The sequence below is a fragment of the Silurus meridionalis genome, chromosome 6 (genome assembly GCF_014805685.1).
Source record: "Silurus meridionalis isolate SWU-2019-XX chromosome 6, ASM1480568v1, whole genome shotgun sequence".
In the NCBI taxonomy this organism is placed as follows: Eukaryota; Metazoa; Chordata; class Actinopteri; order Siluriformes; family Siluridae; genus Silurus; species Silurus meridionalis.
This window is the reverse complement of record NC_060889.1, coordinates 31,269,455-31,341,543: the sequence shown is the minus strand read 5'-3', so window position 1 is coordinate 31,341,543 and position 72,089 is coordinate 31,269,455. Positions and strand designations below refer to the sequence as shown.

The following is a 72,089-nucleotide window of genomic DNA, read 5'->3' as shown; positions in this document are numbered from 1 at the left end:
CTTGAGATATTTCTTGGCCCAGTCTTGACGTTTCAGCTTGTGTGTCTTGTTCAGTGGTGGTCGACTTTCTGCCTTTCTTACCTTGGCCATGTCTCTGAGTATTGCACACCTTGTGCTTTTGGGCACTCAGTGATGTTGCAGCTCTGAAATATGGCCAAACTGGTGGCAAGTGGCATCTTGGCAGCTGCACGCTTGACTTTTCTCAGTTCACGGGCAGTTATTTTGCGCCTTGGTTTTTCCACACGCTTCTTGCGACCCTGTCGACTATTTTGAATGAAACGCTTGATTGTTCGATGATCACGCTCAGAAGCTTGGCTATTTTAAGACTGCTGCATCCTCTGCAATATATCTCACTATTTTTGACTTTTCTGAGCCTGTCAAGTCCTTCTTTTGACCCATTTGCCAAAGGAAAGGAAGTTGCCTAATAATTATGCACACCTGATATAGGGTGTTGATGTCATTAGACCACACCCTTCTCATTACAGAGATGCACATCACCTAATATGCTTAATTGGTAGTAGGCTTTCCAGCCTATACAGCTTGGAGTAAGACAACATGCATAACGAGGATGATGTGGTCAAAATACTCATTTGCCTAATAATTCTGCACTCCTGTATATATATATATATATATATATATATATATATATATATATATATATATATATATATATATATATATATCAGAAACATATACAAAAGATTGATTAAATATCCTAATTCTCTGGCTCAATATACACTAATGTTTATAATTGTTTTAATATTAATTATTGATCTGTATTATTTTAATTATATGACTGTATAATTCTAAATTCTATAAATAAAACTTCAAACTATAATAATATTTAATAATGATTACATCATATTTTCATTTTTTAAATGTTAAATGTTATATATTTTTTTTTTTTTTACGCGAGATTTATTTAGCAAAAAAAAAAAAATTGTGTGTATTATATAGTCCATCTCAGCACTATGTTGTAAAAATGCTGATTTTCACTGAACATCTAAATTCATGCTTCGGTAATAAATATGTACACTAATATAAATCTGACTCCCGGTTTACAGTGAACACACAAACACACATAATTATAATTTAGTTATGATAAAAGGTTAATCACTATATTTAAAATACAAAATAAACCTTACACATGGTGAATGACTAAAGGCAGGAGAGCCCCAGAAGAACCAGCAGAAGAGAATAGCAGAACATGGCTGCTGCTGATGAAGATGATGATCGTTAAAATGTTTTATTATTTAAATATAAAATAATAACGTAGATATGATCTCTACACTGGGGTTATAGCCAATCAGAAGAGGAGAGAGAGTGTGTGGTGTGGTCAGAGTGTAGGATGATAGTTGGAAGATAAGAAAACATTTCCTCTTTGAGTAAGAAAGGACAAACATCCCCAGCCCACCACCACTTCTTCAGCTAGAAGCTGACTGTGGTTATCCCCAAAAATGATAAGGATCTAAAAAAACTTTCCGATAGCTGTTTTTAATCTTATGCGCAAATAAAAAATTGAGACAAATTTGAATCTAATGTTGTTAAAACAACACTGACTGTAACTCATGTAAATCATTTCTACATTCTATTTTTTAAATTATACATCATTAGTATAAAACATCAACAGTCTAATAACCTAAACGTCAGAAACACCAATATGAATCACACACTGCTTTAAATCTGCAAGCTGCAAGGTACAGAGAGCTAGCAGCTAGAAGATTGGAGGATGACCATATTGTCAAGGATCTTTCCTGTCCATGACACACAAAACAACCATCTGATACAACATAGAAGAAGTTTTACTTCCTGGGGAGACTGCCTGAGAAACATCCTCACATGTACATCAACAAATCTGCCACGAAGATGTTTGACATGATTCTTGCAAGTATATGGCAATGCTGCAATGAGTCGTTTGAGGTGTTTTGAGTGGCATGTGCACTTTAAGAGTGGAAAAACATCACTGGAAGATGATGAGCAATCAGGAAGAATGTCTCTTGGTTATGTATGTAATCCTAGTTCCCTGAGGGAATGAGACGCTGCGTCAAAACGGTTTGGGAACGTGCCCGAGTGTTCATGCTTTGAAATAATTTGTGTAATCAGTCAAAAATTTGACGCTGGACGTCACCGATGAGGTGCCGTCATGACCAGGAGTATAAAGCACATATAAGTGAAGGCAGCATCACATATGTCTTGGAGCAGAACTTCAGAGGACCAAGATTTTGAGGCAGCCACACTCCGGGTGGAGTGAGCAATGACCTCAAAGGGAGTGGTCAGAGTCTGCTTATTAGCAGGAAGGCCTCTCTTGGGAGGGCCATAGCAGACGAGCAGCTGATTGGTCATTCTCTAAGTACCACAGCCACAGCCTCCACAGCTCTGGGTGGGGGTAAAATAGGCACCCCCGAACTGGGAAAGGAGATCCCTCTTCAGAAAAATCTCCCTTAGAGGGTGCTCATGGAGAGCTATCAGGTCCACGAACCATGGTTTGCTTGGCCACCTTGGAGCTACCAGAAGGAGACTGACTCCGTCCCAGCAAACTCTCTACAGAACTCCTGGAAGCAGCGCGACAGGGGAAAAAGCGTACAGACGCAGCTTTAGCCATGCCTGAGCCAGCGGGGCTGGAGGAGTAACAGATACCCAGAGGGGACAGTGCAACGTCTCTTAAGAGAAGAAAAAATCCACCTGGGTTCTTACAAAATTTTCCCAAACCTGCTCCACCACATTGGGGTGGAGCCGCTATTCCCCGGGTGTTGAGCTGCCTCAACAAGGTGTCTGCTGCCTCATTCAACCGGCCCGGGATGTAAACCGCCCTCAACAAGAGGAGTTTCCCCTGGGCCCAAAAGGGGATCTGGTGCGCCAGCCTGCACAGTGGGGTGCGAACGTAGACCTCCTTGATGGTTGATGTAGGAGACCACCACAGTATTGTCAGTACGGACCAACACATGGTGATCTCCGAGGTCCGAGAGGAAATGCTTCAGCCAGCATCTCTAGGCAATTGATGTGCCAGTGTAGATAGGGCCCCTTCCACAGACCTCTGGCGGAGCGACCGTATCCGTCATTAGCATTAAGCGACGAACAGGGACTCGCAGCACAGGGCTCAGAGATAGAAACCAGGGATCTCCCCAAAAATTTAAACCACGTAGGCATCGCCACGAGATCTTGATGGTTCAGAGGGGGTTGCCCCTCCGTGAGAATCCATGGGTCCTGAGCCACCAATGAAGGGGTCTCATGTTCAGCAGGCCAAGTGGAATCACACTGTAACTGCTTGACAGAGGCTGACGGCTGTAAGGATGGCCACAATGCAGACAGGGAAAAGCTGAGAACACAAAGTAGTCGAATCCCATATGACACCGAGATAGGTGGTTCTTTGTAATGGAGAAAACACACTCTTCCCAGCATTCAGCCTAGACCCCAATGCCCTTATGTGGGCGAGAGCAACATCTCGATGCTGGACCGCCAACTGCTCTGACTGAGCTAGGATCAACCAATCACTGATGTAGTTGAGGATGCGGATAACCTTAGGGGAACCCGAGCAGCATCCACACATTTTGTGAATGTTTGCGGTGAAAGGGCAAGGCCAAACAAAAGAACCCGATATTGGTAAGCTTCAGCCCCAAAAGCGAACTTCAGGAACCTCCCGTGACAAACCAGTGCTCGGATCTGATTTAAAGCACGACCTGCTTGATGGTCAGCATCTTGAACCTAAATCTCATGAGAGAGCGGTTAAGCTGACCTAGATCTAAGATAAGAAGCAACCCACTGTCCATCTTGGGAACTATGAAGTACTGGCTGTAGAACCCAGACTCTTGTTCTGATGGAGGGACCACCTCGATGGCCCCCTTCGAAGAAGAACCCCGTGAAAACGGGGCAGAAGAGACCCGGACTGAATCGAGTAGCCTCACTCTACAGTACGCTGGACCCACCGAGACACATCTGGAAAAGCTTTCCAGGCTGCCAGAAAGTGTTTTAGAGGTAACAGTCTCTCGAAACTGACCTTTGGTATGCCCAGATCCAAGGCAGTGCCCTGAGATGCTCTAGGCGTGGCGAGATCTCCAGGACCACAACGATGCTGGGTGGAGACCAAGGAGAGAGGTTGCTGAAGCTGGCCGTGCCCTGAAGCACCGAAGGCAGCAGGGTTATCAGACCAGGTCCCTGAGGAGGCCGGGACAGGGCTGGCACCACATAGAGCGGTCCTGTGTCAGGAGCTTTTGTCGAAGCCTTCCTGTTGAAGATGACAGTCCTCAGATCTGTCCCTTCATGAGGCTTTGATGCCGAGTGCCACGCAGGATCCCTCACAGAGGAAGAGCGAGTCGAGACGCTGCGTTTCTACACCGTGGGAGGTAACGCTGGAATGCCGCCGCTTGTTTCTTATTTTCCTGAAACCTCTTGACCACCAAGCTTACGAAATCACAGAAGAGGCCAGAAGGGCTTAGCGGGGCATCCAGCAGTACGGCCCAGTCTCTATTAGACATATCTGAAAGTGTGAGCCACAGGTGCCTTTCTGTAGACACCAGGGCAGCCATTGACAGGCCAATGGCCCTAGCAAGTCAAGTCAAGAAGCTTTTATTGTCATTTCAACCATATATAGCTGATGCAGTACATAGTGAAATGAAACAAGGTTCCTCCAGAACCCAGGTGCTACATACAACAACATAAAACAACAGTCACAGAAACAGAAGGAAAAAAACACAGGGCCAAGAACTAGTAGAATGATCCTCGCCACATAAAGTGCATGTGCGCAACTGGTGCAAACAGTGCAAAAAGACAACACAGGACAGTGCAGGACAATACACAATACACAAAATACAAAATAGCTCCTCCAGTAAACCTGTTCTAACAAAATAATAAGGTGCACAGTAGCAGAAAAATTTAAACAATATTGTGCAATGAAACATATAGCAGCAACAGAGATAGAGTGAACAGATGTGCAAAAAACGGCCTGTAAACAGTTTTCAAGGTCAAGAGGCTTTTATTGTCATTTTTACTATACACAGTGGTACACAGTACACAGTAAAAACGAAACAACGTTCCTCCGGAACCCTGGTGCTACACTAAACCACAACAGCATAGAGCTACAACACAAACATAAAGTGCATCGAGTGCAACCTGGTGCAAACAGTGCAAAAAAAAAAACAACAGTACAGACAGACAGTGCAGACAAACAACACAAGACAACACAAGACAAGACAAAAGACAAAAAAAAACAAGTATAGCGCCGACTAGTAAACCTACTGTATACTTGATTATACAGTACTGTGTAAGGAGAAATGTAAAAACTATACCCAGGAGAGAATACAAACAGAACAGAACAGAACAATGTAGTGCAAAAAAACAGCAGCAAGGAGGTGCAGAGACAGCATGTAAACAATCTACTGAATACAAAGGTGCGAGTATAAATAATAATAAATAGATAAATGGTGGTGGAGTGGATCGAGATGAGTGATGATTGTGTTTAGTCCAGGTTGTACAGTTCGGTAACACACATTTGAGTGAGTGTGTGTGAGTGAGTGAGTGTGTGCAAGTTCTGTTTCAGTTCTGTGTGTTGAGAAGCCTGATGGCTTGTGGAAAGAAACTGTTGCACAGTCTTGTTGTGACGGCCTGAATGCTTCGGAACAGTTTTCCGGATAGTAGGAGTGTGAAAAGTGTGTGTGACGGGTGTGTGTGATTGTCCACAATGCGGTGTGCTTTGCGGATGCTGCGTGTAGTGTAAATGTCTATGATAGAGGGGGGATAGACTCCGATGATCTTCTCAGCTGTCCTCACTATCCCCTGTAGGGTCTTGCGATCCAAGACTGTGCAATTCCCAAACCAGGCAGTGATGCAGCTGCTCAGGATGCTCTCAATGGTCCCTCTGTAGAACATGGTCAGGATGGGGGGAGGGAGATAAGCTTTCCTCAGCCTTCTCAAAAATTAAAGACGCTGCTGGGCTTTCTTGGTGATGGAACTGGTATTGAGTTGCCAGGTCAGATTACCCGCCAAGTGACCACCAAGGAATTTGGTGCTCTTGACGATCTCCACTGAAGATCCATGAATAATCAGTGGAGATTGTTTGCTCTGTGCTCTCCTGAAGTCCACAACCATCTCTTTGGTTTTGTCAACGTTCAAAGACAGGTTGTTTGCTCCACACCAGGCTGTTAACCGTTGCACCTCCTCTCTGTATGCTGACTTGTCGTTCTTTCTGATGAGACCCACCACGGTCGTGTCATCGGCGAACTTGATGATATGATTTCTACACAGTTGTGAGTCAGCAGAGTGAACCGCAGTGGACTGAGCACACAGCCCTGAGGGACTCCAGTGTTCAGTGTGGTGGTGCTGGAGATGCTGTTTCCGATCCGGACTGACTAAGGTCTCCCAGTCAGGAAGTCCAGGATCCAGTTGCAGAGAGGTGTTCAGGCCCAGAAGGTTCAACTTCTCGATCAGGTGCTGAGGAATGATTGTGTTGAATGCTAACCTGAAGTCTATGACCAGCATCCTTACATAAGAGTACTTGTTGTCTAGGTGGTTGAGGGCCAGATGAAGGGTTGTGGAGATAGCATCGTCCATGAAACGGTTTGGACGATATGCGAACTGCATGGGGTTCAGTGGGGGTGGAAGCTGGGTCTTGATGTGCCTCATGATGAGCCTCTTGACGCACTTCATCACGATGGGTGTGAGTGCAACGGACGATAGTCATTGAGGCAGGAGACAGTCGATTTCTTTGGCACAGGAATGATGGTCGTTGTCTTGAGGCACGTGGGAACAATGGCGCTGCTCAGGGAGATGTTGAAGATGTCAGTGAAGACATCTGCTAGTTGTTCTGCACATTCCTGAGCACTCTGCCAGGAATGTTGTCAGGTCCAGCAGACTTCCGTGGGTTAACTCTGCATAGAGTTTTCCTCACTTCAGCTGTGGTTAGACAGAGCACCTGGTCAGTGGGAGGAGGGATGGTCTTCCTCGCCACCATGTTGTTCTGCACCTCAAACCCGGGCAGAAGTCGTTCAAGCGCATCTGGGAGGGAGGCGTCACGGTCACAAGCAGGTGATGTGGTCTTGTAATTCGTGATCGCCTGGATGCCCTGCCACATGCGCCGGGTGTCTCCGCTGTCCCGGAAGTGGCCGTGGATTCTCTTGGCGTGTCGCGCCGCCTCTCTGATGGCACGGGACAGTTTGGCCCTTGCTGTTTTCAAGGCCGTCTTGTCCCCTGCTCTGAAGGCAGACTTGTCGTTCTTTCTGATGAGACCCACCACGGTCGTGTCATCAGCAAACTTGATGATATGATTCGAGCTGTGCGTTGGTGCACAGTCGTGAGTCAGCAGAGTGAACAGCAGTGGACTGAGCACACAGCCCTGAGGGGCTCCAGTGCTCAGTGTGGTGGTGCTGGAGATGCTGTTCCGATCCGGACTGACTAAGGTCTCCCAGTCAGGAAGTCCAGGATCCAGTTGCAGAGAGGTGTTCAGGCCCAGAAGGTTCAACTTCTCGATCAGGTGCTGAGGAATGATTGTGTTGAATGCTGAGCTGAAATCAATGAACAGCATCCTTACATAAGAGTCCTTGTTATCCAGGTGGGTGAGGGCCAGATGGAGGGTTGTGGAGATAGCATCGTCCATGAAACGGTTTGGACGATACGCAAACTGCATGGGGTCCAGGGAGGGTGGAAGCTGTGTCTTGATGTGCCTCATGATGAGCCTCTTGACGCACTTCATCACGATGGGTGTGAGTGCAACGGACGATAGTCATTGAGGCAGGAGACAGTCGATTTCTTTGGCACAGGAATAGTGGTCGTTGTCTTGAGGCACGTGGGAACAACGTTACTGCTCAGGGAGATGTTGAAGATGTCAGTGAAGACATCTGCTAGTTGTTCTGCACATTCCTGAGCACTCTGCCAGGAATGTTGTCAGGTCCAGCAGACTTCCGTGGGTTAACTCTGCATAGAGTTTTCCTCACTTCAGCTGTGGTTAGACAGAGCACCTGGTCAGTGGGAGGAGGGATGGTCTTCCTCGCCACCATGTTGTTCTGCACCTCGAACCTGTCGTTCAGCACATCTGGGAGGGAGGCGTCACGGTCACAAGCAGGTGATGTTATCTTGTAATTCGTGATCGCCTCGATGCCCTGCCACATGCGCCGGGTGTCTCCACTGTCCTGGAAGTGGCCATGGATTCTCTTGGCGTGTCGCGCCGCCTCTCTGATGGCACGGGACAGTTTGACCCTCGCTGTTTTCAAGGCCGTCTTGTTCCCTGCTCTGAAGGCAGAGTCTCTTGTTTTTAGCAGCACAAACACCTTGGCGGTAATCCATGGCTTCTGGTTGGAGCGTGTAGTGATGGTCTTGGAGATGGTCACGTCATCAATGCACTTGCCGATGTAGCTGGTCACTGTTGACGTGTATTCCTCCAAGTTGATGAAATCGCTATTGGTTGCAGCTTCCCTGAACATGAGCAGACATGGATCCTGCTGGCCAGGTTCTCACTTGCTTTTGAGCTGGTCTTAAACGCCTGCTGAGTGGTCTGTATGCTGGGATCAACATAACAGAGATGTGGTCTGAGTACCCGAGGTGGGGCGGGCTTCACCGGTATGCGCCCGGATGTTTGTGTAAACAACATCCAGCGTGTTTTCTCCTCTGGTTGCAAAGTCCACATTTTGATGATAGTGGTCTCCTTAGTGGCTCTGAGAGTTAGATCCTCCCTCAGGCGAAGCTCATCAAAACGGCCGTCCAAGGCACCTTCCACAGCCAACTCATGCAGCAAGTCAGCGTGATATGCCTGCAACACCACGATGGTGTGCAGGGAAGCAGCGGCTTGACCTTCTGAAGCATAGGCTTTACCCAGGAGCGCTGATGTATTGCTTAGAGGCTTCGTGGGTAATGTTGGGGTCTTAAGGAAGGAGGCGATTCCGGGAGAGAGATAGGTGGCAAACATCTCATCGACACCATCTTTTGTCCCATAATGTGGGAATACACAGTAGAACTGTGGGGGCCAAACTAAGGCAGGCCGAAAAAGGTTTAACCCCTGATCTGGACACTTCGGTGTGCAGGTCGGGAAAAAAGGTAAGACCCCAACGTGGAGGTTGTGACATCGGTGTCAGAAAGCGCTCATACAATTTACCAGATGAAAGCACTTTCTACTCATGAGCCGGCCAAGTTATATCGACCTCGAAACCCTCTGCGAGGTCCATCTGCGAACCTCAGGAGCTTGCATGGCCCTCTGCCTCGGCGAGAGTGGGACCAGACCCCGAAGGAGCTAGGGCACCCTCCTTGAAGAGTGTCCAGCAGGTGCGAAGCGAGCAAAAAGACATGCAAGCACAGTGAACACAGGTGGTTTCCTCAAGAACCGACTACGCATGCTCCGCTCCCAAACAAGCAACACACAAGATGTGCGTATCCCCCCTCCCATAGTATAGCGGGGGCAGGGAGGAACGCACAGCTGGAAAGTGTGCTTAAATTTTTTGCTTGCTTTCATTTTCCTTTTCTTTTTTTTCCTTTTTTTTGACAAACAATATTACAAACTATATCACAGACAACACAAACACACAGAGCGCTTTTTGAAAAACAGAAGCTGCTGCTGCCTTCACTGATATGTGCTTTATACTCCTGGTCGTGATGTCACCACATCTGTGATGGCCAGCAACCAATTTTTGACTGATTACAAACATTATTTCAGAGCATGAACACTCGGGCGCTTTCCCAAATCATTTCGACGCATTTCGAGTTCCTGAAAGGGAACTTCAACAAGCTCAACCCCCAACGATGTCAAAACCTTTCAACAACTTTTGCATGATGATCATATAAAAACAACAGTGCTGCTATTATTAGTGTGTTATATGAAACAGTCCAGGCGATCCTGCCAAGTCCATCCCCACACTGCTGACCCAGAAGCAGAAGAATGTTTGCCAAGAACTTTATTGGTGTGGCACGGGACAGCTGTAATTCATGTCGAGGATCATTAGCAGTGACAAAAATTTGGGTGTACGGTTATGCCCCTTAGATAAAGTTACAGTCTTCACAGCAGAAGAGCCAATCATCTCCATGACTGGTAAAGGCGAGACAGGTTTACAGCTCAACCAAGAGTGAAAGTCCTACACATGTTTCACATGATTCCTGTTTCTTATTTTCCTGAAACCTCTCAACCACCGAGCTTACGAAATCGCTATAGAGGCCAGAAGGGTTTAGCAAGTTGTCCAGCAGTACGGCCCTGTCTCTATCAGACATATCTGACAGTGTGAGCCAAAGGTGCCTTTCTGTAGACACCAGGGCAGCCATAGACCGGCAAATGGCCCTAGCGGTCTCCTTAGTGGCTCTGAGAGTTAGATCCTCCGTCCGGCGAAGCTCATCAAAACGACCCTCCAAGGCAGCTTTCAAATTTAACTTATGCAGCAGGTCAGCCTGATATGCCTGCAACACCACAATGGTGTGCAGGAAAGCAGGCATGACCTGCCAAAACATAGGCTTTACCCACGAGCACTGATTGCATTGCCTGTATTGCGTAGGGGCTTCGTGGGTAATGTCGGGGTCTTAAGGGAGGAGCCGATTCCGGGAGAGAGATAGGTGGCAATCATCTCTTCAACCCATGGCATCGCCTCATAACCATATTCTTTTCGCCCAATAATGTGGGAATACACAGTAGAACTGTGGGGGCCGAACTGGGGCTGGCAGAATAAGGTTTAACCCATGACTTGGACACCTCGGTGTGCAGGTTGGGAAAAAAGGGAAGACCCCGACATGGGGGTTGTGACACGAGTTTCAGAAAGCACTCATCTTATTTACTAGATGAAAGCACTTTCTGCTCATGAGCTGGCAAGTTATATCGAGCTTGGCAACGGCACGCGTTACAACCTCCGAAAGCTCCTTGGCTTCCTTATCACAGAGCACTGACCCACCCCCCTCCTCAGACGAAGAGAAGCGGAGCTGCATGCAGAGGGAATAATTCGCCAAAAGGTGTGCTTCCGAAGCATGCAAGGGAGTGCTGGTCGAGCAGGTGAGGCTGGAGATAGGTACATGTCTTTCTCAAAACCCTCTGCGAGGTCCATCTGCGAACCCCAGGAGCTGGCATGGCACTCTGCCTTGGCAAGAGCGGGACCAGACCCGGAAGGAGCTAGGGCACCCTCCTCGAAGAGTTCCCAGCGGAAGCGAAGCAAACGAAAAGACATGCAAGCACAGTAAACACATTCGGCTCCCTCGAGAACCAACTTCGCATGCTCCGCTCTCAAGCAAGCAACACACAAGGTCAACACTCGGGCGTGTTCCCTAATAATTTCACCGCATCTCGAGTTCCTGAAAGGGAACTTCAACAAGCTCAACCCCCAACAATGTCAAAACCATTCAACAACTTTTGCATGATGATCATCAGAAAACAACATTGCTGCTATTATCAGTGTGTCATACGAAACAGTCCTAACTAATGCAATAGACATTTTTCACAGAAATTATTTTGAAATGAAATATTAAAACAAATACAAGTTATAGCAATTCAATTATTTAGGGTTTATTAGAGGTGAGAAGTAACAAATACTCTGTTACTGTACTTACGTCGATTTTTCTGGTATCAGTTTTACTTCACTATTTTTTAATTTTTTCACTTTTACTCATTAAGATTTTTACACAAATATCTATACTTTCTATTTCTTACATTTTCACTTGTTACTTTAGTTTTAATCTATTCGATGAAATATTTTTTCTTCCCACTTCTTCTCATTTCTTCTCACACACCACAGACGTAGACTAGTTTTTAAAGCTCACAATGAGCAGGCAGAAGGCAGTAAGAAGTCTGGGGTTAACGTGGATGAGACAGAGTGAGTCAGTGATGGAAACATGACTGAGAACAGAGACGTTCCTGATCACCTGATCATCATCATCTTTTCTCTGCTTGTGTTCTATATGGTGGATGTTATTAATATGGAGATATTAATATGATGTGGGGTTCAGTTACCAGCGTGACACTAAAACAGGTAGTAATAATCACTACTTTTTACTTAAATACATGTCAGAGCCCAAACTTCTTTACTTTAACTTGAGTGAAAAAGTGCAGTCAGAACTTTCATGTTTTACCAGAGTCTTTTAAAACATCAGAATCTGTACTTCTACTGAGTGAAGGATGTGTGTACTTTTGCCACCTCTGCATTTCATTTATGTTTATGAGAGCCTTGTTCCTGCTATTGTTCAAGGTCACACTAAATACTAGCCACTTTAGCATGGAAAAGTGATGTTCTTTTTCTTCTTTAAAGAGTGTAAAAATATTACTTATTTTTTCGTTTTTCTACTAAAGACACTAATTCATAATTATACATTTTAATCAATATACTACTGCTGAAACAATCTAATAGTGACGTTTGCACAATGCTGTCTGTGAATATTATATTATATTAATACATTGCTGTCAATAGATTAACATATTGAATCATAATAATATGTAATATTAAATTATCTGTTCTAAATGTACCTTAAATTGATACTAGTTTTTAATACTCTAATCAACATGTGCATGGAAAATTATTGATGCTTCATGCAAATGTATGTTTTGCACACAAGCACTTCCGGGTGACTTTCTCTGTCTAACCGAGACATGGCAGAAACCAGATGACTTTTTTCATTTAAACCAGTCTGTTCCCCCAGGATATAGTTATGTCTGTAAATCTCGCGATACAGGAAGGGGAGGGGGACTAGCAATACTCTATAAAGAGAAATTGAAAGTATCTCAGTTAACTCTTTCCACATATTCCTCTTTTGAATCAATTGCCATAAAAATCAATGGTGCGATTCCTACAATTCTTACAACTATCTACCGCCCCCAAGAGCAATAATGCCTTTTAACTGAACTATCTGAACTCTTGACTCATCTATGTTCCATATCTCCAAATGTTATCCTTCTGGGTGATTTTAACATTCATATAGATAATACCAGTAATGCAGTTACAAGCGAATTTTTATCATGTTTGGATTGCTTTGGTATACAACAATTTAACACACTGCCCACTCACATCAAGGGGCATATTCTTGATCTCGTTTGTTGCTCCGGTATAATACCTTTTAATTGTACTGTTTCTGATCTTTCTATATCAGATCACTTTTTGGTGTCTTTTTGTGCCAAATTGGCCATCTTTAAGGCAAACCTGTGCCGTCCGATTTCATTTCGGAATATTAAGAACATTGATTTGCCTACTCTTGCTGATGAACTTGCCATCTTCTTCAGTAAATCTGATTTCTCTACTGCTGATGAACTAGTTAAATATTATGATGACGGACTGAACATGATCTTGGATGAATTCGCACCTGTGAAAACTCGAACTGTTTCATTTGTACATTCAGCTCCCTGGTTCACACCTGAACTGCGTGAACTTAAAACTAAAGGCCGTAGGTTAGAGCGGCTGTGCGCCAGGACTGGCCTTACTGTTCATAAGGAAATGTATGTTGAACATATTCAAAATTATAAAACTGCACTGACTGAAGCTAAATCTGTTTACTACTCCAACAGAATTGCAGTTAGCAATGGGAACTCTAGGTCTCTTTTTTTGGTGGTAAACAATATTCTAAAACCACCTGATTATTTGCCGTCTGATATGTATTCCACTGACCTGTGCGATCGTTTTTTGACTTTCTTTGCATCTAAGGTTGAAAATGTACATCAGCAAATACTTATTGGTACTCTTCACAATGACTCCTCTCAGTTTATATTGCACACACCTCCCCATTCTGTTTTCTCTAACTTTACACTACCTACTGCTTCAGAGATAATGGGTCTGATAGGTAAATCTAAATCTTCAACTTGTCAGTTAGACCCTCTACCAACCCCCTTAGTGAAAGCTTGTTTACCAGCTCTTTTGCCGTTGATTACAAAAATTGTTCATGCTTCACTTAGTTCTGGTCTTGTATCTCCATCTCTTAAATCTGCTATTATTACACCCATACTTAAGAAACCAGGAGGTGACCCATCAAATTTTGACAATTTTCATCCAATTTCAAATTTACCATTTATCTCCAAGGTAGTGGAAAAGTGTATTGCAATTCAAATTCATGAACATCTCTCCAATAATAACTTGTATGAACAATTCCAATCTGGTTTTCGTCCCCACCACAGCACTGAGACTGCTCTTGTCAAAATAACCAATGATTTGCTGTTGGCAGCCGACTCTGGGCTTTTAACTATACTTGTCCTCCTTGACTTGAGCGCTGCCTTTGATACTGTCTCACATAAGATACTTCTTGACAGGTTAGCTTCCATTGGTATTACTGGCACTGCTCTGTCTTGGTTTATGTCATATTTATCTGGACGCAGTCAGCGTATTCAATTAAAAGGTTTTAGTTCAAGATTATCAACAGTCACCACTGGTGTACCCCAGGGCTCTGTATTGGGCCCGCTTCTTTTTATTATATATATGCTCCCTCTTGGTTACATTTTAAGGAAATATGGTGTTAATTTTCACTGCTATGCGGATGACACCCAACTTTACCTGTCTGCCAAACCCACCGGTTCTTTTCCTTCACCATCCTTATCAAGCTGTCTATCTGAAATTAAAGATTGGCTTTCAGCGAACTTATTGAAGGTAAATGGCAACAAAACTGAGGCTTTGCTGGTTGGCACTAAATCTGTTATGTCTAAACCTAACTGTTTCTCTCTCACCATTGATAATACCACAATCTGTCCTTCCTCTCAGGTTAAAAGCTTGGGTGTCATCATGGATAGTACACTATCTTTTGAAGCACAAATTAATAATATCATGCAGACTGCATACTTTCATTTGCGAAATATTACCTGTCTTCGTCCCTTTCTTTCAAATAATAATACTGCTGTTCTTATTCACGCACTTGTCACTTCACGTATAGACTACTGCAATGCACTTCTCACAGGTATTCCTTCCAAATTGCTGAATAAACTTCAGATGGTTCAGAACTCCGCAGCCCGTGTTCTCTCTAGAACACCTTATACGGCTCACATCTCTCCGGTTCTTCAGCAATTACACTGGCTTCCAGTAAAGTATAGAGTAGAATTTAAAATCTTGCTACTCACTTATAAGGCACTTCATATTCTTGCACCACAATATCTTACTCAACTTCTTCATGTCTACACTCCTTCACACGCACTTAGATCTTCATCTTCAATTTCTCTTGTGGCACCTTGGATTCGACTGACTACCATGGGTGCCAGATCTTTTAGTTATGCTGCCCCCCGACTATAGAACTCTCTTCCCCTTGATGTTTGCAATAGCGAGTGCTTGTTGACCTTTAAAAAGCGTCTTAAGACATATCTTTTTATACAGGCCTTTTTATGAAATGTTTTATTGAGATTTAAATGAATTTTACATGCATATGCTGTTTCTCTGTTGTGTGTTCTGTTTTATGCAATGACCTGTATATTGTCTGTAAGGTGACCTTGGGTGTTTTGAAAGGCGACATGAAATAAAATGCATTATTATTATTATTATTATTATTATTATTATTATTATTATTATTATTAGTGAAACCAAACTCAACATAGAGCATGATGTCAAAATACTCTTGTAAATGACTTAAATCAAACTTCTAAATATTTTAAAGGATTAAATCCTTATTTTTTTTTAAATTTGTATGAAATTATATTATTTTCTTTCATTTTATGTGAAAATGATTCAGCAGAAATAAATAATAATAATAAAATTAGTGAATGTTTATAGACTCCATTTCTGCACAATGTTGGAGACCCAAATATTATAATGAGCATCTGAATTTATGCTTCGGTTCATAATGTAATAGATACATTTTTACCCCATAAAGTAATAAATACAGTAAATACACATATAAATTACTGTAAATGGATTAATATATATATATATATATATATATATATATATATATATATATATATATATATATATATATATATATATATATATATATCCAGCTGTGGTTCTCAATCCAAATGATAAAAATCTAACACCCTACATTTTCACTTTCCCACAGCTGTTTAATCACAAATAAAAATAAATAAATAAAAAAACAAGTAAGCTTGAATCTAAACATTTTAAAATAACCTCTGCCTTATATTTTTCAATTACACATCATAAGTGTAGCAGTTGTGAATCTCCTGGTGGAGTGATCTTAAAGATATGTGTGTATTTTTTTTTCTTGATTAGTTGGCCAATAAAAGTACCCATAGTTGCCCTACAAATGTCAGTTCCTACAGTCAGTGGAAACATTAGTCACATCCATATTGTAACATGGTTGTATAAATTGGGTTTTATTATCTTATGTCTTTATTGTGTGGACTGACGAATCCAGTGACGTTATTTACAATGTCAATGGTTTACAACATATCTTCTTTTGTTTGGATTTTTTGAGACGTCTTGCGGATAGCGGATGAGATTCCATGGCACTCCACAACGCTTTTGTCTCGGTTCTCACACTCTTGGTCAAGAACGAACACACTGCCCAGGAGCTTTTACTGGATCTGGACTCTCTGATCAGTCTAGCCACCTGAACTGATTGGCACATGAGAGAGTGTCATTTTGACAGAAACTACTAACGATCCTGGCAGGACTGTCCTTGGTCCACCTTGTTTCGATTCCCTTCTTCAGCCAGCCAGTCCCTGCCAACAGCGGTGCTCTATGGGACTTTGTCTCTATTGTGGTGAGGCAGGACATATGAGCCAAGGTACTGGTCGATGTCCAGGGCCAGAAACACAAGCTGGTGGTCTTTGTTGACTCCTGGGCAGATACTAAAATCATGGATGAAGAACTGCCAAATGAAAAATGATGAAACAGGTCCAAAAATTCCTTGGCACTGCCATTTCTACCATGAATTCATCCAGGGTTTCAGTTACATTGCTGCTCCCCTGCTCAGACTTACATCTACCTGCCGGTCATTCTCCTGGGCCTCAGAGGCCAAACAGGCATTCCAGAGACAAGAGACCATGTCTGCTTTCATCATTACCTTGCCAGCCCCAACTTGCCAGTTTATTGTGGAGGTAGACGCCTGGAACAAGGGTGTGTGAACTGTTCTGTCCCAGAGGGAACTGAATGACAAACCAGCTACCCCTGTGCACCCTATTCTCCCGTCGGCTCAGCCGTGCTGAACAGAACTCTGCCATTGGGGTTTGAGAACTGCTGACACTAAAGCTGGTGTTAGAAGAATGGCGTCACTGGCTGGATGGCGCCGAGCACCCTTTGTCCCTTCTGCAGCAATAGTTTTGGTAGTCCACTGCCAAATGGGTGGTCTGGGTGGAATACGCCTATAACATGCCGGCATGCTCAATAGTCAACACAGCATTTTAAGTTTCTGAGTTCTCATTTTCATTTTTTGTGTGTTGATTTTCAGAGTCGATCCATGAGCATTCAACAAGATCAATTGAACTCCCTGAACAACCCTCTGCTCTCTAAGCATGGAATATCAACTATATTGATCAGTCCTTCCTGCTCCACTGATCCTTCCATTCTTTTTATTGCCATTTATTTGACTACTTCAGATCACAGATCAACTTAAATTGTCCTCTGTTCTGTAAACTTGTGTAAAATGACTGTAAATTCAACCTTTTTCAGTGTTACTTACCTCGGGATTTACACATGAACATTATCGGAGGAATTTGAACTTTAAAATCCAGTAATATTTCCTACACACTGTTAGATATGAAGTTGACATCCAGTCAGGACCTGGTAGCCAACCAGAGGTGGGTAGTAACGAGTTACATTTACTCTGTTACATTTACTTGAGTAAGTTTTTGAAAAAAATATAATTCTAAGAGTAGTTTTAAATCACTATACGTTTTACTTTTACTTGGATAGATTTCTGAAGAAGAAACTGTACTCTTACTCTGCTACATTAGGCTACAACGAGCTCGTTACTTTTCTTTTTACCTCTTTGGTATTCTACACATCAATTTTAATGTTTTATTTTGACAGAGAAAGAAACTTCCACTAAGGCTTTACCACGTGACTGTGTTTCACCAATCAAAAGTAGTTGTGCAATCTCGTCACGTTACCATACTCGATCTCAGCGGTGGGACGGGTTAGTTAGCAACACAAACTTGTCAGAATCAACCGTCGGCAATGCAGACACAAACGAGGAGGAAAACCCACTTCCCTGGCCTCATATTGAAAGCATGTTTACCTTAGTGAAAGTGCGAGAGAGCAGCTACATTATGAGGTGTTCAGCATGCCTGGTATGAAATGTGTGTGTGTCTCTTTCTGTTGTTCTGTCACTGGAGACACACACACACACACACACACACACACACACACACAAAGACACACACAGTTTATGAGAATTTATGGGCTGCCTCGTTCTAGTTCTGCCTGGTAAAAAAAGTATAAAGGTTTGGAAATTTATGTTACTTGTGGGTATTTATTTTTTATTTATTATTATTTTATTTATTGTATTTATGAAGTACTTAAATTTACCTGAATTATTTAAATTTAAGCTATTTTGTAATTCATTCATTTTAATTTATTTTATTGATTGGATGAGACATAATTTGCCTAAAGATTATTTTGTATTTTGTCTGTCTGATTGTTGTCTTGTGTTAAAAAATAAATCAGACGTTACTCAACAGTTAATCAGTACTTGAGTAGTTTTTTCACCAAGTACTTTTTTACTCTTATTCAAGTAATGATTTGGATGTCTACTTTTTACTTTTACTTGAGTCATATTATTCTGAAGTAACAGTACTTTTACTTGAGTACAATCTTTGGCTACTCTACACACCTCTGTAGCCGACATTGAGCTACTCAGAGAACCAGTTTCACTTAAACTTTCATCAGAATGTAAACATTTATCCACCTCAGACACTTCACTTATATTATTATTGTTGCAATAAATGATCAACAGAAATGTTCTGCTGTATATTTAGTGTATTTAGAGTACATGTTGAGATGATTAGATCATTTGGATAGATCACAGATGTCTACATTGTGGGTAGATGATGTCACAGTTTTAACCTGATTGTGGGCAAAGATTTGAAAATATTTCTTTCAAATTTCTTCTAATGTTCATGAAAACTGTTTGAAATGCTTCAGTTCCTGTTTCTCTGATGCTTCTTCTCTCTGTGTGATACTAAATCCATGTATTAATATACATTCCACCACCATCTCCTCTGATTCCTGATACTGAACACATCCACACTCTTTCTAGATATTTTTCCTTTTATCCATTAACATTACATTTAGATCATTCCATTGTAGAAAGAAAAAACTTTGTAGCCTTCTTTTATTAGTTTTCTGAAAAAGACATTATTCAGAGAAACAAACCAAGAGTCTGTGAGCTATAAATGTACTTTAATTTGCATAGAAAATATGAATAATCAGTGCAGTTACAGGTGCAGGTCTGATATATAAAAAAGCTTTTCCTGTTAGGCAAGACATCAATTTGCTTTAAACAGCATTCTATTCTAATTTGAATCTGATGCTTGAGATGAAGCTGCTGTTATAATTTAGATGATCTGCTTCACCCAGTCCACCTCAGGGTCCGCACAAATCTGCAATCCATTTTTTGTTGTAAGACTGTAGGGGAAAGAAGATAAAGATCAGAGCTGTGATCTGTGTGATCTGTGAATCAACTGATTTAAAGTGTCTTTAAAAAAGCAGCAGGTTGAAATCGTACATGACTCCAGGAAGTGTGCAGTCGAATCTCGTTTCTTCAACATTGTCGATGTTCGCTGCAGGCACCGGGGATTTATGAAACTCAAAACAGCACAATGCTGCTCCATTTGTATCTGTAAAAAATATTTCATTATCTACTCATTTATTTCAGAATAAAGACCGAAGTTATATTTAAGTCATGAGGCCTTTTTTAATTATCTACATCAGGCGTGATCTTTTTTTTCCAGATTTCTTTCTTTTTTAATTCTTTATACACATTTCCTGTATCTATTGCAAAAACAATGTAATTGACTTTTGCACTGTACTGTGTGTACTGTATTGCAGTATATATATATTTACAGTGGAACCCCGCTTAACGAGCACCTCTCTTAATGAGTAATAAAATGGCTCCCTTAATAAGTGACATTTCGCATAACGAAAAGGGGACGTCCCCTCTTCACGTCACTTGCTTGTGCACCAGGACGTTCCGAGCCCGTGCTACATCAGTCTGTGTTTATTATGTGTTTATTCCGCTAGCATGTCAGTGTTGCTTGTGATCACACTTTTTTCCAAACTTGTCCAAATTATTTGTGCAAAGTTTAATAACCCTTACAAAAATGTCCCAGAAGAAAAGCCACAAGAAGACAGCCATAAGAACATAAAAATAACCGTAAATCATTGAAAAGCGAGAACAAGGGCATGAGGGTGAGCGTGGCTGATCTAGCACGCACATACAATCGATCTACATCAACGATTTGCACTATCCTCAAGAACAAGTGCAAGATTTAGGAGAAAGATGCTTCAAAGGGAGTGACAAGAATATCTACGTAACGGTTTCGTATTCTCAACGATGTTCCAGGTTGGTTCGTTCCATGATAGAAGAAAAGATGAAGATGTTTTCTGCTCTATAGCAATTTATATATTATTTTGTTTGAATAAAGGTTACATATAAGTTTTTTTTTTTTTTGCCATGTAATGCATTATTGTATTTTACATTAATTTATTTGGGTAAATTTGTTTTACATTACGAGTAAGTAAGAGTCTGGAATGAATTGTGCTCCTTATGCGAGGTTCTACTATATATATGAATATATATCTCTGGCTCAATATACACAAATGATTATAATTATTTCAATATTAATTATTGATCAATATAATTTTTATTATATGACTGTATAATTGAAAATTCTATGAATAAAACGTCAATCTATAATAATATGTAATAATGATTACTGCAGTACTTTTATTTAAATTTTGTATGAAATGTTATCATTATTATTCAGCAAAAAAAAAAAAAAGGAAATTAAGGGTAATTATCCAGTCCATCTCAGCACTATGTTGGAAACCCACTGATTTTCACTGAACATCTGAATTCATGCTTGGGTTTAAAATGTGATAGTTTTCATTTTTTTTTAAACCCACAAAATAATAAATATTTACACTAATATAAATCAGACTCCCGGTTTACAGTGAACACACAAACACACATATAATTAGAATTTAGTTATGATAAAAGGTTAATCTCTATATTTAAAATACACAAATAAATCTTACTCTGTGCCATGGTGAAGGACTGAAGGCAGGAGAGCCCCAGAAGAACCAGCAGAAGAGAACGGCAGAACATGGCTGCTGCTGATGAAGATGATGATTGTTAAAATGTGTTATCATTTAAATATACAATAATAACATAGATATGATCTCTACACTGGGGTTATAGCCAATCAGAAGAGGAGAGAGAGTGTGTGGTGTGGTGGGGGGGTAGGGGAGTAGTTTAAAATTTCCTCTTTGAGTAAGAAAGAACAAACATCTCACACCCCACAATCACCATACCATCACCATCAGCTAGAAGCTAATTGTGGTTGTCACCAAAACTGATAAAGATCTAAAAAACTTTCCGATGGCTGTGTTTAATCTCATGCGCAATTAAAAAATAAGACAAATTTGAATCTAATGATGTTAAAACAACACTGAGTGTAACTCATGTAAATCATTTCTACATTCTATTTTTTGAATTATACATCATTAGTATAAAACATCAACAGTCTAATAACCTAAACGTCAGCAACACCAATGATATGAATCACACACTGCTTCAAATCTGCAAGCTGCAAGGTACAGAGAGCTAGCAGCTAGAAGATTGCAGGATGACCATATTGTCAAGGATCCTTCCTGTCCATGACACACAAAACAACCATCTGAGACAACATAGAAGAAGTTTTACTTCCTGGGGAGACTGCCTGAGAAACATCCTCACATGTACATTGGACAGTATTTGAATTGCTACATGGTTTGGTAGTTTGGTGGTTTGGTCATCCTCTACCATTGATCCACTGATCCCTTCAATCCTCCATTGCTGCTCTACTGAGCTCTCAATTCTCTACCACTGGACAACATTAGCTTTATCCTTTTCCACTGTAGCACTATAATCCCCCACACCTAGTCAGTGTGTCAAAAGACACTGTCCTATGTACATTGGGAGCTGTGCTACTGGTGCTATTTTAACCATGGGCATTACTGCAAGTAAGAACAAAGAGAAAACATGAAATCTTGTGTGAAAATGGGCAAATCTGCCATGGAGATGTTTGACATGATTCACCAAGTTTATGGCAATGCTGCAATGAGTCGTTTGAGGTGTTTTGAGTGGCACGTGCACTTTAAGAGTGGAAAAACATCACTGGAAGACAATGAGCAATCAGTAAGAACGTCTCTAGGTTATGTATGTAAACTTAGTTCCCTGAGGAACGAGACGCTGCGTCAAAACACTTTGGGAACGCGCCCAAGTGTTCATGCTTTGAAATAATGTGTGTTGTCTTCTTCTTCTTTCGTCGCTCCCATTAGGGGTCGCCACAGCGGATCATCCGTCTCCATACCACCCTGTCCTCTACATCTGCCTCTTTCACACCAACTACCTGCATGTCTTCCCTCATCACATCCATGAACCTCCTCCTTAGCCTTCCTCTTTTCCTCCTACCTGGTGGCTCCATCCTCAGCATTCTCCTACTGATATACCCCATGTCCCTCCTCTGCACATGTCCAAACCATGTCAATCTCGCCTCCCTCACCTTGTCACCAAAACATCCGACATGCGCTGTCCCTCTAATAAACTCATTTCTAATCTTGTCCATCTTTGTCACTCCCACCGAAAACCTCAGCATCTTCAGCTCTGCTACCGCCAGCTCCGCCTCCTGTCTTTTACTCAATGCCACTGTCTCTAATCCATACAACATCGCAGGTCTCACCACAGTCCTATAAACTTTCCCTTTCATTCTTGCAGATACCCTACTATCACAAATCACTCCTGTCACTCTTCTCCACCCACTCCACCCTGCCTGCACTCTTTTCTTCACTTCTCTAACACACTCTCCATTACTTTGCAATGTTGAGCCCAGGTACCTGAACTCCTCCACCTTCTCCACCTCTTCTCCCTGCAACGCACCACTCCACTGCCCTCCCTCTCATTCACACACATCTACTCTGTCTTACTTCTACTGACTTTCATTTCCTTTCTCTCCAGCGTGTACCTCCACCTCTCCAGGCTCTTCTCAACCTGCTCACTACTCTCACCACAAATCACAATATCATCCCCAAACATCATAGTCCAGAGAGACTCCTGTCTGACCTCGTCCGTCAACCTGTCCATCTCTATACTTCTCCATCAACATCCTCAAAGCAAATAAGTTCAAAGCTTTATTTATCCCCATGGGGCAATTGATTTAAGCTGTCATCATGGTGCTTCACACAATTAGAACACACATACAAATGTTAATAAAAAAAAAAAAAAATAATAATAATAATAATAATTAAATAAAATAAAATAATAGTAATAATAATAATAATAATAATAATAATAATAATAATAATAATTTATCTAATTCAACTGGATTTGTTACATAACCGTATTGCTTCAGGCACAAAAGTAAATTTGTACCGGTTTGTGGAACATTTAATTGATCTTAAACGTCGCCCAAGGGGCATCCACTCAAAATAGTCATTCAAAGGGTGTGTACAGTCACCAATAATTTTATGTGCCATTCTCATCATTTGCTGTTCATAATAAAATGTGAGACTTCGCAAAGGAACACCTACAATTTTGAGCACAGATTTACCATACCTTGCAAGCGATTCCTATTCTTTACAGACAATAAAGAAAACCAACAAATAAAAGAAAAGACAAGATACTTTCCACAAAAGAGTTATAAAAGGTCATAAGAATACGTCTCTGTACATTAAAAGAATTTAACTTCCTCAGCACAAATAATCTTTGATGTGACTTTTTACTAACTGCATTTGTATTTTGTTCAAACTTCAACCTGTTATCAATAATTGTTCCTAAATACTTGTATTCATCCACTTCATCGACCTGAGTGTTATTAATAATTACTCTTTGAGGTGCAAGTGTTTTCTTACTAAAATTAATAATCATCTCTTTTGTCTTTGACACATTCAAATCCAATTTCATCCGATTACACCATACAATAAAATCGTCCAAAACCGGACCATATTCCTGATCTGCATATGACAACAAAGATAAAAGCACCGTATCATCTGCATATTTTACCAGATAACTGTTATTATACGAACTTTGGCAGTCATTTGTATGCAATATGAATAGAACAGGAGAAAGTACACAGCCTTGTGGTGAACCTATAGAAATATTTGTTGTGTCTGATAGGACACCATTGACTCTTCCCCTTTGTTTTGTATCTGTTAAAAAGTTTATAATCTATAAAACTAAACCATAATTGAGATTAACCTGACTAATACGTTTCTGTCCCAAAATCATAGGTTGCAAAAAATTGAATGCAGACGAAAAGTCCACAAACAAAAGGCACGCAAAGGCTCCACAATTTTCTAGATGTCGACTAAGAGCATTCAACAGAAACAGTTTTGCATCATCTACACCTCTCCCAGCGCAATATGCAAACTGCAATGGATCTAAGAGTGGTCCAACAACTGTCAGCTTTCTTTAATATAGACACACACACCTCCTCCACGTTCTTTCCCAGTTGTGTCTTTATCTCGGTCCAGCCTGATAGGTGTTTCAAAACCTTGAATCCGTAAAGTGCTATCAGCGACCGAGTCATCCAACCAGGTTTCAGTAAATGCCATTATGTGCGTGTTTCTATATTCGTGCATGAAACTCCCATTGGCTTGTAGTTCATCCAATTTATGTCGAAGCGAGCGTACATTGCCTAAGAGTATTGTAGGCAAGGGAGTAAATCTTTCAGTCCTCCTTAGTCTGCGTCGTACTCCACCATGCGTTTCCTTCTTATTTTCCTTTTTGGGCCTCGGAAATTAGCAGAAGGCCGGAGTAACTCTTCAGGAATATTCCAAGCGGGATCAACAGGAACAGCATTCGAACGCAAGCCCAGCAGAAACTCCCGATTCATCACTGGCGCGTTCTCCTCCAAAACTCCGCCATGCACCAGGGCTGTAATCACATTTCCCCAACTCGCCAACAGCAGCAAAAGCGAAATCTTCCCCTGAATTAACATCTTCACTTTAAAATACTTCACTTTGGATTTTAAAATACTTAAAATACTGGAATACTTAAAAAAGAATCCCCTTAAACAGACTTATTAACATACAAACAACAAACAATGAAGCACACACGCAGCTCTGCTAGTCGCCACACGAGCAGCGCCCGGAAGTGTATATAAGGCATCTGTAGTGCTCTTCCTCGGCATGAAACCATACTGCTGCTCACAGATGGTCACCTCTTCTCTCAGCCTGGCTTCCACTACTCTTTCCCATAACTTCATGGTGTGACTGATCAACTTAATTCCCCTGTAGTTACTGCAGGTCTGCACATCTCCCTTATGCTTAAAGATCAGTACCAGCACACTCCTCCTCCATTCCTCAGGCATCCTCTCACCTTCCAAAATCTTGTTAAACAATCTGGTTAAAAAGTCCACTGCTATCTCTCCTAAACATCTCCATGCTTCTACAGGTATGTCATCTGGTCCAACCGACTTTCCACTCTTCATCCTCTTAATCGCTGCTCTCACTTCCTCCTTACTAATCCTATCTACATCCTGCTTCACCAACTTCACCTCATCCAACCTTCTCTCTCTCTGATTTTCCTCATTAATCAGCTGCTCAAAATACTCCCTCCACCTTCTCAACACACTTTCCTTACTAGTCAACACATTTCCCTCTCCATCCTTTATTGCTCTAACTTGCAGTACATCCTTCCCAGCTCGGTTCCTCTGCCTGGCCAATCGGTTTCGGTTTTCAAAATTGGACGCTGGCCGTCACTGATGAGGTGGTAGCTCAGTGGTTAAGGCATTTGATTTTGGATCGGAAGGTCACAGGTTCAAATCCCACTATCACCAAGCTGCCACTGCTGGGCCCTTGAGCAAAAGCCCTAAGACCACCCCTGCTCAGTTGTAAGTCGCTCTGGATAAGGGCGTCTGCCAAATGCCGCAAATGTAAATGACATCATGACCAGGAGTATAAAGCACATATAAGTGAATGCAGCATCACATATGTCTTGGAGGGGAACTTGGAGGATCAAGATTTTGAGGCAGCCTCACTCCGGGTGGAGTGAGCAATGACCCCGAAGGGAGCGGCGAGACCAGAGGACTCATAAGATGACGTGATAGTGTCAACAATCCACCTGCTCAGAGTCTGCTTATTAGCAGGAAGGCCTCTCTTGGGAGGGCCATAGCAGATGAGCAGCTGATTGGTCCTTCTCCAAGGACCTGTCCTGTGGACATACGTGTCCAGTGCCACACCGGATAGATCCGGTTTAGTTTCTCTTGGTCTGGGGCCTGGAACAGAGGAGGGATAGAGTGCCTGTAATCTTATGGGTCGTGGGATGACCGAGGGCACTATGAGGATTTAACCCATACAGGGGTAAAGAAAGGCACCAGCCATACCTGGGGTAAACTCCAGGAAGGAAGGGGCCACAGAAAGGGCCTGCAGGTCCCCTATTTTTTGATAGAGCAAATGGCCAACAAGAACGTGGTCTTGATTGAAAGGTGCCTCCAAGATGCCTCGGGTAGAGGCTTGAAGGGGGGCTCAGAAAGAGCCCCCAAGTCCCAACAAGGCACTCTATGTTGTACCCGGGGCCTCAGCCTCTGTGTGCCATGGAGAAAATTAAGCTCTGGAGTGGAGAATAGTCTCTACCACCTCAGTGGAGAGACTAGAACCTCAGAGCTGCACCCCCTCAGGGGCCAAAGCCACAGCCTCCACAGCTCTGGGCGGGGATGAAATATGGCAATATAGAACTGTGGGGGCCGAACCGGGGCGGGCCAAATAAGGTTTTACCCATGACTTGGACACCTCAGTGTGCAGGTTGGGAAAAAATGGAAGACCCTGACATGGAGGTTGTGACACGAGTGTCAGAAAGCGCTCATCTTATTTACTAGATAAAAGCCCTTTCTGCTCATTAACCGGCCAAGTTATATCGAGCTTGGCAACGGCACGCTACAACCTCCGAAAGCTCCTCGGCTTCCTTATCGCAGAGCGCTAAAACACCTCTCCAGAGGAAGAGAGGCGGAGCTGCATGCTCCCACCACAGAAGGAAGAATTCGCCAAAAGGTGTGCTTTCGAAGCCTGCGAGGGAGCGCTGGACTGAGCAGGTGCAGCTGGAGATAGGGACATGTCCTTCTTAAAACCCTCTGCGAGGTCCACCTGCGAACCCCAGGATCTGGCACGGCACTCTGCCATGGTGAGAGCGGGACCAGACCCAGAAGGAGCTAGGGCACACTCCTCGAAGAGTGCCCAGCGGAAGCAGAGCGAACAAAAAGACATACAAACGCAGTGAACACATTCGCCTCCCTCGAGAACCAACTTCGCATGCTCCGCTCTCAAGCAAGCAACACACAAGATCAACACTCGGGCGTGTTCCCGAATTATTTCACCGCATCTCGAGTTCCTGAAAGGGAACTTCAACAAGCTCAACCCCCAACAATGTCAAAACCATTCAACAACTTTTGCATGATGATCATCAGAAAACAACATTGCTGCTATTATCAGTGTGTCATATGAAACAGTCCATGCAATACTGCTCTGAACTCTAGTGTGGCATGAACAAGCTGTCATTCATGTTGAGGATCATTATCAGTGACAAAAATGTAGGTGTAAGGATATGCCCCTTAGATGAAGTGACAGCCTTCACAGTGAAAGAGCCTATCATCATGGGGAAGCAAACATTTATATTAGACAATAGACTAAAATTATATTAAAATCATTGGTTCTAATGCAATAGACCTTTTTCACAGGAATTATTTTAAAATGAAATATTAAAACAAATACAATTTATAGCAATTAAATTATTCAGGGTTTCATTTTATTAAAGGTGAGAAGTAACAAATCGTCTCTAGGTTACGAACATAACCCTAGTTCCCAGAGGGAACGAGACGCTCCAAACCACGTGTGAAATCTAGCAAATAGGCAAGCATGATGTCATAGACAGGCGACGTCCTGTAAACCAGGAAGCTGCAAGATGGGAGTGTGGCACGGAGACGCAGCGTCTCGTTCCCTCGGGGAACTAGGGTTACATTCGTAACCTAGAGACGTTCCCCTTCGGAATCTCAAGATGCGTCGAAACGCTTTGGGAACGAGTATCCAATCACGCCACACTGACCAGACCAGTGTGTGAGGGCAAAAGGATGGCATCCACTACCCACCTGCTTAACGACCGCCCATCGGCCAGGAACCTTTCCTATTAGGGCCACAGCAGACGGACAGCTGCACCGACCGCCTCCAAGGACTCGTCCTGTGGAGACAAGCATCCAATGCTTGCACTGGAAACAGCCAGCCTGTAACCCCTGGTTGGGGGCTATAAACAGAGGAGGGCAGAATGCCTGTAACACAACACATCGGGTTAACCCTGTGGCAAACTGTTCCTGTAAAAAAATCCAAAACTGAACTGAACGGGCAGTCAACTGGGTCCAAGACATGGTGCTCACACCGTGACGCGAACAGTCGCCATCGTGTGGTGTATGACCTCCTCGTGGTGGGAGCTCTGGAGTGGAGAAGGGCCTCTACTACCTCGGTAGAGAGACCAGCTGCAATGAACTGCACCCCCTCAGGGGCCACAACCACAGCTTCCATAATTTTGGGCAGGGTAAACCAGGGTTCCGCCCGCCTGCCACCAGGAAAAGGCGTACAGGCGTAGCCTCGGCCAAGACCGTCCCATGGCAGCCACTGTCTCGACAGGTCGTCTGCTCTGACATCCAACCGCAGTATTGTCCGTGCGGACCAACACATGGTGATCTCTCAGGACTGGGAGGAAGTGTTTTAACCCCAACAACACTGCCAGCATCTCCAGGCAATTTATGTGGCCCCGAGAGACGTGGGCCGCTCCACAGGCCACTCATATACTGCTCCCCACCCCGTGAGGGTAGCGTCCATCGTTAGCGTTATGTGACAACAAGGAGTCCCTAAAACTGGGCCTCGGGACAGAACGTAGGGCCCTTCCATGAATCCAAGGCTTGAAAGGCACACCGCGAAAGTACACTCTATCTGGCGTCTCAGTCTGAACCACAGTACCTTCATGCAGGCGAGAACAACATCTCAATGCTGAACTGCTTGGTGCTCTAAACAAGCCAATATCAACCAATCATCGATATAATTCAAAATGCAGCTGTGCACTTTGTGACGGTAAGGGGTGAGAGTGCTAGGCCGAACAGGAGGACCGATATTGGTAAGCTCCGCCCCGAAAGCAACTTTAGGAACCTCCTATGCGTGGTGAAGGACGGCTGCGTGGGAGCATGCAACCTCCAGATCTAACGTATGACAAATCAGTCCTCGGACTTGACCTGAGACACGACCTCCCTAAACAAGAACCCCGAACCCGAGCCTCAATAGTGAGTGGTTCAAGGAGTGGAGATCCAGAATGGGATGCAACCCGCCGTCCTTCTTCGGAACAATGAAGTCAAGTCAAGTCAAGTCAGGTTTATTTGTATAGCGCTTTTCACAACAGACATTGTCTCAAAGCAGCTTTACACAAATCAACAGTTAAGGTGAATGGTGTGAATTTGTCCCTAATGAGCAAGCCGTGGCGACTGTGGCAAGGAAAAACTCCCTTAGATGTTATGAGGAAGAAACCTTGAGAGGAACCAGACTCAAAAGGGGAACCCATCCTCATTTGGGTGACATCAAGAGTTTGATCATAAATCTTTCAACAATACAGAACACTGGAGAGTGAGAACTAACATGAGCACTGGAGTATAATATTATAAGTGATGTTCTTTCTGCAGTCTTATACAGTCTATATGGTTAGTAGCTCCTAATTTTATAAGCTCAGCATTTGTGATCATCACAGATCCAGCATCAGCTTCTCCATGCCAGAGCCTTTAAACACTCCAGGAGGTCCAATGCCAAACTCCACACATGTAGCGGGATCCAAATGGCACTGGTACGTCTCTAGATGGTTCGGGATGTTTGCGAGTTCGGAATCTTCTTCTTCAGAGGTCCGTAATCATCAAGATGGTGGGAGGTGACTGGAGCTGGCCAAACCTCAGGGTGTCTCAGGATGGGGAGAGAAAGAGAAGCAGTGGAGAGAAATTAGCATAGCTGCTGTTCATGATATTAACAGCACAAGTTGATAATGTGCATGTGATCAGATGTTCTGGAGCACAAGGTTATGATATGTGATGTGTGTTATGTATAGGCTTTGCTAAAAAGATATGTTTTTAATCTACACTTAAACTGGGTGAGTGTGTCTGAGCCCCGAACACTGTCAGGAAGACTATTCCAGAGTTTAGGAGCTAAATGTGAAAATGCTCTACCGCCTGTAGTGGACTTTGCTATTCTACGAACTACTAGAAGCCCAGAGTTTTGAGATCTTAGGGAGCGTGGCGGATTGTAGCGAGTTAAAAGACTGGATAGATACATGGGAGCCAAACCATTTAGAGCTTTATAAGTGAGAAGTAATAGTTTGTAGTCTATTCGAAACTTAACAGGAAGCCAATGTAGGGACGATAAGATCGGGGTTATGTGATCATATTTTCTTGACCTAGTAAGAACTCTTGCTGCTGCATTCTGAACTAACTGAAGCTTGTTTATTCATGACACAGGACATCCACCTAGTAATACATTACAGTAGTCTATTCCGGAGGTCATAAACGCATGGATGAGCTTCTTTGCATCGGAAAAAGACAATATGTTTCTTAACTTAGAAATATTTCTAAGGTGAAAGAAGGCTTTTGTAACTTGGTTGATATGATATTTAAAAGACAAGTTGCTGTCTAAAATAACTCCCAGGTCTTTTACCGTTGAAATAGTGGTTACAGAACATCCGTCTACATGCAGGTTGAGATGCTAGAGCTTCTGTATACTAGTTTTTGGGCCGATGAGAAAAATCTCTGTCTTATCGGAATTTAAAAGTAGAAAGTTATGGGTCATCCAATCTCTTATTTCCTTAACACACTCAGTTATCCGAGTTAATTGAGCTGTATCGCCTGGTTTTGATGAGATATATAGCTGAGTATCATCAGCATAACAATGGAAGCTAATTCCATGCCTTCTAATAATATTTCCTGACAGAAGCATGTATATTGTGAAGAGCAGGGGTCCTAGAACTGAACCTTGCGGCACGCCATAATTTAGTCAAGTCAAGTCAAGTTTATTTGTATAGCGCTTTTCACAACAGACATTGTCTCAAAGCAGCTTTACACAAATCAACAGTGATGGTGAATGGTGTGAATTTGTCCCTGATGAGCAAGCCGTGGCGACTGTGGCAAGGAAAAACTCCCTTAGATGTTATGAGGAAGAAACCTTGAGAGGAACCAGACTCAAAGGGAACCCATCCTCATCTGGGTGACATCAAGAGTTTGATCATAAATCTTTCAACAATACAGAACACTGGAGAGTGAGAACTAACATGATTACTGGAGTATAAGATTATAAGTGATGTTCTTTCTGCAGTCTTATACAGTCTATATGGTTAGTAGCTCCGAGTTTTATGAGCTCAGCATTTGTGATCACCACAGATCCAGCATCAGCTTCTCCATGCCAGAGCCTTTAAACACTCCAGGAGGTCCAATGTCAAAACTCCACACATGTAGCGGGATCCAAATGGCACTGGTACGTCTCTAGATGGTTCGGGATGTTTGTGAGTTCGGCATCTACTTCTTCAAAGGTCCGTAATCATCACGAGGTGGGAGGTGACTGAGCTGGCCAAACCTCAGGGTGTCTCGGGATGGGGAGAGAAAGAGAAGCAGTGGAGAGGAATTAGCGTAGCTGCTGTTCATGATATTAACAGCACAAGTTGATAATGTGCATGTGATCAGATGTTCTGGAGCACAAGGTTATGATGTGATGTGTGTTATGTGTAGGCTTTGCTAAAAAGATATGTTTTTAATCTACACTTAAACTGGGAGAGTGTATCTGAGCCCCGAACACCGTCAGGAAGACTATTCCAGAGTTTAGGAGCTAAATGTGAAAATGCTCTACCACCTTTAGTGGACTTTGCTATTCTAGGAACTACTAGAAGCCCAGAGTTTTGAGATCTCAGGAGCATGGTGGATTGTAGCGTGTTAAAAGACTGGATAGATATATGGGAGCCAAACCATTTAGTGCTTTATAAGTGAGAAGTAATAGTTTGTAGTCTATTGAAACTTAACAGGAAGCCAATGTAGGGACGATAAGATTGGGGTTATGTGATCATATTTTCTTGACCTTGTAAGAACTCTGGCTGCTGCATTCTGGACTAACTGAAGCTTGTTTATTAATGATGCAGGACATCCACCTAGTAACGCATTACAGTAGTCTATTCTGGAGGTCATGAACGCATGGACGAGCTTCTCTGCATCGGATATAGACAACATATTTCTTAGCTTAGAAATATTTCTAAGGTGAAAGAAGGCTGTTTTTGTAACTTGATTGATGTGATTTTTGAAAGACAAGTCGCTGTCTAAAATAACACCCAGGTCTTTTACCGTTGAACTAGTGGTTACAGAACATCCGTCTAAATGCAGGTTGAGATGCTGGAGCGTCTGTATACTAGTTTTTGGGCCGATGAGCAAAATCTCAGTCTTATCAGAATTTAAAAGTAGAAAGTTATGGGTCATCCAATCTCTTAGTTCCTTAACACACTCAGTTATCCGGGTTAATTGAGCTGTATCGCCTGGTTTAGATGAGATATATAGCTGAGTATCATCAGCATAACAATGGAAGCTAATTCCATGCCTTCTAATAATATTTCCTAACGGAAGCATGTATATTGTGAAGAGCAGGGTCCTAGAACTGAACCTTGCGGCACGCCATAATTTACTTGCATTAGCCTGGATAGCTCTCCATTTAAATCTACGAAATGGTAACGATCGGACAGGTAGGATTTAAACCAGCTTAATGCCTGTCCCTGAATGCCGATGTAATTTTGTAAGCGATCTAGGAGGAGATCATGGTCTATAGTGTCGAATGCAGCACTAAGATCTAGTAAAACCAACAGCGAGATGAAGCCTTGGTCTGAAGCTAAAAACAGGTCATTAGTTATTTTAACTAGAGCAGTTTCTGTGCTATGATGGGGCCTAAAACCTGACTGAAATTCTTCAAAGATATTGTTCTCTTGCAGGTAGGAACATAACTGTGCAGCGACAATCTTTTCTAAAATCTTAGACATAAATGGGAGATTTGAAATTGGTCTGTAATTTGATAACGTGTTTGGATCCAGATTAGGTTTTTAATGAGGGGCTTAATAACTGCTAACTTGAGGGATTTAGGGACGTGACCTAAAGATAGTGAGGAGTTAATAATATTTAGAAGAGGTTCACCAGTTGTATATAACACTTCCTTCAGTAATTTAGTAGGAATTGGATCTAACTGACATGTTGTCGATTTAGCTTTGGCAATAACATTATACAGCTCTTCCTGTCCTATACATGTAAAACAGTGGAGTTGTGGAGTTGAAGGTAACACTGTCTCAGGAGATGCTGTAAGAGGTTGAACTGCCACAATTGTTTTTCTAATGTTATCTATTTTTCAGTGAAGAAAATCATAAAGTCCTCACTACTAAACTGTGATGGAACACAATTTTCAGAGCCCTGATTTGTAGTTAGTTTAGCTACTGTACTGAAAAGGAACCTGGGATTGTTTTTGTTGTTTTCTATAAGTTTGCTCAGGTGTTCAGCTCTAGCAGCTTTTAGCGCCTGTCTGTAGCTGAGCATACTGTCTTTATACGCGATTCTAAATACCTCCAATTTAGTTTTCCTCCATTTTCTCTCCAGATTACGTGCTGTTCTCTTGAGGGCATGTGTATGACTATTATACCAAGGTGCAGGTGCTTGGTCTCTAACCTTTTTTAACCGGATAGGGCAACGTTGTCTAATGTGCTAGTGAGGATAAGGTCTATGTTCTTAGTTATCTCATCAAGATTATTAGTAGTTATGGGTTTAGTGAGAAATTGAGATAAATCAGGCAGGTTATTTATGAATCTGTCCTTAGTGGTTGGAACAATAGTCCTACCAAGTCGATAACGTGGTGCAACACGGCTAATCTGCTCTACCGGTAGTGTGTACAGTATGAGGTAATGGTCTGTGATGCCATCACTCTGAGGTAAAATATCTATATCAGTGACGTCTGCTCCGTGGGATATTATTAAGTCTACTGTGTGATTAAAGCGATGAGTTGGTCTGGTGACGTTTTGTTTAACCCCAAAAGAGTTTAATAAGTCAACAAATGATAATCCTAGAGCATCGTTTACATCATCTACATGAATATTAAAATCTCCTACAAGCAGCACTTTATCAAAATTGATCAAGAGGTCTGATAGAAAACAAGCAAACTCTTGAAGAAAATCAGCGAGGGTCCTGGGGGTCTGTACACGGTGACCAGAGCGAAGTTTTCTATGTATGTCTGAAAGTACAACTTTAAGACGAGCACTTCAAATGATTTAAAGCTGAATCCTAACATCTGACTAACATTAAGAGAAGCAGTATAAATGGTTCCTACACCCCCCCCACGACCAGTCTGACGGGGCTCATGCTTATAAACATATCCTGACGGTGTCGACTCGTTTAGACCCATATAATCACCTGGTTTAATCCAGGTCTCAGTGAGACAGAGTGCATCGAGATTATTCTCTGTGATCATCTCATTTATAATCAGTGCTTTGGGTGCAAGTGATCTAATGTTTAAAAGACCAAACTTTAAAACTTTTTGGTGTTTGTTTATCTGGCATTTTCAGTTTTAACTTCAATGAGATTGTTTCTGGATCTTGTGTATTTACTTCTTGGTTTTGCTACACGAGGAATAGATACAGTTTCTATAAACTGGGCTGTGTGTGAACTTGTAACTATTTGGTCTGTTGTATAAATGTTCTCATTGTCGAAGATTTCCTGATGTCTTACCAGTCAGATGGTGTGAAGTATCCTGGAGATGTTATCTGATAGCACTGCTGCTCCAACTCTGCTGGGGTGCAGGCCATCAGGGCGGAAGAACCTAGGACGCTCCTGAAACAGTTCCAGTTATTAACAAAGAGAAGTTTATGTTCTCGACACCATGACTGTAACCATTCATTTAGAGCTAAAGTCTACTAAACTTCTCAGCCCCTCGCTGGTAAGTGGGAAGAGGTCCTGACACTATGATCCTCGTTGTGGGTGATGTGCTGCGTACCGTCTCCTCCAGGATCCTGAAATCCTCTTTAATATTTCCGTTTGCCTCAGCCTGGTGTCGTTCGTTCCGGCATGAAGAACAACCGCTCAAGTTCTCTTTCAGGATCGCGGGTACCTGCAGCGACATCAAGAACACGAGCACCAGGAAAACAGCGAGTGTGCACCTTACCTTTAGCTCCGTAGCGCGAACATGCCGGACGATGGAATCTCCGAGAATCACTGTGTCGCGTTCCGCCTCGCAGAGAGGGGCGGCGGTTCTCGGTCGAGATCTCGAAGGTCTGTAGTGGTGGCGGGGAGACGCCTCGACCGGGCTTTGCTTGTCTCTTCCACCGCTGCCGCATCCAGGGTCCATGTTGCACCTTTGCCGGAGTTGTAGGTGCGCTGGGTCTGGGCAGAGAAACACGCGGAGTTGAGGTGCTGGGAGCGTTAGGTTCAACCCGAATTTACCTAGACGAGTGCGCGTCCGCCGGGATGTTTCCAGCGCCGCTTTCCGCTCTCGCAGCCGGGCATGCTCTTCATGCAGCTCGCGAATCTGTTTCTCCAAAACCTCCATCTCCAACGCCACTGTTTGCAAATCGAACGAGTCCTCACCTGTGCTCAAAGTCAGACACACAGCCGGCATAGTGCTCATAATCACAAACAGATTTCGGATACACAAATAAGATAAAGTGAGAGAAGATATAGTGGTAGTCGAGCTTAACTGACTACAGTCACAAGTCAGAAAGACAAACAATTTAGGGTTATTAAAAGAGAAAAACACAAACAAACGAATATAAACACGAATACAAACACAGAACTCGCGGCAAACAAGTCAAACACAGGAAGCTACGTCACCGGAAGCAGACCCTAGCATTAGCCTGGATAGCTCTCCATTTAAATCTACGAAATGGTAACGATCGGACAGGTAGGTTTTAAACCAGCTTAATGCCTGTCCCTGAATGCTGATGTAATTTTGTAACCGATCTAGGAGGAGATCATGGTCTATAGTGTCGAATGCAGCACTAAGATCTAGTAGAACTAACAGCAAGATGAAGCCTTGGTCTGAAGCTAAAAACAGTTCATTAGTGATTTTAACTAGAGCAGTTTCTGTGCTATGATGGGGCCTAAAACCTGACTGAAACTCTTCAAAGATATTGTTCTCTTGCAAGTAGGAACATAATTGGGCAGCGACAATCTTTTCTAAAATCTTAGACATAAATGGGAGATTTGAAATTGGTCTGTAATTCGATAGTGTTTGAATCCAGATTAGGTTTTTTAATGAGGGGCTTAATAACTGCTAACTTGAGGGATTTAGGGACATGTATTAACGATAGTGAAGAGTTAATAATATTCAGAAGAGGTTCACCAGTTGTATATAACACTTCCTTCAGTAATTTAGTAGGAATTGGATCTAACTGACATGTTGTCGATTTAGCTTTGGCAATAACATTATACAGCTCTTCCTGTCCTATACATGTAAAACAGTGAAGTTGTGGAGTTGAAGGTAACACTGTCTCAGGAGATGGTCTCAGAGGTTGAACTGCCACAATTGTTTTTCTAATGTTATCTATTTTTTCAGTGAAGAAATTCATAAAGTCTTCACTACTAAACTGTGATGGAACACAATTTTCAGAGCCCTGATTTGTAGTTAGTTTAGCTACTGTACTGAAAAGAAACCTGGGATTGTGTTTGTTATTTTCTATGAGTTTGCTCAGGTGTTCAGCTCTAGCAGCTTTTAGCGCCTGTCTGTAGCTGAGCATACTGTCTTTATACGCAATTCTAAATACCTCCAATTTAGTTTTCCTCCATTTTCTCTCCAGATTACGGGCTGTTCTCTTGAGGGCATGCGTATGACTATTATACCAAGGTGCAGGTGCTTGTTCTCTAACCTTTTTTAACCGGATGGGGGCAACGGTGTCTAATGTGCTAGTGAGGATAAGGTCTATGTTGTTAGTTATTTCATCAAGATTATTAGAAGTTATGGGTTTAGTAAGAAATTGAGATAAATCAGGCAGGTTATTTATGAATCTGTCCTTAGTGGTTGGAACAATAGTCCTACCAGGTTGATAACGTGGTGCAACACGGCTAATCTGCTCTACCAGTAGTGTGTACAGTATGAGATAATGGTCTGTGATGTCATCACTCTGAGGTAAGATATCTATATCAGTGACGTCTGCTCCGTGGGATATTATTAAGTCTAATGTGTGGTTAAAGCGATGAGTTGGTCTGGTGACGTTTTGTTTAACCCCAAAAGAGTTTTTAATAAATCAATAAATGATAATCCTAGAGCATCGTTTACATCATCTACATGAATATTAAAATCTCCTACAAGCAGCACTTTATCAAAATTGATCAAGAGGTCTGATAGAAAACAAGCAAACTCTTGAAGAAAATCAGCGTAGGGTCCTGGGGGTCTGTACACGGTGACCAGAGCGAGTTTTCTATGTATGTCTGAAAGTACAACTTTAAGAACGAGCACTTCAAATGATTTAAAGCTGAATCCTAACATCTGACTAACATTAAGAGAGGCACTATAAATGGTTGCTACACCCCCCCCCACGACCAGTCTGACTGGGCTCATGCTAATAAACATATCCTGACGGTGTCGACTCGTTTAGACCCATATAATCACCTGGTTTAATCCAGGTCTCAGTGAGACAGAGTGCTGAGAGATTATTATCCGTGATCATCTCATTTACAATCAATACTTTGGGTGCAAGTGATCTAATGTTTAAAAGACCAAACTTTAGAACTTTTTGGTGATTGTTTATCTGGCATTTTTCAGTTTTAACTGCAATAAGATAATTTGTAGGTAGTTTGTGTTTGTTAAAAGTGTTTTTTTGTTTATTCTTTTGGCCTTCGTCCACCCTGAAGTCTGTCCAGGAGCTGTATTGTACATACTACTGTAAAACCCTGTTGTAAGAGCAACTAATAGTACGAGCAAATGGAGATATGACCGACCTTACTCTTAAGTAAGAGAGATTAAATCTCTTTTACATTCATTCTTATTGGGAAAATCAGTTCAAACGTGAACTACGAGCAATTTTCAAGAAGAAATTATGCTCGTCCAATGGGGTTTTACTGTACAATATACCGTCCGTTTTATGACACCCCGGTGTTTGTGTTTCCATTCCCCCATCACACTTTCAACAAATACACTTTCATCTACCTCATATACATATTTACCCCCCTGCCTTCAATCACGCTGTACGCCCAAACCCTAGATTGGGATGTAACAACTGTTAAATATGAAGTTGACATCAAGTCAGGACCTGGTAGCCGACATTGAGCTACTCAGAGAATCAGTTTTACTTAAACTTTTATCAGACTGTAAACATTTATCAACTCAGATACTTAGTGTATTTAGAGTACATGTCGAGATGATTAGATCATTTGGATAGATCAGAGATGTCTACATTGTGGGTAGATGATGTCACAGTTTTAAGGTGTTTTTCCAACATCTACTGGACCTGATTGTGGGCAAAGATGTGAAAAATATTTCTTTCAAATTTCTTCTAATGTTCATGAAAACTGTTTGAAATGCTTCAGTTCCTGTTTCTCTGATGCTTCTTCTCTCTGTGTGATACTAAATCCATGTATTAATATACAGTCCACCACCATCTCCCCTGGTTCCTGATACTGATCACATCCACACTCTTTCTCGATATTTTCTTGTTTTTCCATGATCATTACATTTAGATCATTCTATTGCAGAAAGACAAAAAAAAACCTTTGTAGCCTTCTATTATTATTTTTCTAAAAATACATTATTCAGAGAAACAAACCAAGAGTCTGTGAGCTATAAATGTACTTTAATTTGCATAGAAAATATGAATAATCAGTGCAGTTACAGGTGCAGGTCTGATATATAAAAAAGCTTTTCCTGTTAGGCAAGACATCAATTTGCTTTAAACAACATTTTAATCTAATTTGAATCTGATGCTTGAGACGAAGCTGCTGTTATAATTTAGATGATCTGCTTCACCCAGTCCACCTCAGGGTCCGCACAAATCTGCAATCCATTTTTTGTTGTAAGACTGTAGGGGAAAGAAGATAAAGATCAGAGCTGTGATCTGTGAATCAACTGATTTAAAGTGTCTTTAAAAAAGCAGCAGGTTGAAATCGTACATGACTCCAGGAAGTGTGCAGTCGAATCTCGTTTCTTCAACTTTGACGATGTTCGCTGCAGGCACCGGGGTTTTATGAAACTCAAAACAGCACAATGCTGCTCCATTTGTATCTGTAACAAAATATTTCATTATCTACTCATTTATATTAGAATAAAGACAGAAATTATATTTAAAAAATTAGGCCTTTTTTAATTATCTACATCAGACATATATATATATATATATATATATATATATATATATATATATATATATATATATATATATATATATTCCAACATAGTGATGTGATGGACTATATAAACACCCTCAATTTCCTTTTTTTTTTTTTTGAAAAAAAAAAAATTATGATTTCATACAAAATTTAAATAAAAATACTGACGTAATCATTATTACTTCAGTATTTTTATTTAAATTTTGTATGAAATTTATTCAGCAAAAAAAAAAGGAAATAGAGTGTGTTTATACAGTCCATCTCAGCACTATGTTGGAAACCCACTGATTTTCACTGAACATCTGAATTCATGCTTGGGTTCAAAATGTGATAGTTTTTATTTTTTTAAAACCCAGAAAATAATAAATATGTACATTTAATATAAATCAGACTCCCGGTTTACAGTGAACACACAAACACACATATAATTATAATTTAGTTATGATTAAGGTTAATCTCTATATTTAAAATACACAAAAAAATCTTACTCTGTGCCATGGTGAAGGACTGAAGGCAGGAGAGCCCCAGAAGAACCAGCAGAAGAGAACGGCAGAACATGGCTGCTGCTGATGAAGATGATGATTGTTAAAATGTGTTATCATTTAAATATACAATAATAACGTAGATATGATCTCTACAATGGGGTTATAGCCAATCAGAAGAGAAGAGAGAGTGTGTGGTGGGGGGGTAGGAGAATAGTTTGAAGATAAAAAAACGTCTTTGAGTAAGAAAGAACAAACATCCCCCACCCCACCATCACCACACCATCACTTCTTCAGCTAGAAGCTGATTGTGGTTGTCACCAAAACCGATAAAGATCCAAAAAACTTTCCGATGGCTGTGTTTAATCTCATGCACAAATAAAAAATAAGACAAATTTTGAATCAATTGTGTATTGTGTATTGTCCTGCACTGTCCTGTGTTGTCTTGCACTGTCTTGTGTTGTCTTTTGCACTGTTTGCACCAGTTGCACACATGCGCTTTATGTGGCGAGGATTTTAGTTCCTGGCCCTGTTATTCTGTTCTGTGACTGTTGTTTTATGTTGTTGTATGTAGCACCTGTGTTCATTTCACTGTGTACTGCATCAGCTATATATGGTTGAAATGACAATAAAAGCTTCTTGACTTGACTTGACTTGACTTCTACATTCTATTTTTTGAATTATACATCATTAATATAAAACATTGATAGTCTAATAACCTAAACATCAGCAACACCAATGATATGAATCACACAACGTTTCAAATCTGCAAGCTGCACGGTACAGTGAGCGAGCAGCTAGAAGATTGCAGGATGACCATATTGTCAAGTACCCTGTCCATGACACACAAAACAACCATCTGAGACAACATAGAAGAAGTTTTACTTCCTGGGGAGACTGCCTGAGAAACATCCTCACATGTACATTGGAGAGTATTTGAATTCGCTACATGGTTTGGTAGTTTGGTGGTTTGGTCATCCTCTACCATTGCTCCAATCCTCCATTGCTGCCTTTCTGTAGACACCAAAGCTCATCAAAACGACTGTCTAAGGCACCTTCCACATTTAACTCATGCAGCAGGTCAGTCTGATATGCCTGCAGCACCACCATAGTGTGCAGGGAAGCAGGCTTGACCTGCTGAAGCATAGGCTTTACCCATGAGTGCTGATGTATTGCGTAGGGGCTTCGTGGGTAATGTCGGGGTCTTAAGGGAGGAGGCGATTCGGAAGAGAGATACGTGGCAAGCATCTCTTCAACCCATGGCATCGCCTCATAACCATATTCTTTCCGCCCCATAATGTGGAAATACACAGTAGAACTGTGGGGGCTGAACTGGGGCGGGCCAAATAAGGTTTTACCCATTACTTGGACACCTCGATGTGCAGGTTGGGAAAAAAGGGAAGACCCCGACATGGAGGTTGTGACACGAGTGTCAGAAAGCGGTCATCTTATTTACTAGATAAAAGCACTTTCTGCTCATGGGGCAGTTATATCGAGCTTGGCAACAGCACGCGTTACAACCTCCGAAAGCTCCTTGGCTTTCTTATCGCAGAGCACCCTTCTCGAAGAGTGCCCAGCAGGAGCGAACGTAAAAACATGCGAGCACAGTGAACACATTCGGCTCCATCGAGAACCAACTTCGCATGCTCCGCTCTCAAGCAAGCAACACACAAGATCAACACTCGGCGTGTTCCAGAATCGTTTAGACGCATCTCGAGTTCCTGAAAGGGAACTTCAACAAGCTCAAACCCCAACAATGTCAAAACCATTCAACAACTTTTGCATGATGATCATCAGAAAACAACATTGCTGCTATTATCAGTGTCATACGAAATCCATCCCCAGACTGCTGATCCAGATGCAGAATAATGTTTGCCAAGAACTCTATTAGTGTGGCATGGACGAGCTGTCATTCATGTCGAGGATCATTACCAGTGACAAAAATTTGGGTGTACGGATATGCCCCTTAGATGAAGTGACAGTCTTCACAGTGGAAGAGCCTATCATCTCCAAGACTGTTAAGAGCGAGCTCTGTCTATGCTGTTTTTTCATTTTTTTTCTTATTAGAAATTAGTAAAGACACATGGTGAGGGTTTGAATAAAGTTTATGGGTCAGTGATTTAGTGTTTAAAAAGGACCCCCAGCGGCCACCAGCGTTTTGCTGTTCAGCAATGGCTCCTTCAAATCGACCATGTTTACAGAGCTCTCCTGCAGACATGGATCCTCTTTCAAGTTGTTCATTGTCTGGGAGGAAATAATGGCCAGAGCTGCTTAGTTCACTCTATCAGGTCTGATGATAGACATGTAGTTGACAAAGCTGCCTGAAATTAGACAGCAGGCTGTACAGTTCTATAATAAACTATATAAAAGTCAATGTAGGGAGGAAAAAGTTGTCAGTCAGTTTTTTATAAAGACCTGCAAAGAGCACTGAAGAATTCAGTAGCAGAGCTGAAAAAACTCTTGTGCAAACAATAGCTTTATAAAGATCTGCAGAACATGGTGGATGGAAAGACCCCTGGCATCAGTGGGGTCCCAGCTTTAGTTTTATAGAACTTTCTTTCTGGTGGTGTTGGGTGAGAATCTCTTGCCATATTTGTTGTTGTAAAACTGTAGCGGAATGAAGATAAAGGTCAGAACTGTAATCTGTGAATGATTTAACTAATCTAAAAAAAGAAGCAGGTTTAAATTGTACAGGAAGTGAACAGTCAAATTTTTTTTTGAAAGTGATGATGTTTGCTGCCTCTATTGGTCTTTTATGGAATCTCCTTTTGCATCAGTGACATTTCAAAACATTCCATTATTTTCTCATTTATTTTAGACAATAGACTAAAATTATATACTAAACTAATGCAATAGACCTTTTTCACAGGAATTATTTTGAAATAAAATATTAAAACAAATACAAGTTATAGCAATTCAATTATTTATGGTTTCATTTTATTAGAGGTGAGAAGTAACAAATACTCTGTTACTGTACTTAAATTAAGATTTTTCTGGTATCAGTTTTAATTTACTATTTATTTATTTATTTTTACTTTCACCTAATACGATTTTTACACAAATATCTGTATTTTCTATTTCTGACATTTTCAAACCAGACTCATTACTCACTTCTTTTCATTTCCTCTCACACACCACAGACGTAGACTAGTTTCTGAAGTTCACAGTGAGCAGGCAGAAGGCAGTAAGAAGTCTGGGGTTAACATCTGAATTTATGCTTCGGTTCATAATGTAATAGAAAGTTTTTTACCCCCATAAAGTAATAAATACATTTATTTACTTTTGGCCTGGAGGGCGGCGAGCACCCATTTACCGTGATCACTGACCACAAGAACCTCCAATACCTACGGGAGGCCCGGAGGCTCAACCCCAGGCAGGCTCGCTGGGCCCTCTTCTTCACCCGGTTCCGGGTTTCACGTCACCTACCAAGCCGGGGCGCTCAATGAAAAGGCCGACGCCCTCTCCCAGGTGTTCGGGCCTGAGGAACTGGGCCCCTAGGGGTGTCCAGAGGGACGTGTCTTTGTCCCCACCTCCTGCCGACGAGGGCTCATGCAGTCGGTTCACGAGGGACTGGGCACGGGCCACCCAAGGGAGAAGAGGACGGTTCAGTTCATCCAGACGCGTTACTGGTGGCCAAGGATGGCAAAGGAGATTACCTGGTTCGTCCAGGAGTGTCCCACCTGGGCCATATCCAAGGTGCCACGCCACCTACCCGTAGGCAAGCTGGTGCTTCTCCCCGTCCCGCAGCACCCCTGGTCCCACCTGGAAATCGACTTTGTGACCGACCTGCCACGGTCAGGGGGACACACGTGCGTCCTGGTAGCGGTGGCCCGCTTCTCAAAAGCCTGCCGTTTTGTTCCCTCAAGGGCCTGCCAACCGCCCTTTGAAACAGCCGAGGCCCTGTTTACCCACATTTTCAGGAACTTCGGTCTCCCGGAGGAGATAGTCTCGGACCGTGGGCCACAGTTCACGTCTCGGGTTCGGAAGGCCTTCTTCCAGGCTATTCTTCGTTGAATATAACGTCTGGTTACCACCCGCAGTCAAAATAGTGGTTTGGTCATCCTCTACCATTGCTCCACTGATCCCTTCAATCCATTGTCTGGGAAGAAATAATGTCCAGAGCTGCTTAGTTTACTCTCCCAGGTCTGATGATAGACATGTAGTTGATAAAGCTGCCTGAAATTAGGACAGTGGGCTGTATGGTTCTATAATAAATTATATAAAAAAGTCAATGTAGGGAGGAAAAAAGTTGTCAGTCAGTTTTTATAAAGACCTGCAAATAGTACTGAAGAATTCAGTGAAAGAGCTGAAAAAACTCTTGTGCAAACAAAAGCTTTATAAATGTCTGCAAGACATGGTGGATGGAAAGACCCCTGGGGTCCCAGCTGAGTTCTATAGAACTTTCTCTGGTGGTGTTGGGTAATGATCTCTTGCCAGTTCCCCTTCAGGAACTCGAGCTGCGTCGAAACGCTATGGAAACGCCCCTGCGTGACCGCGCTCTGAACCACGTGTGTAATCTGACCAATAGGCGTTTGGAACGTGACGTCATCAGCGGGCGACGTCGCGTAAACAGGAAGCTACAAATGGCTGCGAGATGGACCAGACGCTAGCTTTCTGCTCGTTCAGGTAAGCGCTGTTTCGCTGTGTTTTTCTGGTGGAGTGATGGCTGGCAGACAGGGTTTCCGTAAGTGCGTGCATCCGTGTCCGCGTTTTATTACCGGTAGGGATTCGCATGATTGGTGCGTTGTTTGCCTGGGAGTGGAGCATGCACAATTGGCTCTCGAGGGAGTCGATTGCTCTCATTGTAGCCGCATGGCTATGCAAGACGCCGCCTCCCGGAGAGCGCTCTTTGAGAGGAGCTCTCCTCGCGGCTCGGTCCCGCCTCGCCGAGGCGAGCGGCGCCCGGCGCTCGTGGGGCTCGCAGGCCGATTTTGGGGCTGAATTGAGCTTCGGCTCTATTGGGGAAGCAGGCCCGATGGCTGCTTCTTCTCCCGGTACGAGCAGCGCGGCATTACATGTCTCTCTCTCCGAGGAGGGTGAGCTGATGGATGCTAGCGAGCCCGTGGAGCCCTCTCAGCCTGTGCTGTACGAGGAGCTCCTCGAGGTCGTGACACGAGCCGTTGCTAAGCTGGATCTAGCTTGGCCGGTGGAGCAGCAGAGACAGCGCGCACCCAGTAAGCTGGATGAGCGTGTTCTGCGTCCTGTGTCGCTTCCTCGGCGCCGGGGCCTGCCGTTTTTTCCTGATCTGCACGCCGAGGTGTCCAGTTCTTGGGAAACCCCATACTCAGCGCTGCTTGCCGCACCACCCTCGACGGCGCGAATGTGGTTGAGGCGTGCGGCTATGGGGCGATGCCGCGTGTCGAAGAGACGCTAGCTAGCTACCTCTCCTAGCGTAGCATCGCCGCTAAAGGCGAAGTTCCCTACTAAACCGCCACGTGCTACATCGGCTTTAGTGGGAAGGCTTACGCGCAGCAGGTCAGGCTGCGGGATGTCTCCACACCATGGGTGTGTTGCAGGCATACCAGGCTGACCTGCTGCGTGACTTGGATGAGGGACTTAGCTCTGGGGCCACCGACATTAAGGAGTTACGTCGCGCTGCCGACCTAACCCTTCGGGCCACGAAGCACACGGCGCGGGCCGTTGGTCGGTCCATGGCGGCCCTGGTAGCCACAGAGCGGCATCTGTGGCTCACCCTGTCTGACCTCCCGGACAAGGATCGAGCTGTGCTCTTGAACGCACTGATGGCTCCTCCTGGTCTGTTTGGTGATGCCGTGACGGCGGTCGTGAACAGGTATCAGGAGTCTAAGAAGCAGTCGGCGGCGTTTCAGCAGTACCTCCCTCGCCAGTCACGTGGGGCTGGTCGGCGGCAGCCCCAGCCTGTTCCTTCCGGGCACCGCGAAGCGCAGAAACAGAGCGTCACCACCCGGTCTCCGTGGGCGGGTCCTAAAGGTCCCAGGCGTCGCTCTGGGCCCAAGAAGGAGCGGGCTGACCTGAGGGTCACCCTCGGCTCCAGCAAACGGGCCGTGGTGCGGAAATCCTGACGATTTTCGGTCGAGGGGGCGGAGTTCGCCTCACGCTACGGTGCCCGTCCCTCCCCCGCACCACCAGGAGGCCGGGCCGTGGTCTCTGCCACAGGATGTGTTTCAGAGCGCGGCCGCCCTCCAGCGGGTGTCTCCCTCCACTTCTGCCCAAAGTCTCGGTACGGATGGGGGAGCCCCGCCGCCTCTTTCGAGGTGTCTTCAGCTGCAGGGCCCCGCCCCAGCTGCTCTGAGTGGGTCAGAGGCCAGTCCCGAGGGGCTGGTTCCCCTGAGGAACTTTCTGGCAGCTTGGGAGGTGCTGCCAGGAGTCTCCCGGTGGGTCCTGCGGACCATAGAAGGGGGTTACGCACTGCAGTTCGCGTCCTCTCCTCCCGTTTCAAGAAGGATGGGGGTTGCGTCCCATTCTGGATCTTCGCTCCTTGAACCGCTCTCTCAGGAGACTCAGGTTCAGGATGCTCACCCTCAAGGGGGTCGTGACGCATATCAGGTCCGGGGACTGGTTCGTCACTATAGATCTGAAGGACGCATACTTTCACATCTCCATCCTTCCTGCACACAGGAGGTTCCTGAGGTTTGCTTTCGGGGGCATAGCATATCAATATCGGGTCCTCCCGTTCGGTCTGGCACTCTCACCCGCACCTTCACGCCAGCGCCGATGCTGCACTGGCCCGCTGCGGCTTCAGGGCATCCGCATTGTGAATCACATCGACGATTGGTTGATCATGGCTCCCTCAGAGCACCAGGCGATTAGACATCGAGATGTCGTCCTCTCCTGCATGACGGTGCTTGTTTCGCTAAACGCCAGAAAGAGCGTGCTTTCTCCTGCACAGAGAACCACCTTTTGGGCGTGGTATGGGACGCGCCAGGATGCAGGCACAGTTGTCGCCTGCTCGGGTCAAGTCATCCCACGGCCGTCAGGAGGGTGCGGAAGGCCAGCCACTCACTGTACGGCAGTTCCAGAGGCTGCTAGGGCTCATGGCGGCAGCATCCAGCATAGTTCCGCTCGGGCTCCTGCACATGAGGCCCCTCCAGTGGTGGCTCGGGGCAGGGGTTCTCCTCAGGGAAACCCGCATCGCACTATCAAGGTCTCGCGCGTGCCCTTCGAGCCTTGGATGTCTGGAAAGACCGGACATTCCTGTCCCGTGGCCCGGTGTTGGGGGTTCCGTTCCACGTGACGCTTACGACGGACGCCTCCCTCACAGGGTGGGGAGCGGTCATGAGTGGCCACTCCGCCCAGGGTTTGTGGAGCGCCCACGCCTCTCGTGGCACATAAATTGCCTGGAGATGATGGCGGTGTTTTGGGGTTAAAACACTTTCTCCCGGACCTGAGAGATCGCCATGTGTTGGTCCGTACGGACAATACAGCGGTAGTCTCCTACATCAACCACCAGGGGGGGTCTCCAATCTCACCCCTTGTACAAGCTAGCACGGGCGGTCCTCTTGTGGTCTCAGGACAGGTTCCTGTCCCTGAGAGCCATTTACATCCCGGGTCGGTTGAATGTCAGAGCAGACGCCCTGTCGAGGCAGGGCCCGAGGCCTGGGAATGGCGTCTCCACCCGAGGTGGTGGAGCTGGTATGGCGGAGGTTCTACAGAGCCCAAGTGGATCTTTTTGCGACCCAGGAGACCTCGCACTGTCCCCTCTGGTTCTCTCTCTCTCACCCAGCCCCGTTAGGGCTGGATGCCATGGTGCAGTCGTGGCCGAGGCTACGTCTGTACGCCTTCCCCCCGATCGCTATGCTCCCAGGAGTTCTGGAAAGGGTTCGCCAGGAGGGAGTCCGTCTCCTCATGGTGGCGCCTCGATAGCCGAGCAAGCCGTGGTTTGCGGATCTGGTGCCCCTACTCGAGGGCCCTCCGTGGGTTCACCCCCGCCCAGAGTTGTGGAGGCTGTGGCTGTGGCCCCTGAGGGGGCACGGTTCGTGGCAGAGACCCTTCTCCACTCCAGAGCTCCTCCACGAGGAGGTCGTCGCCACACGCTGGCGACTGTTCACGCCTTGGTGCGAGCACCGTGGCCTGGATCCTGTTAACTGCCGGTTGGGTCCATTCTGGGGTTCCTACAGGAACAGTTTTCAGCAGGGTTAACCCCCTCGACCCTGAAGGTTTACGTGTCGGCCATCGCGGCATATGGCTCCCCGCCTGTGGGGCAGTCGCTGGGTAGACACCCACTGGTAACACGTTTCCTCCGTGGCACCCGGAGGCTGCGGCCCGGACGCCACCCAGAGTGCCTGTCTGGGATCTGGCTGTTGTGCTGGCGGCTCTTTCTGAGCCCCCCTTCGAGCCGTTAGCCGATGTGGCCCTTAGGTTTCTGTCGGTTAAGACCACCTTTCTGTTGGCAATTTCCTCCCTGAAGAGGATTGGGGATCTGCAGGCTCTGTCCATGGCCCTGTCTCGCCTAGAGTTTGCCCCTGGCATGGCCAAGGTGTTTCTCTACCCGAAACCTGGGTACGTGCCTAAGGTGCCTACGGCTCCCTCACGCCCTGTCGTGTTGCAGGCATTCTGCCCTCCTCCGTTTACTGCCCCCGACCAGGAGCGACAGCACCGACTGTGTCCGGTGCGAGCACTGGATACTTACCTCCGCAGGACAAGTCCTTGGAGGAAGTCGGAGCAGCTGCTTGTCTGCTATGGCCCTAATAGGAAAGGTTTCCCGGCCAATAAGCAGACATTGAGCAGATGGGTTGTGGATGCGATTGTGTCGGCTCACGAGTCCTCTGGCCTCCCCGCACCGCTTGGGGTTCGAGCTCACTCCACCCGGAGTGTGGTGGCCTCACGGCCTGGTCCGCTGGAGTCCCACCCAGGACATCTGTGACGCGCGGGTTGGTCCACCCCGCTGACCTTCGTCAGGTTCTACGACCTTGACCTCAGAGCCACCCCGGGCTCCTCTGTTTTGCGTGCTGGTGCCGAGGCCCTCACTCTCTAGGCAGGGTCTGGTCAGTGTGGCGTGATTGGACACTCGTTCCCATAGCGTTTCGACGCAGCTCGAGTTCCTGAAGGAACGCCCCAGGTTACGATCAGAACCCTAGTTCCCCGAGGAACGAGACGCCGCGCCTCCGTGCCACACTTCCTGCATCCCGCGGCGCTTACCTTCTCTCGCAGGAGCTAGCGTCTGGTCCATCTCGCAGCCATTTGTAGCTTCCTGTTTACGCGACGTCGCCCGCTGATGACGCCACGCCCAAACGCCTATTGGTCAGATTACACACGTGGTTCAGAGCGCGTCACGCAGGGGCGCTCCCATAGCGCCGACGCAGCGCCTGCTCCTCGGGGAACTAGGGTTACGGTCGTAACCTAGAGACGTTCTCAATGAGAGCATTGTGGAGGGATAATTACAACTGAGGTGCAGAAGAGCAGTGGTCTTCTACCAAAAAAGAAGTTGGACGACCTTCAAGAGATTAAAAACTGGCGACCTGTGAGTCTTCTTTGTGCTGACTTCAAAATCCTCTCTAGGACGCTAGCAAACAGACTGAAGGTGGTAAAAGTGTAGGTCATTCATGCTGACCAGACTTACTGTGTGCCTAGTAGGACTATGTCTGATAATGGAATTCTTATTTGGGATATTTTAGAGGTATCTGGTGTCAGGGATCCACCTGCCATGCCCCCATTGGTGGCTGTCATGCTGCCGCTCTCTCTGCCACTCCCGGCTTTGATTTCTGACACCTGGTCCTCGTTACTTATACACCTTTATAAACTCCTGTTTTAGAGTCACTGACTGTCGGTTCTTAAAGGTCATGCTACAGATCCTGAGGATCCCTGACTGCCAGCATTTCCCACTGGTCCATGCCGTGGATCATCTCCGTTCTGTGGATTATCCCCGTTCCGTGGATTATACTCCTTCCGAGGATCAGACCCATTCCAAAGATTATACCCGCTGTTTGGATCTTACCCATTTTCCGGATTCACTCCACGTTACAGTGCGTAACTCTCCTGGACTCTGATTTCATGTTTAAACAGTGAATAGTCATGATAGAGTTATTCCCGTTGTTTCCACTTGGTCTGCATCCTGACAGAAGAACTGACTGAAACCGAAAGGAGAAGAAAAATCGCTCTACCGTGATGGATTGAGAGCTCAATCCCGCTTTGGATTTCACACGGAAGCTCCCTGCCGCTTCTGGATCATGCTTGCCGGCTCCAGGGCATGCAAGCACGTGCACCTCAGAGAGTCCGATGGGATTTCTCGCTTTTCCACCAACAGGGCCAAATAGAGTGGTTTCCAGTGGAGCATTGGCAGAAATATTTAGGCGACGTCACACCTTTAATTTCCTCCGAAGGTGACATCACGTCACCAAGTGCTCCTGAAGGCAAGGTAATGCTTCGAGGTCCCTCTGAAGGCATCATCGCACTTCACAGTCCCTCCGAAGGTGACACCACGCTGCCCAGCTCCTACCACAGCTACATAGCGCTTCCAAGTCTCTCTGAAAGTGCTGTCGCGCTTTAAGTCCCCTTTCAAAGGCGCCAGCGCACTTCAGGATCCATCAGAAGCCAATGTTGCAGACCTAGGTCCCTCCGAGTGCGACAACACAGTCCAAAACTCCCCCAAAAGTGCCGTCACATTCAAAAGTTCCTCCCTTGGTGCTGCCATGCTGCAAGATCCCTCCAAGAGCCCCGTCAGACTTTAAAGTCTCCCGGAAAATTAAACCGCATCTCCAGGCCTCTCCGAAGGCGATGTGGCACTTCATGGTCTCCCCGAAAACATTGTCGCTCTTCCGAGTCCCTTTGGAGGCGACATCTCTCCTCTGAGTCTCTCTGAAAGCAACGACTCTCCTCCAAGTCCCTCTGAAGGCGACGTCTCTTCTCCGAGTCCCTCTGAAGGCGACTTATCGCCCCAAGCCTCTCTGCATGCGCCGGCAGGATTCCAAGTCCTTCTAAGGGTGATGCTGTGGTCCATGGTACCTCCGAGAACAACGTCATGGTCCAAGGTCTCCCTGAAAGTGACGCCACAGTCCCAAGACACTCCAAGGATGGCGTCATGCCTCAAGACACCAACAAAGGCTTTACAGACTCGCTGAAAGCAATGTCACGGTCCCAGACTTCTCCAAGGGCGATGTCACAAGTCAAAGCCCTTCCAAAGGGGACGCCATACCGTTGCAAACCCAGACTCCTCTGAAGGTGCCTTCACGCTCCAAGGTCCCGCTGAAGACAATGTCAAGTTTCAGACAGCCACTTAGGGTGCTGTCACGTCCCAGACAGCCACAGTGGATGGCTGTCTGAAGGCGACAGGCGTGACGGCAACGTAGGTGTCGTAGGTGCCGTAACACCCCAGAGGCCCACCCAGGGTGTCACTACGCTCCTGACAGATACTTCACTAATATTATTGTTGTCTCTCTGAATCATGTACAGAAATATATATAAATTAAATTTCTAGTAAATGTTGAGAAGATTAGATTGTTTGGATACAATTCAGCATGTAAGAAATTGTTTTATCCTCTGCCATCTGGACAGGATTCCCTTCTGTCTTCTAGAGAGGATTCACTCGAATTTAGCCTTTCCTCTAGATCTCTGCTCTCCTACATATACAGGGAAGTCTCAATAAAACGCACAAGTCAGCCTTTCAGAGAGAAGTTCCAAAACTTTAATATCTCACACAAGAAGATATACTTCCAAAGAGAAGGAGAGGAAGGGGGGTGGGCTGCCAATCATGTCGCGCAGTGTGTCGTCTTGTGCATTAATCAAATGAGCAAGGGCGTGACCGAAGGGGGAGGTGGCCTTGATTTCCAAATTACTGGTCAAGCAAAGGATAGATTCTGAGCTGTCATGTGTTGTGTTTGCAAGTTCTGAAGGACCTGTTTCAACTGATGTAGAGAGTGCAAGATCATAGGATGAGACAATACTAACTTTTCAGCATCTTGGGCCATCACAGCACAGGCAGCTGCGGCACGAAGATGCGCAGGTAAACCCTGAGCCACGGTGTCAAGTGTTTTGTACATAAACACACATGGTCTTATGCCCCCTCCTGCTCCTGCGCCTATACAGCAGAGGCAGTTCCATCCTGTTCACACGCATAAAGGTGAAAAACCTTATGATAGTTCGGAAGTCCAAGAGCGAAAGCTTAACACAGAGATGACCGCAAAGTCTCATAAGCCTCATTCATCTCTGGTGTCCACGTTAGCGGGTGCTGCAAAGGATCATTGTGTGAGATCACAGGGCGGTATCCATTGACGGCAGTAGTTAATCAGTCCCAAGAAAGCCATGAGAGCATGCTTTGTGGAGGGATGCCATGTGTTAAGAACAACCTGAACACGGTCTTTAGAGAGCTATTTGTTGCCTTGAGAGAGTTTGAACCCTAGGTATTTCACAGTGGTTCTACAAAACTGAAGTTTGGTTTTGGATACCTTGAATCCTTTTCTTGCCAGATGATGCAGGAAGCACAGGGAGGCTTGTTCACAGAGGTCCTCGGAGACTGCGGAGACCAGGAGACCATCTGCATACTGTAAGATGACAGAGTCAGAGGGGAGAGCAAGATCACAGAGCGCGTCCCTTACCATAGTGGAAAAGACGGCTGGGGAGTCAATGAATCCTTGTGGCAGACGTGTCCAAGTGTACTGATGCCCTCAGTGCGTGAAGGCAAAAAGAGGCTGCAACTGCTCTTCTACAGGAACACTGAAAAAGGCAGAACACAAGTCAATCACCGAGAAGTGTGTATGATTGCATGGAATTGAGGCGATAAAAGAGGCCACATCGGGCACAACAGGTGCAACAGGAACCACAACATCATTTATTTTTCTTAGGTCTTGGGTGAAGCGCCAAGTGCCATCCGGTTTGGGGACCGGATTAACGGGTGTGTTGTAGGAGCTCACACACGGCTTGAACACACCGTGTTTTAACAGGGAGGTCAAGCTCTTGTCTATTTCCTGCAACTTTGATTCAGCGAGAGGATACTGTTTAAAAAATACAGGATGTAAATATTTCAGTTTTGCTTCATAAGACAATGAACCATGCCCACATTGTCCTTATGCTCCGCCCCCTAGAAGAGATGGTAGTTCTTCTGTTAATGAAGGAAGAGGTCATTTCTGTGTTGCAGAGAGAAAACAGTCGTTAATGTTCATGTTAGATAGATATGACAGAGGAGAGAAACAGAAACTAAAACCTTGAGTTTAGGGCCAGAAAAGGTGAGAGAAACGTGCAGTCTGCTCATGAGATCTCGGCCCAAGAGATTAAAAGGACAATCAGGCATGAAAACATAATGTTGCAGATTAATATTTGTGTCGGAAGGAATAAAGGGTTACTGTCTGCGTCTTCTAACTCCATCCCTCCCAATATAGTCCAAGTCTCCATAAATTGGGTAAAAAATCTGGAAGTGGTTTTACCCTTCTCCTGTTTACAGCTAGTTACTTGAAAGAGATCTCTATTAGCCTGCTGCCGCTAGAGTAGGAATTTGGTCAACTCCTTCTTTAACTCCGGAAGAGCATCTTGCTCAGCCCAGTGATAATAATAGTGGTTGGTTTTGCTCTTACTTTTCTTCGACTCTTCATACATTTGAGTATAAGCGGATGTCGAGCACTCGTGTTCGAAAGTTCCACCACGAGGATAGGACAAAAATTAAGGTTGTGATTCAGTCCGCCTGCCAGATTGTCTAATCAGGGGATGGTATAAAAGATAAGACCATAATGGTTCATTCAGTCCCCAGGGGCTTCATCAGGGTCTGGTGTGAAATGTTGTGTTCTGAAATTTCCTTTATTCCAGTTATAGGTACAACAGTCTGATAATATGTTATAGAACAGAAGCTGGAGGCCAGAGATCGAGGCAGATAAGGCGGTTTAATAAAATTTCGAGGTCTCAAGTTACTGTGACTACAGAGACAGTTCAGCGTGCTACTCACGATGGTACAACAGCGACAACAAATTCGCTTACAACACAAGGTGAGTGCCTACACTTTCAACAGTATGACAAGATACCAAATCAGCACTTACCCAGACGCTGATATCCCTGACGAGCCCCCAAGAAACTGTAAGAAATTGTTTTACCCTCTGCCGCCTGGACAGGATTCCCTTCTGTTGTCCAGACAGGATTCACTCGAGTTCAGCCTTTCCTCTCGATCTCTGCTCTCCTACGTATACTGGGAAGTGTCAATGAAACACACAAGTCAGCTTTTCAGAGAGAAGTTCCAAAGCTTCATTGTCTCACACAGATATACTTCCGAAGACAAGGAGAGGAAGGGGGGTGGGCTGCCAGGTGCGTGTGTGTGTGTTTGTGTGTAAACAGAGGGGACAGTTAGGAGAGACAACTCCACAAGGTTATGTTGAGCCTGCAAAGAAAGCCACAAACAAAAACACAGGAACCACTCTGGCAAAGTAACACATGCCACAAAAAGATAGTTCAGGGTATGGTCAACAGAAGCATACAAAAAGGTATTCTAGATCAGCACACAACAAAATTACTATAACTACTAATGAAAACAAGATACATATTAACATATTATGAGGAAAAAAAACGGTTGACGTTTAAAAGCGGAGGCTACGCGGCCTCGGCGTGCTTCGAGAGCCAGGCCTCCAGACCTCGGCGTCGCCAGCGGCGGATGGATGAAGGAGGGGGAATTAAAAGCGCTGCGCAAGGAAGCTGAAGTGCGGAAAGCGAGCGGGGGCTAGTGCTAGGCTAAAAGATAACCCTAGCCGGCCTGCTCTACCATCTCTACGCCTGCTCCCTGGACAATAAATTACAATAAATAATAAACTACATCCAACTCCAACAAGCTACTCGTGTGAGTACAGACACTGCTGCGTCTATGTGTTCACTGAGACGTGGCTGAGTTAAGTCAAGTCAAGTCAAGTTTATTTCTATAGCGCTTTCCACAACAGACATTGTCTCAAAGCAGCTTTATAGAAATCAACAGTGAAGGTGAATGGTGTGTATTTATCCCTGATGAGCAGCCGTGGCGACTGTGGCAAGGAAAAACTCCCTTAGATGTAATACGGAAGAAACCTTGAGGGGAACCCATCCTCATCTGGGTGACATCAAGAGTTTGATCATAAATCTTTCAACAATACAGAACACTGGAGAGTGAGAACTAACATGAGTACTGAAGTGTAAGATTATAAGTGATGATCTTTCTACAGTCTTATACAGTCTTTATGGTTATAAAACTAGGAGCTACTGAGCTCAACATTTGTGATCATCACAGATCCAGCATCAGCTTCTCCATGCCAGAGCCTTTAAACACTCCAGGAGGTCCAATGTCAAAACCAATTCAATTCAATTCAATTCAATTCATTTTTATTTGTATAGCGCTTTTAACAATGAACATTGTCTCAAAGCAGCTTTACACAAATAATGTGGTGATTAAACGTAAATATGTTCTTTGTAAGAATGTTTGTCCCTGATGAGCAACTGTGGCAAGAACAAACTCCCCGAGATGGCATAAGGAAGAAACTTTGAGAGGAACCAGACTCAAGAGGGAACCCATCCTCATCTGGGTTGCACCAAATGTCCATTTGAAGCAGATATACAATGTTGCGGGTACAGTGATGATGATCAGAAGCAAACTGCACTCCCGAGTCAGTGCAGCAGACCGCCGACACCAGCTACAGTCCAATCCGTCCTCAAAGCAACCGTTCTACTCCGGAATTACATGGAACCACCCAAGGTGTTGATGAGATACCGTCTCAAGCTGCACAGAAGTGTGAAGATCCATGGAGGGGAGAGGGGCAGGAACAGTGGTCACTGGAGCCTCAGGAGCATGTTTAACTCGACCGAGAGAGAGAGAGAGAGAGAGAGAGAGAGAGAGAGAGGGTGACGGGAAGAGAAGGATATGGATTATTAAGTGTAACTATTGGTGTATGAAAGTTAATGTCACTGTGCAGTTTGGACTCCGGCAAGACTCGCTATGGCAGCATAACTAAAAGGGAGAACCAGAAGGTAACACAGACATGAGGGATCTCTGGGATAAGAGACGACCCACCACACCACCGTCAACAAACCTGAGTGAACGTGTGAATGTGAGGGACGACAGCATACAAATATACCAGTTCACCAAACACTCTATATCCATGTTCCCTCCAGATCTGCGCCTTTACCTAAGAAAAATCTACTGATAAAAGGCTTGACTAAATAAATAAGTTTTCAACCTCGACTTGAACACTGAGACTGTGTCTGAGTCCCGAACACTGATTGGAAGGCTGTTCCATAACTGTGGGGCTTTATAAGAGAAAGATCTGCCCCCTGCTGTAGTCTTCATTATTTGAGGAACCAACAGATAGCCAGCACCTTTTGATCTAAGTAGGCGTGGAGGATCATACTGGTACAGAAGTTCACTCAGATACTGCGGTGCGAGACCGTTAAGTGCTTTATCGTCAGTAGTAATATTTTATAATCAATGCGAGATTTGATTGGGAGCCAGTGTAGACTGATTAAAACAGGGGTGATGTGGTCGTATTTCCTAGATCTAGTGAGGACCCTTGCTGCTGCATTCTGGACTAACTGAAGCTTATTTATGCACTTACTCGCACACCCAGACAGTAAAGCGTTACAGTAGTCTAATCTAGAAGTAACAAAAGCATGAACTAGTTTTTCTGCATCCTGTAACGACATCATATTTCTAATTTTAGCAATATTTCTAAGGTGAAAGAAGGCGATCCTGGTGATATTATTCACGTGAGACTCAAAGGAAAGACTCGGGTCAATAATCACACCAAGGTCTTTGACAGCCGTACATGCTGAAACAGAAACACCATCCAGAGATGCTACGTAATCGGAAAGTTTACTTCTAGCTGCATGTGGTCCTAGTAAAAGTACTTCCGTCTTATCTGAGTTGAGCAGAAGAAAGTTATTAAGCATCCACTGTCTAATGTCCTTTACACACTTCTCAACATTGTTAAGCTGATCTCTCTCATCTGGCTTTGCTGAAATATACAGCTGTGTGTCATCAGCATAGCAATGGAAGCGAATCCCATGTTTATGAATGATTTCACCAAGAGGCAGCATATATAAAGAGAAAAGCAGTGGGCCTAAGACAGATCCTTGAGGAACACCAAACTTTACCTCATAGAGTGTGGAGAACTCACCATTTACATCCACAAACTGATAGCGATCAGTCAAATAAGACCTGAGCCAAGAGAGAGCTGTTCCTTTATTCCAACAACGTTCTCAAGTCTAGCAAGCAGTATAGTGTGATCAATGGTGTCAAAAGCTGCACTAAGGTCGAGCAAAACAAGTAAGGAGACAAAACCCTGATCAGAGGCCAATAACAGGTCATTTACCACCTTAACTAGCGCCGTCTCTGTGCTATGATGAGGCCGAAATCCTGACTGATACATTTCAAAATGTTATTCATAAGTAGGTGTGAGCAGAACTGCTGTGCTACAACCTTTTCTAAAATTTTGGATATAAAGGGGAGATTTGATATCGGTCTGTAGTTGGACAACTGACATGGGTCAAGGTCAGGTTTCTTAATAAGGGGGTGGATAACTGCCAGTTTGAAGGATTTAGGTACATAACCAGTGCTAATGGAAGAGTTAATTATTTTTAAAACAGGTTTGATTACCTCTGGAGCTATCTGTTTAAAGAAACTTGTAGGCAAGGGATCGAGAATGCAGGTTGATGATTTTGATGAGGAGATTAATGAAATTAAGTCATTCTCATGAATAGGAGTGAAGCTTTGTAGTTGATTGTCTGTTATAATTACACTGCTGTCTACAGGGTTACTTGTAAAATAATTTGGATTTATATTAACCGTCTGGATTTCTTGCCTGATGTTTTCAATTTTATTATTAAAAAAGTTCATGAAATCATTACTACCTAATGATGGTGTGCATGTGAGTGCAGTGCTTTTATTCCCTGTTAATTTTGCTACCGTGCTGAATAAAAATCTAGGATTATGCTTGTTATTTTCTATGAGGGTGGAGAAATATGCTGATCTAGCAGCACTAAGAGATTTTCTATAATTTAGAAGGCTCTCCTTCCATGCTATTTAAAATACTGTTAATTTTGTTTGACGCCATTTACGTTCTAATTTTCGAGTGGTCTGTTTTAGGTGCGCGTATGATCATTATACCACTGTGCTAATTTTTCTCCCTGATCATTTTGGTCTTAAGGAGCTACATCATCTAGAGTGTAACGTAACGTTGTTTCTAGATGTTCAGTGGCCCAGTCGAGCTCTGCGGGTCTGACGGAGATCTATCTAATATCGTAATTTCGGAAGATTATTAATAAACGCGGTGCTGTAGCTGACGTGAAAGTACGCTTAACACGGTAACGTGGTGAGGTAGAAATGCAATGACTTAGGCAAATTTTAAACGAGATTAGATAATGGTCTGAAATAGCTTCAGACTGTGGAATTATGACTAAGTTTTTTATTTTTAATCCAAATGTTAACAACAAATCGAGAGTGTGTCCACCACTATGAGTGGGTCCTATAACATTCTGATTAATTCCAACTGAATCTAGAATGGACACAACTGCTGCTCTTAAGGAGTCTTCCTGATTATCAAAATGAATATTAAAGTCACCAACAATTAATGCTTTGTCTAAAGAAGTAGCTAAATTTGCAATGAAATCTGCAAATTCTATCAGCAAATCAGAGTAGGGCCCTGGGGGTCTATAAATAATAATTAGTGGAATTAACTGACTTGACCTGCTTGCGGACACTGAATATTTTATGTTGGTGTAAAGAACTTCAAATGTTTTACATTTGTGTTTAGTCTTTTGCGTGACGTTTAGATTATTATTATAAATAGCTGCTACTCCACCTCCTTTGCCATTTAGACGGGGTTGGTGTATGTAACTATACCCAGGAGGACTCGCCTCATTTAATGCTACATATTCATTTGATTTAATCCATGTTTCTGTCAAACACATTATATTAAACTCCTGGTCGGTAATAATTTTGTTTATAGTAAGTGCTTTTGGCGTGAGAGATCTAATATTCAACAATCCTATTTTTAGATCAGAGGTGCTGGCTGTGTGTTCAGTCCTTTTTAATTTAATGTTAATCAGGTTACTTAAACAGACTTTCTGATAATTCCTATATTTTGGTTTTGCTCGGGGGACAGACACAGTTTCAATATGGTGGATCCTGAGTGACGACTCTGTGCAGCTAGCAGACGGTCGGTTTAGCCTGTCTGTCTGCTCCCTGGCCTTGGCTCTAGACAGTCACTTGTTAACTAGTGCTGTTCTGAGACTATGACCTATACTACAAGAAATGAGAGCAGCACCTTCCCGGGTGGGATGGATACTGTCCCGCCCTAACAGGCCAGCCTTGCCCTAAAAAATGCTCCAATTATTAATGAAGCCCACATTATTTTTGGAGCACCACTCAGACATCCAGCAGTTCAGCGACCATAACCTGCTGTAGGCTACATCGCCACGTCGCATTGGGATGGGGCCAGAGCATATTACAGCATCGGACATTGCCTTCGCTAATTTACACACCTCTATAATATTACTCTTAGTAACCTCTGACTGTCGAAGGCGTATTTCATTAGTTCCTGTGTGAAAAACTATCTTAGAGAACCTGTGCTTTCCTAAGAATCTAAGCTGACCTGCTATGTCCGGCACCCTGGCTCCCGGTATACACATAACCTGTGCTGCTGGTGCCCCTAAAGGTCTAGCTAATTTCACGTGCCTCAGAACGGAGTCTCCTAAAACCAGAGCTCTTTTAGGTTTCTCAGCGGGTGCTTCACTGAGGAGAGCAAACCTGTTGGACACGCAAAGCGGAGAGGAATGGTGCTCCCGTGGGCAAGCCTTAGCGTTAGCTTTGGCTTTGCGATTATGCCGCCGAGTCGTCACCCATTCGCCCCGCTGCAAGGGCTCTAATGCCGGAGTCGGGGGAATATTACCTTCACCTAGGGCATCCAGACTTTCCCCTGCAGAACCTGGACTGCTCTCGCACTCACTACTTCTCTCTAGACTCTGGATGCGCTCCTCTATTGCTAAGATCTTCTCCGTCAAAAAGCAAACTAGCTTACACTTTTCACAGATAAAATTATCGCTAACAACGGAGAAAGACTGACTAAACATGTCACAATTCACACACTGAGTAAACTGGATGTTTGCCATAATAGAGAAATTACGTACCTTAATGTGTTTACTGTAGTGTGTGTTCGTAGTTCTGGTGAATGTCCTCCGCTCACTGCTTTCAAACCCTCAAACAGGTTAAAAACCGCTCTTCCAACAGCAAAAATTGTCGAGACGGAGCCAACGGAAAGTGAAGGATGCAAACCACACATGTAGTGGGATCAAATTGGCACTGGTACGTCTCTAGATGGTTCTGGATGTTTGCGAGTTCAGCATCAACTTCTTCAAAGGTCCATAATCTTCATGGGGTGGGACGTGACTGGAGCTGGCCAAACCTCAGGATGCCTTGAGAGAGAAAGAGATGCAGTGGAGAGAATTTAGCGTAGCTGCTGTTCATAATATTAACAGCACAAGTTGATATTGTGCATGTGATCAGATGTTCTGGAGCACAAGATTATGATGTGAGACGTAAGTTATGTGTAGGCTTTGCTAAAAAGATAAGTTTTTAATCTGCTCTTAAACTGGGAGAGTGTGTCTGAGCCCCGAACACCGTCAGGAAGACTATTCCAAAGTTTAGGAGCTTAATGTGAGAATGATCTATCGCCTTTAGTGGACTTTGCTATTCTAGGAACTACTGGAAGTCCAGAGTTTTGAGATCTCAGGGAGCATGACGGATTGTAGCGTGTTAAAAGACTGGAGAGATACATGGAGATAAACCATCTAATGCGTTATAAGTAAGAAGTAGTAGTTTGTAATCTATTCGAAACTTAACAGGTAGCCAGTGCAGGAATGATAAGATCGGGGTTATATGGTCATATTTTATTGACCTTGTAAGAACTCTTGCTGCCGCATTTTGAACAAACTGAAGCTCGTTTATTAATAATGCAGGACATCCACCTAGTAATAAGATAACATTAGATAAACCTTTATTCGTCCCACATTGGGGAAATTTCTATGTTACAGCAGCAAGACAAAGAAATAAAAATAAATGCAAATATATAAAAAATAATATACAAAAAAAATAAAAACAAAGAAATGAAAGCAAATAATAATAATAATAATAATAATAACAAACAAAGAAATAAAAATAAATGCAAATATATAAAGAAGAATATACACATACTATAATAACAGTATATACACAGTACAATGTATAAATACAAATAGGGGGAGAAAAAAAAAAGTATGCATTTCAGATAATATTCCAAGGCATTACATTACATTACATTACAATATTTCAATGCATTACAATAGTCTATTCTGGAGGTCATGAACGCATGGACGAGCTTCTCTGCATCAGATATAGATAACATGTATCTTAACTTAGAAATATTTCTAAGGTGAAAGAAGGCTGTTTTTGTAACTTGGTTGATATGTTTTTTCAAAGACAAGTTGCTGTCTAAAATAACTCCCAGGTCTTTTACCATTGAACTAGTGGTTACAGAACATCCGTGTAAATGCAGGTTGAGATGCTGGAGCTTCTGTATACTGGTTTTTGGGCCGATGAGCAAAATCTCTGTCTTATCAGAATTTAATAGTAGAAAGTTATGGGTCATCCAATCTCTTATTTCTTTAACACACTCAGTTATGCGAGCTAATTGAGTGTTTTGCCTGGTTTTGATGAGATATATATATCTGGGTATCATTAGCATAAAAATGGAAGCTAATTTCATGCCTTTTAATAATATTTCCTATGGGAAGCATGTATATTGTGAAAAGCAGGGGTCCTAGAACTGAACCTTGTGGCACGCCATAATTTACTAGCATTAGCCTGGATAACTCTCCATTTAAGTCTACGAAATGGTAACGATCGGACAGGTAGGATCTAAACCAGCTTAATGCCTGTCCCTGAATGCCGATGTAATTCTGTAAGCGATCCAGGAGGAGATCATGATCTATAGTGTCGAACGCAGCACTTAGATCTAGTAAAACCAACAGCGAGATGAAGCCTTGTTCTGAAAAACAGGTCATTAGTGATTTTAACTAGAGCAGTTTCTGTGCTATGATGGAGCCTAAAACCTGACTAAAACCCTTTAAAGAGATTGTTCTCTTGTAAGTGGGAACAGAACTGGGCAGCAACAATCTTTTCTAAAATCTTAGACATAAATGGGAGATTTGAAATGGATCTGTAATTCGATAGCGTGTTTGAATCCAGATTAGGTTTTTTAATGAGGTGCTTAATAACTGCTAACTTGAGGGATTTAGGGACGTGACCTAAAGATAGTGAGGAGTTAATAATATTGAGAAGAGGCTCACCAGCTGTATGGAACACTTCCTTCAATAGTTTAGTTGGAATGGAATCTAACTGACATGTTTTTGATTTAGCTTTGGTAATAACATTATACAGCTCTTCCTGTCCTATACATGTAAAACAGTGTAGTTGTGGAGTTGTAGGTGAGGTTGTGTCAGGAGATGCTGTCAGAGGTTGGACCACCACAATTGTTTTTCTAATGTTATAATTTTTGTCAGTGAAGAAATTTATAAAGTCGTCACTACTAAACTGTGATGGAACACATTTTTCAGATCCCTGATTTATAGTTAGTTTAGCTACTGTAGGAAGGAACCTAGGATTGTTTTTGTTGTTTTCTATGAGTTTGCTCAGATGTTCAGCTCTAGCAGCTTTTATCGCCTGTCTGTAGCTGAGCATACTGTCTTTATACGCAATTCTAATTACCTCCAATTTAGTTTTCCTCCATTTTCTCTCCAGATTACGTGCTGTTCTCTTGAGGGCATGCGTATGACCATTATACCAAGGTGCAGGTGCTTGTTCTCTAACCTTTTTTAACCGGATGGAGGCAATGGTGTCTAATGTGCTAGTGAGGATAAGGTTTATGTTTTTAGTCATTTCATCAAGATTATTAGCAGTTATGGGTTTAGTGAGAAATTAATAAATAATAAATTTAGTGCTTCAACACAATAGTCCTACAAAGTCATTAACGTGGTGAAACATGGCTAATCTGCTCTACCGGTAGTGTGTACAGTATGAGGTAATGGTCTGTGATGTCATCACTCTGAGGTAAAATATCTATATCAGTGACGTCTGCTCCGTGGCATATTATTAAGTCTAGTGTGTGGTTAAAGCGATGAGTTGGTCTGGTGACGTTTTGTTTAACCCCAAAAGAGTTTAATAAGTCGACAAATGATAATCCTAGGGCATCATTTGCATCATCTACATGAATATTAAAATCTCCTACAAGCAGCACTTTATCAAAATTGATCAAGAGATCTGGAAGAAAATCAGTGTAGGGCCCTGGGGGTCTGTACACGGTGACCAGAGCGAGTTTTCTGTGTATGTCTGAAAGGACAATTTTAAGAACTGTCAGCCAGCCGCTTGAACATTTCTGCGGTCACGACGTCCGCTTCTGGTTCAGCGTCATCTTTCAGCCGGCAACACCGGCATGCCTGCCATCTTGTTTCTGTATAAATAGCCACCGGCTGCCTGCGCTTGCTGCCAGATTGTCTCATTCGGCTCCACGCTTTTGAGACCTTCCTGCCTTTATTTTTTCCCCGTGGAAAGTTTACTTTCATTTTCGGATCTCCCGGTTTTTCGGATTTTTGCCTGCCCTCGGTTTTTAGATCTTTGGATTCCCTTCTTTTGCTCTGTTCTCCGGTTCACTCCCTCTGTCTGTTTTCGGACTCGCTTCTGTTTTTGGACACACCCCCTGCTTCGCTCTCCCGGTGCCACGGACCTTTTCATTAACCCAGTGAGTGCCGCAACTGTGTTCATAAGTATTCGGACGTTATTGCTTTTCTCTGCTTAAACCCAGTGTGTGCTTCTACTATGTGGTCAAAAGTATTCGGACATTATTGTTTTTCTTTTTTTCTTTATATTTAGCGACTGTGTTTTTGTGCTGTTGTATTTGGACATTAAATATTTACTGCCTGTGCAACCCTCCTCTCTTGATTCATATCGTCTGGAGCATCCTGCATTTGGGTCCTATCATCCACTCACCTAGCCCCGCACCCGAGTTCCTGACAGAACAATCTGGCCAGCTATGGATCCCGTGGATGCTACCGATCTTCAGACCACCCTTAATGCTCTGGTCCAGGTCTCCGCCACCCATGAGCAACGGCTCCAGGATATTACAGATATCACAGTGTTCCTAGTCTATTGTTTGCTCACAAAGATTTTAAAGCCTATTCATGTTGATACAGTTCGGATGGTTGGTAACATCTCTCCTTTGCTTCATTTAAATGTCAAATTGTCAAAATATGAAGATCTGGGATATAAACAGACAGAAACTGATTTTCTCCCTCCTCTGTTCCTGTCGTCAACTGTGGCCGAGCTGTCTGTCCGAGGAGGCGAGGGCGATGGTGTGGATGGCGCGATGGCGGGGCGTTCTGTCAGGGCGCTGCGCGAAGACTCCGGGTTCGGGGGTGCGTGTTGGTACATCGGACGGAGGCTTTGGTGGTGGGTCCATGGGACAGCGGTGCGGTGCAGCTTTGGCCGTGCCTCGGAAGCACGATCCAGACACGCGACAACAACAACAACAAACTTTCCTGAATGGCCGCTCCGTTACCACGGTAACGACCGCTAACAGGAAGCGACTCAATCCAGGGGTACCCAAACACCGGAAATGGGCATTCTTTCAGACTGTCAATCACTCAAAAATAGTTTGGGACCCTAAAGCAAAACCTAAAGGTCTGCTGGGTGGGCATTTAAATATAAGAAGCATTATGTCAAAAACAGAAGAAGTTAATCATTTGTTACTTAACTCAAATTTGGATTATCTCTGTCTGTCTGAGACTTGGCTCTATAACAATGCCCCCTCTGCAGCACTTAACATCCCTGGCTATAATATGTTTAGGAGAGACAGAGAAGGAGCAAAGGGTGGCGGTGTCATGATATACATAAAAAACAATATTCAGTGTCAGGAAATTCAATGGCTGAATGATCATGATCTGGAATGCTTAGGCTTAAATATTATACTATCACCACAAATGTCTTTTACAATTATTGTCGTATATCGCCCCCCCTCTTCTGAGTCTATTTTTTATGAAAAGTTTGAAAAATTACTGAAAGAATTTCACCTAAATAAAGAGATCATTATCTTGGGGGATATCAATATAAATTGGGAGGACATATCTTGTAGAAAAAAGCTTAAAAAAAATAACTGACAAATTTGATCTAGTTCAAATGATCAATGGGCCCACAAGAATCACAGCATCAAGCAGCACCCAGATTGATTTGGTATTTACCAACCGACCTGAGAGAATATTTAAATCATACAACATGTTAGCTGGTCTTTCTGATCACAATTTGATCCTTGTGGCCAGGAAGCTCTCAAAAAAGAGATTTGATTATTCTGTCAGAGAGCGTGAGTTTGTGGGAATCCCAAAAAAACGTCAAGATGGATTTAAGAGAGCTGTCCAGCAGATTGACTGGGATCACATACTGTTGGGAACAAATTGTGAAATGGACTGTGAATCTTTTGTGGCGACAATTGAGAGAACAATTAAAGATTTTAGCTGTAAAAATTAAACACAAACACAATAAAAATATACTTCCCTGGATGAACACGGACATACTCAAACTAATGAAAGAGAGAGATTGTGCGTTAAAAAATTCAATGAAATCTAGGTCAGCTAGTGCTAAAATTCTATTTACAACACTGAGGAATAAGACCGTTAAAGCTATACGCAAGGCCAAAGCAGATTTCTTTTTGACTATAATAGAAAATGCAAAAGGGGATCCCAAAATAATATGGAACCAACTGAAAAAACTTGTAGGACGGGACACAAAAAGGAAACAACTTTTGGAAATTAAGATAAACGGACAAATTATAAATAATACAAACAAAGTGGCAGATGTCTTCAATAATTTTTTTATTGAATCTGTATCCACTACTGTCCAAAGCTTACCATCGAACAACCTATATATTTGTCCGATAAATAACTTAGAGCCAATATTCAACTTGGGCACAGTCATACAGACAAGTATAGTCTTACAGACAATAAAAACATTAAAAGTTTCCAGAACTAGAGACATATTTGGCATAGATATGTGTATGCTGAAAGAACTTAGTTACACATTATTTACACCAGTCACCAAAATTGTCAATCTCTCCTTTACTGAGGCAGTATTTCCAAGTGTGTGGAAGTCAGCTGCTGTTGTTCCAATTCTCAAAAATGGAGATCCATTGTCAGTGGACAATTACAGACCAATTAGCATTATATCTACAGTGTCAAAAGTTGCAGAGAAACTAATTTCACAACAAATAATAACACATTTAAATACTACTAAATTTTCTCTTCATCCAATGCAATTTGGTTTCAGAACTCAACACTCCACAGAAACTGCTAATTGTTTTTTCATTGAAAATATCAAGCATTTACTGGATAAAGGTGGTGTGGTTGGAGCTGTGTTTCTCGATTTAAAAAAAGCTTTTGACACTATAAACCATAAAATATTATTAACCAAATTAGGCAAATTTAATTTCTCCTCTGATGCAATAAAATGGATAGAATCATATCTATCGAATCGCTTACAGTCAGTTAGGATCAGTGATTACCATTCACCACCCCTCGTCATGACCACAGGGGTTCCTCAAGGTTCTATTTTGGGGCCACTGTTATTTTCACTTTATATAAACGATCTCCCTTCAGTTTGTGCAGATGTCTATATTCAGATGTATGCAGATGACACAGTCATTTATACCCATGGTAAAAACACGAAACAAGTAGCTGAAAAACTTACACAGTCAATGGTCCAAGTTTCTGAATGGCTAAATCAATCCTGCTTAAAACTTAATGTAAATAAAACGGTTTCAATGTTTTTTTCTAAATCAAACATTGCAAATAATCAGGCAGATATTTATGTGACAGGGGAAAAAATAAAAAGTGTGTCAGAATTCAAATACTTAGGTATCATAATTGACTCTAAACTAACTTTTAAATCACAGATAAAAAAGGTCTGCAATCGAGTCAAATTTAATATTGCAAATTTTCGGTTTATAAGATCCAACCTGTCACTTCAGGCAGCTAAAATGTTCATGTATAGCATGGTTATGCCTCACATGACTTACTGTCTTACAACCTGGTCACAGGCAAATAAAACAACATTAAAATCTTTGGAGTCACTTTACAAACAGACAATTAAAATTGTGGATAAAAAAACATTACGATATCATCACTGTGCCATTTTACAAAAGCATAAGTTTTTAAGTTGGGAAAATGTCATTAAATATTCAAACCTTTGTCTGTTATATAAAATCATCCATGGTCTGTCATCTCTGCCACTTAGTCAGTTTGTAAACATTAAAAATACCACACAGGTCGGTCCGAGGAGACTGTGTTGTTCCTCTGAGGAAAAGTGTATTTAGTCAGAGTGCCTTTTCAGTTACAGCTGCAAAGGAGTGGAACTCTGTACCTCAGAACATTAGAGAACTCACCACATACACTTTGTTTAAAAAGCATTTAAAAAACGGGTTCTTAGTACATCAGATATGTTAGCATTAATAAGAATAGGTGTTTTTCCATTAACCCAACTTGCTGTTTTATAGTAAACTTGTATATTGTATTTAGCAATAAGATTTAAAGAATTATATCTGTTTTACTATTTTTATATATTTGTATTGTTCTCTGTAATTCTTTGTTTTTAGGTTGACAATTTTAAGATCTGTCCAGGGACAACGGATGAAAAATAGCCTTTTGGCTAATTCTGGTGCATTTACAGTAATGTTAATTAATGTACACTGTCCCCGTCAAATAAATAAATAAATAAATAAATACTTCGGGTTTTCAGCAGCTTATTCAGCGTCTCGACATCCTTCCAGGGGCAGCCGCGCCCAACCCACCACCAGTCGCCGATCCTCAGCCGTCGGCTTTGCCGTTGCCTCCTCAGGTCCAGCCCACACCTGGCGTTTTTGCTCCTAGGGAGCCACACCTCGTTCCCCCGGCTCGCTTCTCCGGAGAACCCGAACTTTGTCAGTCCTTCCTGGCACAATGTAGCCTGATTTTTAGTCTCCAACCATCCTCTTTTTCCACTGAACAGGCCAAGGTGGCTTATGTTATCACCTTGCTCTCCGGACGAGCTTTGCGATGGGCTACCGCCGAGTGGGAAAATCAGTCCTTGCATTGCTCTACCTTCACTGCCTTCCGTGAGGAACTACGCAAGGTTTTTGGTTCAGCCACCCCTCGCCAGGATGCCGCACGCTCACTGCTTTCTTCATCGCAGGTTGAGCGTTCAGTGGCTGAGTATGCTGCAGATTTCCGCACGGATGCCACTGACAGTGGGTGGGATTGCACCGCTCTATATGACACCTTTTTTCGGGGTCTCTCAGCCCAGGTGAAGGACGAGCTAGCTGCCCATGAGCTTCCCCCCGGTCTGGATGCCTTGATCGCCCTGGCCATTCGGATTGACAGAAGAATACGTGAACGTCGTTCTGAGCGTTTCACGCGCTATCCGGACTGGGCCTCTGGCTCGTCACCATACTCCCCCCGGACTACTCCTGCCTCGGCGGCCTCATCCCCACCGCAGCCTATGGAAATCACACGTCGGCACCTGTCTCAATCAGAAAAGGAAAGACGCCGTTCCCAGGGGCTTTGTCTCTATTGTGGTGAAGCCGGGCATATGGCTGCTTCATGTCCAGCAAAAGGGTGGGCTCGTCCTACCAGTCCCTTCCAAGCCCTTAGTCAAGATCTGCATCTGTTCCGGTGCTCAGGACTTTTTGCTGGTGGCCTTTGTGGACTCTGGGGCAGACGCGGAATTCATGGATCTAGACCTTGCTCGTCAGCTGAGCCTGGAGGCGGAGCCATTACCGGAGACTCTTCAGGTCCGGGCCCTGGATGGGCACCCCCTAGATAAGGCCACTTACCGTACTAAGCCCCTTCTGGTCACCATCAGAGAGCGACACTGGGAGTGGCTCACCTTCTTGGTAATTTCTTCTCCTCACGCCCCGGTCATGCTCGGTTTCCCCTGGCTCCGCAAGCACAACCCCCGCCCAGACTGGTCCAGCGGTCGGGTTCTCGATTGGGGAACCTATTGCCAATCTCACTGCCTCACTCCATCTTCCCCCAGGCCGGTCTCATGCTCTCCGGAGACTTCCTCCGACCTCAGTTCAGTTCCATCTGTCTATCATGACCTCGGTACAGTGTTTAGCAAGACTCGAGCCTCTTCCTTGCCCCCGCATCGGCCCTACGATTGCGCCATTGATCTCCTGCCGGGAACTATGCCACCCCGGCTTGGCCACTATGGCCGGCTTTACCATCTTTGAGCACCCGAGCAGGCGGCCATGACCCAATACATTCAGGACTCCTCTCCGGCAGGCACTGGGTTCTTCTTTGTGGAAAAAAAGGACAAGAGCCTCCGTCCCTGCATTGACTATCGGGGCCTAAATGCCATAACTGTCAAGAACCGGTACCCATTGCCCTTGATGTTTTCTGCGTTCGACTCTCTCCGGGGCTCAGTCATCTTCACCAAACTGGACCTCTGCAACGCCTACCACCTTGTCCGCATCCGGGAGGGGGATGAGTGGAAGACAGCATTCAATACCCCATCAGGGCATTATGAATACCTTGTTATGCCATTTGGCCTTACCAATGCACCAGCTGTCTTCCAGGCGTTGGTGAATGACGTTCTTCGAGACATGCTCAACCACTACGTGTTCATATATCTAGCTGACATTCTCGTGTTCTCATGCTCTAGAGATGAACATGTCCAGCATGTGCGTTCGGTACTCAGGCGGCTCCTCCAGAATGGATTATACGTTAAGGCGGAGAAATGAGATTTCCATGTGTCCAGCACCACCTTCCTTGGATTTGTCCTTTCTGCCGGTCACGTCCAGATGGACCAAGCCAGGATTCAGGCGGTAAAGGACTGGCCCCAACCCACCACCCATAAGCAGTTACAGAGGTTTTTGGGTTTTGCCAATTTCTATCGGCGGTTCATCAGGGGCTATAGATCTGTCGCAGTGCCCCTTCACTCGCTCACCTCCATACGTCAGGCTTTTACCTGGAACCCAGAGGCTGAACGGGCATTTACCAAACTGAAGAGTCTCTTCACCTCGGCCCCGGTCCTAGCCCTTCCGGATCCTACCCGTCAATTTGTGGTGGAGGTGGACGCCTCGGATCTGGGCGTAGGCGCCGTTCTGTCCCAGAGAGGTGCCCGGGACCACCGCCTGCACCCCTGCGTGTTTTTTTCCCGCTGCCTCAGCCCAGCTGAGCAGAACTACACTGTTGGTGAGCGTGAGCTCTTGGCTGTTAAATTGGCCCTGGAGGAATGGCGTCACTGGCTGGAGGGGTCCAAAGTTCCGTTCCTCATCTGGACCGATCATCGTAATTTGGAATATCTGCAGACTGCCAAGCGCCTGAATCCACGTCAAGCACGTTGGGGATTGTTTTTTGGGCGATTTAACTTCTCCTTGTCCTACCGGCCGGGGTCGCTAAATGGAAAGCCTGATGCCTTGTCCCGTTTGCACTCCCCTGATGAGAAGGAACCACCACCCGACCCCATACTTCCCACCACGGTTACCGTCCGCGCCCTCAGCCTGAAGATAGAGAAGAAGGTCCAGCGGGCCACCGTCGGTCAACCTGTCCCTGAGGGCTGCCCGCCACATAGGCTTTACGTGCCTGCACACCTTCGTTCGGAAGTCCTCCAGTGGTGCCACAGCTCTCCTTTCTTCTGTCACTCAGGTGCTCCTCGTACCTCGGCCGTGCTCCTGAAGCGTTTTTGGTGGCCGTCTGTCCGCAGGGACGTTCGCGAATTCGTGGCTGCCTGTCCCACATGCAATCTACACAAGAACCCCAAGGGGTGTCCGGTAGGCCTCCTACTTCCTGTACCCCGACGCCCATGGTCACACATTGCTTCCCCGTCCGCTGGTCATACGGCCATTCTCACAGTGGTCGACAGGTTCTCAAAGATGGGTCACTTCATTCCCCTGCCCAAGCTTCCCTCTGCGAACGAAACCGCCCAGTTCCTGCTCCAACACGTTTTCCGCCTGCACGGTTTGCCTCGGACCATTGTGTCCGATCGGGGCCCCAATTTTCTGCCCATTTTTGGAAGGAGTTCTGCCGCCTCTTGGGGATTTCCGTCAGCCTCTCCTCCGGGTTTCACCCTCAGTCCAATGGTCAGACCGAAAGGCTCAACCAGGAACTCGAGACCAGGCTCCGTATTCTCTGTGCCCAAGACCCCTCCACATGGTCAGAAAAGCTTCTCTGGGCTGAATATGCTCACAACACTCTTCCCTCCTCTGCCACAGGCCTCTCACCCTTTCAGGCTGTGTTCGGCTACCAACCCCCGCTGTTCTCTACACAGGAACCCGAGACCACCGTTCCCTCCGTGGGTGGAGGGTGGCCCGGGCAGCCCTCCTAAATTCATCCCAGAGTTACAGGCATTGGCCCAATCGCAAACGCAGACCGGCCCCTCGATATCGGATCGGCCAGAAGGTCTGGCTTTCTACTTGTGACCTACCTCTCAAGGCCATATGCAGGAAGCTTACCCCTCGTTTTATGGGTCCGTTTCCCATTTCCAAGGTGATAAATCCCGTGGCAGTGCGTCTCAAGCTCCCTGGTGTTTTGCGCATCCACCCGACCTTCCACGTCTCCCACCTCAGACCGGAGAGGCCTTCGGTATTTGGTGGACTGGGAAGGTTGTGGTCCGGAGGAACGCTCCTGGGTTCCGGCCCGCCATGTCCTGGACCCTGGCCTGATTTCTTGTTTCAACCGGGACCACCCTGAGCAGCAGATGGGCTGTCTGGAGCCGCCCTGGGGTACTGTCAGCCAGCCGCTTGAACATTTCCGCGGTTACGACGTCCACTTCCGGTTCAGCGTCATCTTTCAGCCGGCAACACCGGCATGCCCGCCATCTTGTTTCTGTATAAATAGCCACTGGCTGCCTGCGCTCGCTGCCAGATTGTCTCGTTCGGCTTTTGAGACCTTTCTGCCTTTATTTTTTCCCCGTGGAAAGTTTACTTTCATTTTCGGATCTCGGTTTTTGGATTTTTGCCTGCCCTCGGTTTTCGGATCTTTGGATTCCCCCTTTTGCTCTGTTCTCCGGTTCACTCCCTCTGTCTGTTTTCAGACTCGCTTCTGTTTTTAGGACACGCCCCCTGCTTCGCTCTCCCGGTGCCACGGACCTTTTCATTAACCCAGTGAGTGCCGCAACTGTGTGTTCATAAGTATTAGGACGTTATTGCTTTTCTCTGCTTAAACCCAGTGTGTGCTTCTACTATGTGGTCAAAAGTTGTTGTGTGTTAATAAGTTTTCGGACATGTTGCTTTCCTGCCTGTTCTATCCTT

At 44.2% G+C, this 72,089-nt stretch overlaps 2 protein-coding genes across 2 annotated transcripts; one reads left to right on the top strand and one right to left on the bottom strand.

Annotated features, from left to right (window-relative positions):
* Window positions 1–19,183: 19,183 nt before the first annotated feature.
* Window positions 19,184–53,987, bottom strand: LOC124387971 (C-C motif chemokine 18-like). The gene is made up of 5 exons (XM_046852593.1): window positions 53,871–53,987; window positions 39,886–39,963; window positions 21,063–21,140; window positions 19,531–19,642; window positions 19,184–19,430 (listed from the first exon to the last, which is right to left on the bottom strand). The coding sequence occupies exons 2-5, from the start codon at window positions 39,953–39,955 to the stop codon at window positions 19,361–19,363; spliced, it is 330 nt and encodes a 109-aa protein (XP_046708549.1). The 5' UTR covers window positions 39,956–39,963; window positions 53,871–53,987; the 3' UTR covers window positions 19,184–19,360.
* A 10,271-nt stretch (window positions 53,988–64,258) lies between these two features.
* Window positions 64,259–69,068, top strand: LOC124387560. Its single transcript, XM_046851972.1, has 4 exons — window positions 64,259–65,230; window positions 65,331–67,127; window positions 67,601–68,348; window positions 68,470–69,068. Exons 1-4 carry the CDS (start codon window positions 64,991–64,993, stop codon window positions 69,066–69,068), a joined length of 3,384 nt encoding a protein of 1,127 aa, XP_046707928.1. The 5' UTR covers window positions 64,259–64,990.
* The last annotated feature ends 3,021 nt before the right edge of the window (window positions 69,069–72,089 follow it).

What these genes read in the sequence shown, in the direction of transcription:
- LOC124387560 (XM_046851972.1), top strand. Translation starts at nt 64,991, where the DNA reads ATGATCAATGGGCCCACAAGAATCACAGCATCAAGCAGCACCCAGATT. An exon ending in TTAAGAGAGCTGTCCAGCAG is followed by an intron (nt 65,231 to 65,330) that starts ATTGACTGGGAT and finishes TTAGCTGTAAAA; the next exon opens with ATTAAACACAAACACAATAA. An exon ending in GCAGCCTATGGAAATCACAC is followed by an intron (nt 68,349 to 68,469) that starts GTCGGCACCTGT and finishes TCGTCCTACCAG; the next exon opens with TCCCTTCCAAGCCCTTAGTC.
- LOC124387971 (XM_046852593.1), bottom strand. Translation starts at nt 39,955, where the DNA reads ATGTTCTGCCGTTCTCTTCTGCTGGTTCTTCTGGGGCTCTCCTGCCTT. An exon ending in GTCCTTCACCATGGCACAGA is followed by an intron (nt 19,643 to 21,062) that starts GTAAGATTTATT and finishes TATTTTTTACAG; the next exon opens with ATACAAATGGAGCAGCATTG. An exon ending in TGCACACTTCCTGGAGTCAT is followed by an intron (nt 19,431 to 19,530) that starts GTACGATTTCAA and finishes TTTCCCCTACAG; the next exon opens with TCTTACAACAAAAAATGGAT.